This window comes from Nannobrachium achirus (genome assembly GCF_963921795.1).
Source record: "Nannobrachium achirus genome assembly, chromosome: 17".
Classification (NCBI taxonomy): Eukaryota; Metazoa; Chordata; class Actinopteri; order Myctophiformes; family Myctophidae; genus Nannobrachium; species Nannobrachium achirus.
In genome coordinates, this window is record NC_137824.1 from 51,411,114 (window position 1) to 51,483,202 (window position 72,089).

The 72,089-nt window shown below is 41.0% G+C and overlaps 5 protein-coding genes across 5 annotated transcripts in view; 3 read left to right on the forward strand and 2 right to left on the reverse strand.

Annotated features, from left to right (window-relative positions):
- Positions 1–29,259: 29,259 nt before the first annotated feature.
- cetn4 (centrin 4) lies at positions 29,260–34,507 on the reverse strand. The gene is made up of 5 exons (XM_080745929.1): positions 34,411–34,507; positions 33,473–33,631; positions 32,506–32,634; positions 31,762–31,899; positions 29,260–29,545 (listed from the first exon to the last, which is right to left on the reverse strand). The coding sequence occupies exons 1-5, from the start codon at positions 34,411–34,413 to the stop codon at positions 29,456–29,458; spliced, it is 519 nt and encodes a 172-aa protein (XP_080602055.1). The 5' UTR covers positions 34,414–34,507; the 3' UTR covers positions 29,260–29,455.
- A 124-nt stretch (positions 34,508–34,631) lies between these two features.
- Positions 34,632–42,529, forward strand: bbs12 (Bardet-Biedl syndrome 12; the record flags this gene model as incomplete). Its single annotated transcript, XM_080746798.1, has 4 exons — positions 34,632–34,755; positions 39,961–40,251; positions 40,887–41,063; positions 41,406–42,529. 4 exons carry the CDS (start codon positions 34,632–34,634, stop codon positions 42,527–42,529), a joined length of 1,716 nt encoding a protein of 571 aa, XP_080602924.1.
- A 4,425-nt stretch (positions 42,530–46,954) lies between these two features.
- Positions 46,955–53,633, forward strand: fgf2 (fibroblast growth factor 2; the record flags this gene model as incomplete). Its single annotated transcript, XM_080746454.1, has 3 exons — positions 46,955–47,141; positions 50,096–50,199; positions 53,448–53,633. The coding sequence occupies exons 1-3, from the start codon at positions 46,964–46,966 to the stop codon at positions 53,631–53,633; spliced, it is 468 nt and encodes a 155-aa protein (XP_080602580.1). The 5' UTR covers positions 46,955–46,963.
- Positions 53,634–54,744: 1,111 nt separating this feature from the next.
- nudt6 (nudix (nucleoside diphosphate linked moiety X)-type motif 6) lies at positions 54,745–70,976 on the reverse strand (the record flags this gene model as incomplete). The annotated part of the gene is made up of 6 exons (XM_080746799.1): positions 54,745–55,127; positions 55,924–55,978; positions 63,293–63,348; positions 67,694–67,897; positions 70,160–70,329; positions 70,969–70,976. The coding sequence occupies 6 exons, from the start codon at positions 70,974–70,976 to the stop codon at positions 54,745–54,747; spliced, it is 876 nt and encodes a 291-aa protein (XP_080602925.1).
- Positions 70,977–71,049: 73 nt separating this feature from the next.
- Positions 71,050–72,089, forward strand: part of afg2a (AFG2 AAA ATPase homolog A) — a 231,974-nt gene continuing 230,934 nt past the window's right edge. The window contains exon 1 of the mRNA XM_080745782.1: positions 71,050–71,235. Within this exon, the coding sequence (XP_080601908.1) occupies positions 71,067–71,235 (169 nt within the window). The 5' untranslated portion in view covers positions 71,050–71,066. The remainder of the gene's footprint in view (positions 71,236–72,089) is intronic.

The window sequence follows — 72,089 nt, forward strand, 5'->3', positions numbered from 1 at the left end:
AACCCATGCATCACGAGATATTGTGCATCACAAACACATTCTGTGTACACCAGTGGTGTCTTCACCACACCTTGGTTTCGAGGGCAATTACTCGCAATTTTGTACACTCAGATTCATAACCTTTGAGGTTTCATGAAGAGGGTGCCGTTCTCTTATACCATGTCTAAAATAATAAAGGAAAAAAATCTAAAAAAAGAGGGTGGGGGAATGTGGGTCTATCTTGGGGGTGTCCCTTCTGTTTCCATGTCTAAATGAAGACATACCTTACCCATTCTTTAACCTGCAACTGCTTTTTAAAAGCACTATTTGACCAGGCAGGGCACACGTTGTCATGTGGCCTGGGTCAGGGACGTGCTGGCCATTGGGAAAAGCGGGACAACTCCCGAACGGCCGGTTCATTCCCGGGCCAGTCCAGGCCGGCCATTAGGAAAAAAATAAACTGTTTGCACAAAAGTAAAAATTTAACTGTTTGCACAAAAGTAGTGAAAACAGCAGATCTACAAGCACACAACGCCTCGCACTGCGAGGCGTTGTGTGCTTGTAGATCGTCTGTTTTCACTAGTTTAAATCATTTTAAAAATGATAAATACAAAACAAATGGTTTTGGACATACAAGATTTCCACCCGACAACGATGAAATATAACTCATGTAATTGGCCCACTGGCTTGTCACTTGTCATGATCTGAAATGGCAAATCTTTGAGTAGCAGCAGCGCTATAGAGAGATCTCTCTATAGCGCGCAATGAGGGCCTCTCCAACTCTTTTACCCGGGCTGAATCAGGGGCCCAGCACGTCCCTGGCCTGGGTGTTGCATTTGCATGCGTACAATTATTCCCACATAACACTAAATAATCAGAGCGAGCGGAACTAGAAAGATGCAATTGGACATTGCAAGTGCAGTTGCCGTGACTATATTCTGTAGCAAGTTAAAGGACAACTTTAGTTTTTTACAACAAGGGTTCATATTTTAGATTGTAATTAAAGAATATAAAAGATGAGTGTTAAAGTTATTTCATTTACCTCTTTCTATTGTTTTAGAGATTCTAATTTCAGTGTTTGGGGGCATGCGTACAAGTGGCTAAATATGTAATTTTACACAGAATAAGCCCATTCCCAAGATACAATGCAACCTTTCATGGTTGGATGTGACTTATGGGGGCTAGAAGTGTTACTGTAAATAGCAATGAAGAAACTGCTGGCTTATTGTGTCTAAAAAGACATATTTAGCCACTTGTACGCATGCCCCCATGCGTACGCATGCCCCACATTTTAGCACGGTAAACGTGATAAAACAATAGAACGAAGCAAATGAAAACATTTTAACACTCACTTTTTCTTTTCTCTAATTACAATCTAAAATATGAACCCTTGTTGTAAAAAACCAAAGTTGTCCTTTAACTGTCTGTGAAGCTCAACCAATACTCGAGCTAGCACCACTCAAACCTTTTTTCCTTCAATTTCCAATTGCATCTGATTCACAAAAAAAGTTTATTTAGTGGTGAAAATAAAGTTTCCCCAGGACATCTGATTCACAAAAAAGTTTATCTAGTGGTGAAAATAATTCCCCAGGACTACAGTGTGTTGCCCTGTCAGGCAACCACACCAATAATGTGATTATTGTGTGCATATATACTGCATGTATGCATAACCAATTGTACATTCAGCTCACTTGGAAGGTCTCCCAGGTGAAAATGACATCTTTCTCACCAGCCCAAACTTGATTGATTGATTGAAGACTTTTTGCATAGGAAAAGGTACAGTTCCATGATGACAGTACAGTTCACTGGTACACGGTCAACTAAAAGTATGCACCCAAAAAAGCCTATTGCTTGTTTCAATTGAGGTCCTTTTTTAAACTCATATAACATTGAATGACAGACAGAACACAGTACTATGAAATAGAAAGGTCAGGGGGAGGTAATGATAGGCCTTGTTTTCTTTTACCAGTTTCGTGGCTTTCCAGTGCCGTTTTAAAGGAAGGTAGGGATTTACACTCCTTACAGCCCTACATTAATTGAAACAATCATATTGTCAGCTGCCATCACCTTTAAGAAAGAGCTGCACCAGGTGTGTGGAGCAATCCTATTTACTGTAAGTAGCGTAGATCAGAAGATACACATAACGTCTTTCTAGCGCCAAGTGTCCTTATGCATGAAGTGAAAGCACGCAAGCTTAATCAATAATATTATATCATGATGACAGGAGACGCAGTGGAAACAAAAGCTCTGACATTAAAACAAGAGGTTCCAAATGCAGTGCATGGCCGTTACTGCGGTCCGAATCACTGCAGCCTAATGTCTCGCATCCAACAGAGATCTGTGATATCTTGACCTACTGTATCAACATAATATTCACAGGCTTTCTCAATTAGGTTATATAAGGCCATACCAATGCCAGTCACTGTCTAAGGATATCAATGTGGAGACAGATAAAGAATGGCACAATAATGCTATGGATTAACAACATTTTTTTTTATCAGCTGCCGAAGATGTTTCTCCCTCTCTCTTTCTTCACAGAGCTCTCCAAAATCTAAAATATCTGATCAACAAGCTCACAACGCATTTCACTGAGACACCTTGTGAGCTTGTAGATCAGAACTGAGATCGCGCCAGACCACACCTCATTTTAAGACTAGCACACCCCCACATGCAAGAGCAATTGATATTTTGGACAACGATGGTGCAAGGACTATGCATCGGTGGGACGATTGGAATTCACCTTGTGTTTGGTGCGATATGGTTTTGCTCTGCATTGCGACAGAGGGAAGAAAGGGCACTTATGAAAAAATAAATACTATTGTTAAATGAGAAAATTATGAATTGTGACTAATTATGAAGTCATTGAGGGAAAGTTTGTATCAATTTCCAAGTAGTTTTGTAGAATATGGTCATGTAGGATAAGGAAGTAATAGTGTAAGAGTATTTATAATGACTCATAAAGCTCCAGTATGCTACTAATAGGCATGTTAATAAGCAACTAATTAATCACTTTCAACCTAGCATACTCATTTTGGGTATGTTATTAAAAAAATACAATAAAAACTGCAGATCTACAAGCTCAACACTGTGACGCACGCATTGTGGGATTGTAGATCTGCCGAGACCGTACCTATGTTCCCCATTTACCCCCCCAAAAAGGTTCTATGTTCCCCGCATACCCAAAAAAGGTCCTATGTTCCCCAGGTTCTATGTTCCCCACTTAAGGTTCTATGTTCCCCACTTACCACTACAAAAAGGTCCTATGTTCCACAGGTTCTATGTTCCCCACTTACCCCTACAAAAAAGGTTCTATGTTCCCGCTCAACTTAACAGAATGGGTTTGCTGCTCTGACATCACGCTCTGGCTTCATGTCCCTTTTATGCCCATATATTTTATGTCCATATATAGTCGACAATGTGATGTCAGAACATGCCCATCTATGGGCATTCCCAGATCACACTTGCAAATTAATTACATCCTTGTCCGTTTTATGGACATATATGGAGATCCCTGTCCCAGTGTCATCAATATTAAGGGCATATCTGGGAATGCCCATATATGGGCATGTTCTGACATGCCCATATATGGTCATTCCCAGATCACACTTGCAAATTAATTACGCCCTTGTCCGTTCTATGCCCATATATGGAGATCCCTGTCCCGATGTCAACAATATTAAGGGCATATCTGGGAATTTAGGGCGAGGTAGCGTCGCCTGTCGCCCTGAGGCGTCTTACTCTTATAAACTGTTACCATAAATATTTCTGAAATGCTGTGACTATGTTGCCAATAAAGACTGAGTACAGTGAGCGCTGGTTTTCCTCTCTTCATGAGGCTGGAGCTGTTAGAGAATGAATCAGTGCAGAAGTTGGTGTCAGTGAAAGTGGTGAGCCTAAATGTGATTCACTCAAGTCTGACATAAATAGCTTCAGAATTCCACAAATAACTACCTGGTGTCTTTGCTTCCTCTGCCCTCGTAGGTCCTCTCATTTTGACTGAGGGAAATTCTAAGTGGGACATCCACTTTGGCAAAAGACTCCCACACAATAATTAATGCATTCATGTGAGCTTGATAAGAGTGGTAACGGAGATAGGTAGTGAAATGAATACAAGAAAGTTGAACTCACAGGAAGTGAGCAGAAATGGGGTGGTGGGTCACTGTGGTAACTTGTCCTGACTTGTCTACAGGCCCATTTAACCCATCTCGAAAATTTACAGCACGCGTGTTGCTAGCAGGTATAGTACATATTGTATATCTGGGTATGGAAAACACATTAATGCAAAGCGTCCCTGGATGCGCCACAATTATGGCTATGATTTTGTGATACTGGGCTATAATGAATTTGACTTGACATGTTCGGATTGTAATCGTGCAAACATTTATGAAAATCTGGCATAAATGCACCCGAGATGCATTGCAGAAAGAGACAGAGAGGGTAATACAAGCAAATACAAGTAGTAGCAATAATAATTTAACAAATATACAGTAATAAATAAGATGGCTTATCCCCCATTCCTCTTCCCTCTGCCAGCAAAACATTTTAAAATACTTCAAATAGTCGGAGGGTTTAGGATGGACGAAACTAGGGCCCTAGGTTAGGGTGACATGATATTTTCAGCCGCTCAAACCGGGACGTGAACCACTGTTTCCTAAAACCGGGACCCTCAAAGCAACCGCGCATGTGTGTGCCCATTCTCTAACGTTTGTGCACGCGCACATATGCACCGCAGGGTTGCATACAGGCAGTGAGTGATTGACAAACAGCCTCAGCGTTGAATTCAGACACGCAATGTATTTGTTCATGTTTTCTGATTGGTTAGGTGAGCATGTAACATGATAAATGTCTATGCAACCACTGAAAACATAATGTTTTTATCTACTTAATGATGTTTACTTTCTGATGTAATTCATACTTTCAAATCTGAAAGGAAAAAGCATTAGAGCAGTAACGGTGCACAAGATCCTTTTTGTGGAAAATGTTCTGATGGAAAGGACATGTTCAGACACAGCTCTCTGGTGAAAGAGGGGGTGTGAGAGTTTGAACGTTAATATGTAGGCCGGGTTTCTGCCCAGAGCTCTTCATTGACGTGCAGACGTTATCGCTGGGCTATTCCCATCTTCTTGACACTTAGATTAACCCCTGAGTGAATGAAGTTGAATTCAAGGTTGACTCTATTTTTAACCAGAGTGAATAAGTTGACTTTTGCTAAGATGTTTCTTGCAAACATGGCTTCAAGTTTGTGAACCATCCCAAGATTTGCACCAGCCAACTACTAGTAAATCTTGGCTGCGGGTTATAGTTTTTCCATTCTTACCTTCACTTTGTCAGGTTTTGACATGCGTTGTGATTTAAGATGTATTTACAGTAGAGTTAGGAGACTGTGATATTCATGACAAATATGACACACTTGTTCTAAAAAGTAGATTTTCTTGTATGATCTGCAACTGGGGCGAATGACCACAATAGTTGACATTGTTCTGATTTGACTTAAAGGAGAAGTTCACCCCCCAAAAAACTATCAATTTCACACCCCATGAAGCCGTGAATTCAGACCTTTTTCTTCTTGCATTCCTGTATAATAATTTATACAATAATTTGATGACCGAGTCATCGGTCAGTAGGAGACTCAGTAGGACTACTCCTTTAACTGTGCTTAGAGGCAGATCTACAGATCTGCAAAGAACCAAAAGTTTACCATCTCATACTTCATATTCATAAAAACTGTATAGAAAAAAACAATTAGTATATTATATTATTTCTTTATTTGTATGTATTTCTGCAGCAATGAACCAGAAGAATGTACAATTAAAAAGATTCTATTACAGCAATGTGACAGTGAAGCACTTTGCGCGCGTTGGTCTAACATAGAGTGGAGCAGCATGCGAGAGAAAGCCCTTGTTCTGTCCACATTTGACTTCCCATGACGCTACGTGTGTGGTGGTGTTGGTGGAGGGGGGGGGGGGGGGGGGGGGGGGTGTCCCCGTGTAACACGTCAAACGTCATTGTGACCACAAACGACCACGTGTGAAATTATTGTAAAAAAAAATTGACATTCGGAAAAGCAACTTTGGTTTCCTGGTCAGTAAATGGGTCGTTGGTAAAGTTTCTGTGCCACAATGACACAATGTCTCGTAATTGTAGTGGGTTTATTGTTGTGGGTTTTTGCCGTTGGCCTTTAGTTGCATGCGTGCAGGGTCTGAGTTCTTGCATCCATGCATTGCATGAATGTTAATGCATGTAGTACAGTAATGCAGTTTTCCATCTATCCACAATGGAAATACAGTAAGCTTCGAAGCTTTTTCTTTTTTGTATTTTATACTTTTTGATGTATAGTATGAAACATGTTCATGTTCAGATATATGCATTTTTGTCAATTAACATGTCAGTCAGTCTGACAATGACGAGCACAAAAGGTTGAAGAAGACGAAGATTTTGATTAATTGAATACACAGGACCACAATGGAAGCAAGCCGTAGTGTGTTCTTGGGTGTAATCCTTTTAGCATACTTTTGTATAGAACTGTGCTTTATGTGCAATCTGTTAAAGTAATCAATCAATCAATCAATCAATCAATCAATCAATCAATCAATCAATCAGATCTTATCCTCCAGAGGAGAACTTGTACTTAGCATGGCTCTTAGTCTTAACACATGAAATGTAGTCTAAGAATTTAGTAATCTTATATTTTAAAAGCAATATTTAAAAAGATAATTCAATAATAATTATCCATGAAGTACAAGTAACAAGGATAAAAGAAAGCAAATGAGTTGAAAAAAGAAAAATAATGAAATTGTCAAAGTTTAATCCTCTACTATACTGAGGCCTTTCTGACTTACAGTAACAATCTCATAACACAATTTGTGAGCCTGTAGATCTGACATGTTTGCTATTTTTGAAATGGGGCTTAAGTGGTTAATTGGGATTGTAGTGGGACAGAATCACTATTATCTACCGATCTATTCATTTAAATAAATTGAAACCTGTCTGTCTGGCTGTCCGTCCCTAACCTTAACCCTAACCTCAGTAAAACTATGCCAAAACCTAACCTTAACCACCGTCTGAGTAATGAGATGTCTGGCTTATGTGCATTCCCCGTCAAACTTGCCGTGTGGCATTTTTTCAATTTCCATTGAATTTAGATTTCCCCAGGTGTATTGGTAGGCAGACGCAAGACTGAATTGGCTCAAATAAAAAAAGAGGCATCCCCCGCACAGGGATGCTACTGCAGGCTTCATGTGGTTAGATTGAGAGTGACATAATATTTCCACAGATCTTGGAACCGCTCAGGGAGGGGAGCCCTGTATGTCCATGTGCAGTTTAACAATGAAGCTGCTTCTAACTAGAGCCCAACCAATATATTGTCTTCCTGTGTCCCTTTTATGCCCATATATGGAGATCCCTGATCTTATTAGTATATATATGCCCATTCCCTGTATATTGGCATGCCCAGGGACGTGCAGAGAACATTTGAGGGACAGGGGCTGAAATGTCCAAAGGGCACATCAGTCTGGTGTCCACAGGTCACTGGCAATTTCTTGGGGGACATTTCTAGACAGATTTAATATCTTGTTTTAAATAAACACTTGGTGTAAGTCCACAAAATTAGCAGTTGCAGTTATTAAGTCAGTTTTCTCAGTAATGCAGTAAGCATTTGCGATGCATTGTGAGCTTGTAGATCAGCTACTTTTGGTGCGCAACACCACGAGCAAGTATAATAATATATGCATATGGGAATATGGGGTTAGTTTATGGTTATGTCTGAGTCATAGTGACGTGGCCGCGATCCGCCGGCCGGTCCTCCCTCCGTCAATTTATAAGATACAGTACTTATCAAAACGTTTTGTTTTTTTTTTGTTTTTTTTTCTCTTTTTTTTCTAATGTTAAATGTTCTCAAAAACATATTTTTACATTTATTAGAGAACCTTTGACAAAAGATCTGTCAAAACCTCTGTAATTGGTGGGCTAGGAGCCTAGGACTCTTCAAAATAGGGCTCGGGATGGGACCCAAAAACCTTCTATTGGTCGGGTTCTACTTTCTGCTATATCCAACCAGGGTAAATCTACTGCACCACCTCAGAGCATCAGATGCATTCCTACTGGGAGCACCACAATGGTTTACCAAAACCACCACACACCTAACAGTGCAGCTGACTTTACACCTTCCAGCTGTGCAACAGCTGTGCAGTGGCAGCTGGTTATGAGCTGAGCATTAAGAGCTGCAGTGTATGATATGTTTTGATCACACAAGGCCTGAAAATAATATGCACTGTGTGGCAGTTTGATTGGCACAGTAGTTCTCAAACCTTTTCGTGTCAAGGACCCCCAAATTAATATATTGATATTGGACCCCCATCTGAAAATGTTTTATGCCAGGGACCTCTAGAAGAGAAGATTTATAACAATGCAAGATTATTTAAAAGTTTCCAAACATTTTAATATGTTTAAAAAAATCTTCAAAAGTAGATGCAAAGCTTGCAGCATGGCACAAAGTGATGCCTCCCTGAGCTGTTCCAAGATCTGTGGAAATATGATGTCACTTCTCTCAGTCTAACCACGTGAAGCCTGCGGTAGCATCCCTGTTCTGGGGGCAAACATTCAGCAAGATAGCAGATCTGCAAGCTTTTAGAGCGGTCTTTCAGTTTTCAATTCATCTATGGAGTCCACATGTGCGGGGATGCCTCTTTTTATGAGATGCAAGTTTCACTTGTGCGGGGATGCCTCTTTTTATGAGATGCAAGCTTCTCTGGCAAATGGGTAAAGAGAGTGAAAGAAGTACAAATGGGAGCAAAAAAAGATACATTTTTATTTGAAGTTAATGGAGGTATTGGACTTAATTAAAATGTTATTTTAACTTTACTGGATTATTTCCAATTTTTGATACTTTTACTTTTACTCCTACATCCTCCTACAGAGGCAAATATTGTACTTTTACGCCACAGTCGCCACTACAATTATTTGAAAACTTACTAGTTAGTTACTTTGTAGATTTTGATTATTATTACAAAACATGCATTAACCACTTAAGCCTTATATACTGTATATACTTCGGCTATTTGATCTACAAATCCGCGGCCAAATACATGTTAATTTGGGGGTCTTAAATATGCACGGAAAAGTTTGAGGTAGAACCAGTGGTTTAATGCATCAGGTTCATATGTAATTTGAGCATGCATTTTAGCAGTGTGGTCAGTGAGCTGCTGAAATCCCCACCACCACCTCTGGGAACTCCAGGGTGACACCTGCTGAAGTGAAAACATCCAGACACCTGTCATACAGAGACTGTCACTTTCCTGTTGGTGTGTGGCTTATACCCAGATGACTTGTGAGGAAGGAAGAACAACATTGTTTTGCTTGGGGAAGAAGTACTGCTGTCTTCACGCCATCTGTTTAATCACAGGTAATCACATAAAGTCTCAAAGGGCTTTTTCAAGGCCCACATCTGACAAAGAGAACAAAGAACAACATCTCAAAGATGATGTTCTCCTGGTAGTGCAGGTGAAACAGGTGTAGGCTCTGCTCGCTACTGCCACCTTCTGGTTTGACGGGATGTTGTCCCAAGTGCAAGTGGGCACCCCAAATAATTGGCCAAAACTTGAAGGATAATAATGTACAATATTGATATAAATGACATGGTAATTATTTTCTTTAAAACCTTGACTAATGTGTTTTCATTGTGATACAACAATAAATAAGAGCTTAATATATGTTGGTGGAAACCTTGAACATATTATGTCCAAAGCCTTTTCAGGGCTTCAAATAAAAAAAGAAAAAATGGCAGATCTACAAGCTCAAACCGCAGATCTGCTACTTTTGATGCTTTTGTGTGACGACCTAGTATGAGCAAGTATAGGGTGTTAATTTATGAAAAAGGTTAGAATATGGAGAGGTTTCTGCCAGACAGCAGCGGAAACACGATTGATCATTCAAATAAACATGCTCTGAACATGCTTGAGGTATCGGAGGGCCATGTTAAGTGGTCAGATGGGTGGCCAGGGACGTGCTGGCCATTGGGAAAAGCGGGACAACTCCCAAACGGCCGGTCCAGGCAGGCCATTAGGAAAGAAATTAAAATAAAATGTCGGCCTTCGTTCCATTTTGGGGGCTGGGCGGCCAACAAAGTAAATCGTCACTGTCGGGCAGAAACCTTGCATCTCCAAGTTTCAAATTTGTAATTATTTTCGCAAAGCAAAGCCCTGCTTCATCATACAAGGCCGTCGCACAAAGTAGTGAAAACAGCAGATCTACAAGCACAGGACGCCTCGCGGTGCGAGGCGTTGTGTGCTTGTAGATCGTATTTATCATTTTTAAAATGATAAATAAAAAACAAACGGTTTTGGACATTCAAGGTTTCCACCCGACAACAACGAAATATAACTCATGTAATTGGCCCACTGGCTGAAATGGCAAATCTTTGAGTAGCAGCAGCGTTATGCGCGCAATGAGGGCCTCTCCAACTCTTTTTCCCAGGGTCCCAGCATGTCCCTGTGGGTGGGCCCTGGGCTGTGAACACTTTCAAGTGGGCCCTGATCCAGAAAAGGTTGGGAACTAAAAGCCTGGTGTATACTGGTGTCACACGCCATTCCATTGTAAATTGGCTATCTAAGGCGATCGAGCATAAAGTGATCATACTACAGCCTCACACAGAGCTTGTAGATCTGCTAATTGTGCTATTTTATACAAAAAAAAGTTACTGTTTTGGAAATATTAGGTTTCCACCCGACAGAGTCGATAAACACTTATACCACATCAAACAACACGGCTAGTGATGATAAGAGGACAGTGAAAGATAATGAGTCCCACAGTCAACTCATTCAGTATTGTTCATTTGTTATCTCCCTTCCTTACTAAAATAACTTTGTTTGTGCGGATAGTGACTCATCAACCACCACTGATATGAACGAATAGACAGTATGGAATGAATTTACAACAGATAAAATTATAATTTCCCCCCTAAATCTATGGTTAGTATAGGGCAGTGGTTCTCAAACTTTTTGGGCTTCAGTACCCCCTTTTCCTGATTACTGAATCCAAGTACCCCCTTTAATCCAGTGACCCATACAAGTCTGTAACTCTGACAGTGTATGAACCCTAACGGGTTCATTTGGTTCCATTTGTACACTGTCAGAGTTAAGGAGATACCTTGAAATTTGGTAGTTTGAGAAACACTGCTCAAATCGACAACATTTTGACTAGAAAATACAAAAGTCTAGTTTTTATGTCAATATGTTGAAAATAAAAGTAAGTAGCCTGTTTCCTATTCAGTAACAGTAAAATTTGTACTTAATTTGGTTTAAAGCTACGTATATATTAGCACGTTCACATACATTTGTCAATGTTTTATCATTAAACATAACAGTAACATAAATGTTTCCATTTTCCATGTTCTCTCAAGTACCCCCTGTAGTACCTCCGCGTACCCCTTGGGGTACACGTACCCCCATTTGAGAAACACTGGTATAGGGTATAGGCAAATGAAATCAAATACATTTTACACACAAAGCCAAGAGTCAAGTATCCATGCCTTTCTTTGTTATTTAATATATTTTCCACAAATAACAATTATATTCCACTATATAGTATTCAATGTGAACAGAATTATAGACTACCATCAGTATGCATTGCATGTACTTAAGATGTCTTGAGAACTAGAAACGCACAGCGTATATTTGAATGAATGAACTTGCATTCAAAAATATTTTGCAATAAAAGTAAAATAACACTGCCTGGTTTATAGCGTCCACTAGGTAGAGCCAAAGCAGCATTTTTAAATACATTGTTATAGCTTGAGGGCCTAAAATGCCTCTCTATATAAATAAATAATTAAATATTAAATAAATTAAATATAAATAAATAAATTAAATGGTCAAAATGGCTTCAGCCACGCCTAGCGTGCCTTTCACAGTAGTGTCTTGTCCACATTCAATCCTTAGTCAGTCACTGGATGTCCACCTTCCTTTCCTCAAGAGCTCATTCTGCTGTAGGCCTGCGAGGGGAAATGGACATTGTTTAGTACAGAACAGTAAATATTTTTCACAACAACAACTTATGTTTAATTTTCTATAAGCAACACATAATATTTTGTGTTCTATATAAATAAGTGAAATTATGCATGTACGGTATAGTCTATAGGTTAGATATAGGTTTGCCCTTAGGCGTCTTACTAGTCATATCAACAATAACTAATGTGGTTTAATGGTTTCATAACACCTTTGTGAACTTCCTTTAAACTGTCCTGGGATGCAACAAACTAGCAAAGAAATATCTATTAGTTAAACTAGTTAGCCTCCAAAATATCCACAAGAATTTGTTCTTCTCGATACTATGAACAGGTAGTACTAGTAGCAGTATGTTTAAATGTGTGAGTTGTGTAAACAGCTTACAGTTCCACTTCTGCTGATGTCATAATCAAAACCTGACAATTATCTTTTGTTTTATATTGATGACAACAATCCCAGTACCTTTTGAATGAGAGACTTCAGCTCATCAATGAATTCGGTGGCATTCTTCTTTGGATAGGAGTCACAGGTTTCACATTCTCTCTGAAGGACAGAGGTCAGAAAAACACGTTGAGAAATCAATCATTTACAATCCACAATACTAATATAACTTACAACATTGGCCAGCCAGATTTGATATATTTTGAATTATATGGTGAGACATTCAATTACAAACACAGTTTCTAATAATAACTTACCGGGGTGCATTCTGCATCCAATGACTTCATGGCGGCCTTCTACAATAGGAGATGAGAGCATAGTAGGTGTTAGTAGACTACAATGTAAAGTGTTAGTGTAATAATGTAATAGGGGTGGGCGATATGAAAAAATACAATATCACAATATTTTCCCAAGCTGTATCACGATACACTATTTTATCACGATTCTTTATGTTGGTTTTTATGGTTATTTTTCAATTTTGACAATTTTTTTTTACAAAGACTAGACTCTCTGGGTTCCTTTTGGGAGGTCTAAATTGAACTTTACAAGTATGTAACTCTGACAGTATACAACGGGTCCATTTGGTTTCATTTGTATACTGTCAGAGTTAAGTGGAGACCTTGACATTATAAAGTTTGAGAACTGATGATTTTGACCAAAATGCACGTTTAATTGAATTCTGCAATGAATCTCTGTATTAACAATTAAACAGGATTTTTTACAAGGCTCCCTCAATTGTATCACGATATATACGATACCTCTGAAAAGGCATATCGTGGAGACATTGTATCGTCTCAACGATAATTATCACCATATCGCCCACCACCCCTATGATGTAAACATCATCACCTTAAAGATTGATTTTTGTTTTTCAAACCTATAGCCTTACAAAGGTCTGATTTCTTTGTCACTTACCATCAGTGCACCTCGAAGACCTTTGGAGAGTTTTGTCTGGATGCTTTTCTTTGTAACACTGAGCCTCATCAGGTTGGACTGGAAACATTCCAAGGCTTTTACACTGCAGCATTCCTGTTCAAAGATAAAAGCAGGAGCATGATTAGAATAGGAATATAGTCTGTGTGCCTAGAATGTCAGAAATCACACCAGGAAGTTAAATCACTGTGCTGAAACTGGTTAAGTGAATTGAAAGTAAGAAAAGTTCCTGAAAGTAACCATACATTATGACTGTAGCTTGGAACAGCTTAGTGTAACACACTCTCTCTCAACCATCAAGCTACACAAGACCATTGTTTTAACTTCTTCAACTCTGTTGTCTGTTGTTTCTCAGTGATACACAGCAGCTATTTAAGCCTAATTTATATTTACAATCAATACTTATAATCAACAACATATGTTCCCACAAGAGGGCACCATTTCTCTTCTGGTAAATAGTTATCTTTCATTTTGCTGGATTTAGATGGACTGTTATTGATCCTGCTGGGGAAATTCAGTTGTCATGATCTCAAGACAAAGGCCCTTCTGTTTCTCTGTTTCTCAGACAGAATTCGAGTAGTTGGGATTACTATGGTTAATATAGCAAGGTATAATTTTATGCATAATTATGAATTGAATTCTCAGGACCCCAATGGAAACAACAAGCCATAGTGCTTTCTTGGGTTGAATCGTTTTAGCAGACCGTGTATCCACAACTTTCTAACATCCCATCGTGCATTGCGCAGAATGTGCAGGCAGCCTCCGGCGCCGCAGCCGAGTGTGATCTACAAACTCACAACGGTTGCAACTGCGACGCGACGTGAGCTTGTATGTCTGCTGTTAACCGGAAGTGTCCCGCAGAAAATGCTACAGTAAATTCTCACTGAAACAGGTGGATAGAACTCCTTCCTGTGCTTTCTTTTGCAAACTGTTAATAAAGTATTTAATCAATCAATGCTGTTTGCCAAAATTGTTCAGACACTTAATGTAGCCTACTTTTTTGTAGCAAGGACACTTTTAAGACGTCATTATTTAAAATCTCTGTTTGTTTAGCGTTAAGATTGGTATCATCTTTTCAGTTATGGACTTACTGTGTTACTGGATATGTTTTTAAAATAACCCTTTTATGGCTTAAAAAATATATATATCCCAATGCTGAGCATCTCATTTGGGAACTCAAACTAAAATGTTTTCCTCACATTTCTTGTCATCAAAGATATTTTCAAGAAAGTCTTTGTTCTCTGAGTGTCAGTGTCACAGTTAAAACTTTCCTTTCAGCTGAACCAAAACTGATGATCAACCAAAAGAGACGCGAGATAAAGAAAGTTTCCATTCTTTTTATAGATTTTTCTAGCGTTGAGATGATCATCACTGCTCTATTGTCCCCATCGGCCAATCATTGGATTGCTGATGTTTTGGTGAGGCTGCGTTATGCCTGTTATTTAGGTTTTCGATTTATTTTGTTATTAAAAAAAACCCTCTATATATACTCTATAATATCATTTATTTTATTTCACTTAGTTTCCTTGCACTTTGCTCATTTAGTTTTGTCCTTTTGTCCTGAATGATGAATCTAGTTGTGTAGCACTTTATAATCTTTTTGGAAAAGTCATACATGTCTTTACAGCCAAGACAAATTCCTGTGCATTTATGGCAAATGGAGTCATTTTGTTTCTGATGATCAAGCTCTTGTTGCTAGTGTCATAGTGAGATAAGTGTTTAACACCCACATAGACACTTTCATTCAGTTCTTTTTCAGCATAACTTAAACCACAGTGAGCCGTAACCATTTACTTTTAAGTGGAGATGAAGTGTAAACATGTTTTTCCAAAACACTAACAGAGGAAGGAGGACCCTTCTGATTTTCTAAAGTGATGTGAGGAAGCCTCACAGTTTCGTCGCGCACGCGTGCCTGCATTCGTACTGTAGTGATTACTCATCACTTTTCAGTTGAGCGTGCACAGTAGCGCCTCTGAGAAACAACAAAAATGATCTCGGTCTCGGGTTGACTCACTCAGAACAAAAGTGTGCTGGGAACCGTTGGCAAAATAATTATTACTAATAATTACTGCAACGGTGCCATCTATTAGCCTGTCGTATCAATCGTGATATTACAGTTAAGACCGTTTGGTCTTGGTGTAGAATACAAATGTAGGTTCTTCTCTCGTGTTCTTAACTATTTACAATTTGTGAAGATTTTAGACTGCTTCACAAGATATTATTCCTCACTGATTAACTTCACAATGATGGAGCGTTGGTAAACAAATGGACACGTATAGATCTTTGACTCTTGAGGGCGTAAAATGAAACCATTTGGTTTCATTTTGTGCTTTCAATTGATAAAGATCTGCATTACCGGTACTTCATTTACAAGAAATCTATTTTAATTAAAGAACGTCGAAGAGTTGTTATTTTGATCAACATTTGCCTGTCATCTCTTCTATGGTACCAGTCTCAGGTCTGAGAGGCTAAATCTCATCAAAAGGTGGTCCGTGGCTCAAATGTCGAATAAATAATGGACCTTGATATGAAAAGGTTTGAAAACCAATGAATTAGAAACTATGTTTAGAACATACTATATTTGGATATAGATTATCACCCCTGCCTGGTACCCAGACTACCCACATTTCCTGAGTACACATCAAATCTACTCCTACAGTTGTCTACTATTAGCACATGACTATTAATGACTGCTGTAGGAAGGAGAGTCACCAACACATTGAGTCAAGCAACCGCACATATGTGTCAGACAGTACAAACATACTGTACATGGTGGTACTTACAGTATTCTGTGGTGTGTTTAGCCTCACGTCAGTATGCTGCAAATAAACCAGTAAAAAAAGTATATTCAGTCATGGCAAGTGCATTCATAAACAAGCAATCTTATGTAAAAACTACACGACGGACTGACTTACCTGCAAATGATTCTTCAGACGTGTTAATTCCAAAAGAGTTTCTTGCAGTTTCCGATTCACATTCTCATTTGAATCATTGGCAAAGGCACAGCAGGTGACTGCAAGAAGGCATAACACAAGTAGCTTCATATTGTCAGTATGGATGTAGGGACTAGCTAGTCAAAGGATGCTTTTTCTAAAGATATTTTCTGGATATGCAGTCAGGTGCCTCGCTTACCTGTTTTATACCTATCCCAGGACAACAGAAAAACCACTCAAAAGAGAGTTGGAAAACGGCAGAAACTATTGAGTGAGTAATGACTTTTCCACCGGCAGTAGCCACTACGTGAGCCGAGAGTCACGTCAGGCACCACATTGCGTGGGGGGGCCCTATAGATGCGAAGTCAATGCACACCGCTGTAAGCACAGGAAGACGGCACTTCCCATTTTCATTCTGAATCAGCACCTTAGACGTGCCGTGTCATAGGTAAGCGTCGTAGGTGTGTTAGCTGATAACCTTGAGCACATTCACTCCATCATGGGTCTCCTACACAGATGCAAAACAACAGGAAACCACTAGAAGTATTGCTGATAAACCACAGGAAAACTGAGGGAACCCCACTGTATTTCTATAGCCCAATTAGGAAGTTTTCATGATTTATTTTGCTCTTCTTTTGCACTCTCATCATTATTTTGTTATCGTCTATGCTGTTGCATTGTCTGAAGGAAGCCAAACAGAAATATGTTTTATACTTACGTACCTCACCTGTACACAAGATGGGAAAAAAAAAAAAAAAACAATAAAGTAAACGTCCAAATTTGTTGAATCAGTGAATGATTGAATGACTGTTTACCCCACAGTTTTTATATATATTCTTTTTGTTACTTCGAGCTCATGTTTTAGTTTTTAAATGTGGATACGGGCTGGAATAAAGTGGCTGGCAGCCTAGGGCTACTACCCACTAGGGGGGATGCTGAGGTCAGCACATCATGCACCGTACTCGAGCATTATGTAATTGAAACACATTTTAATTATTTTGCTGGGTAAACTCATCTAAACCTAAAAGTTTGCATAGATTTTTATTTAGCACTTCACCAATGAAAAAGGCTGAAAGGCTTTGAATCTTCAAAAAATCTTGATTGTGGAAACTGACACACTTAAAGCTTGTTGAAATGATCACTGTGCAGTTTCACTATGGAGCACATACTGTAGGGAACCTTTGCAGGAAAACTCCAATGAAAAATGTATCAGTCTTATTCACAAAAAAATAACAAATCTCTGCAATACTAATACAAATGAAAAGAAAAGTGTAGAAATCACTACCACTGTGCTGGGTGAGCTACATTGACTGGGTCAAGCTTATTATTGACACATTGCACATACAGTACATGTACTGCAAATCACACAATACACAAGTATTGACATGACATTGGCATTGATGTATATGTTTTAGTTTAGAAAGGTGTATTTTATTGATTGATTGATTGATTGATTGATTGATTGAAGACTTTATTAGAAGTTTGCATAGGAAATGGTACAGTTTCATGACAGTACAGTTCACTGGTACAATGTCAACTAAAAGGATCAACACCTAAAAAAAAGCTTTTGGGCTTGTTTCAATTGGGGTCCTTTTTAACTCATATAACATTGAATGACAAATAAAGTACAGGAAGTTAGGGATTTACACTCCTTTAAGGCCTTCGGTAGGACGTTCCACATTTAAGCGGCATAGCAGAAGAACAAATTTAACCCTTTGTTTTATTTTGTACATGATCACAGTTGGCAGTAATGTTAAATGAACTAAATATATTTTTTTATTAATATTCATATTAACAATTATCAATATTTTAAAAGCATAGTTTGTCTAGTGAAACCTGCATCATATGTGGAAATAGCAGGTATAGGACAGTGATTCACACAGTGTTCAGGTCAGGATTAGTATAGGTATCGGTGACTGTCTATGCTGCTGCAAGCGGATTGTAGGAAGTGTGATTTGTGGCGACTGTGAGAGAAAACCCCTTTGTCGTTTTCATCTCTGTTTCAGCTTAAGGGAAACGGTGGGTGGGGACAGGGTGCTAGAGACAATGCTTATCTGCTGCCAGGGTTCCTCCCTAACAGAGGTTACTCCATGGAGTCATGTTATAGCGCTGTCGCAACTTGTCGGGTGGAAACCTTGTATGCCTTTAGGACTTTAATTTAGGAAAAAAAACATACATATTTGAAACTTGGAGATACAAGGTTTCTGCCCGACAGTGACGATATGGGGAAAGGCCCTCACTGGCCCCCCTTGCTCAGTCAGTGCGTGCACGTGGTGAGATGTGCATCATCCTTGGAATGGGCAATCCCTTCATGTCAGCTAGGAGTCCCTGGGCTGGGTGCACAGGGACTCCCTTTAGTTGTCCACTCCCAGAGGGGAACATGTGAGCTCAAGTAGATTTCAAATTCACAAGATTTTCCTTTGCCCACTACTTTCAGGAGTCTTGTCACTGAAGTGTAAAGATGTAGATCTTGCCTAAAGCCAGAATGTCTCTTTGTTCAAACTGAAAAAATGCATGAATTTGATTCTGATTAGTTTATATAATTAGATTAAATTGTCAAACTCTTCCAAAGTTTTCCATACTTATAGACAGTTATACTCAAAATGATTGGCAATGGAAACAAGCTCCTGGGGCTTTTTGTGTTATCCTTTTAACAATCATTGTAAATCTTACCTCTGTACTAATTGCAAACTGTTCCATCACCATTGAGAGCTGCAAATAAACTAAAGCCCTTAAAGCTTGTCAAAGATCAAAGGAACATATTGGTACAGTAGGATCAGCTGATCCTCACAATTTAAACATCACAAACTGATCAGTTCCACAACATAACAAAATGGACCCATCTTCGCATACCATGTTAAATGTGCCCCTACATAGGCAAGATGGTCATCCACTCAGGTTTGGCACCCAGAAAACCTTGTACTTTCTTACTGTAAATACTCACAAGGTCATCGTTTTAGATGGAAGTTGTGTATTCTGTGTAAGTTACCCACTTTAACCCTGGTGCCCCTAAAATAAATCTACATTTACAAAAACAGTATAGGGCTCATGTGGTTTGCAAACATAAGTACCTGTCTTATTCATCCTCTTACCAAGAGGACCGCCAAGATAAGAAGCACGTGCTCCACCAACAATGTGGTCTGCATGATGAAGTGAGACATTCGAAAGGTTTTATACCGCACATGCTCATATGCACGTGCTGAACGCCATTTGGAAATGTATTACTTAAAGACCATATGTCATGCCCCGAAAATTTACATTACGATACAATAGGTCATGTGGTCTCTCTGTAAACGGCCTGAAAACAGGCAAGAGCAGTGCCTCTCACAAACTGACTCGTACTGACCAGGAAATTGAGGAAGTGGCCTCAACATAAAACGTATTTTAATTAAAATTCTGCACATATGAAATATATGTACCCAATCGAATATCTTAGTTACATTGATTGAGTTTGTTTATGCTTATTCAATATAATGATCAAAATCGTTATGATGATTTATCGCTCTGCTTGACCATCCGCCACTGCACCGCGGGAGACGTTCCGGCCGACAGACAGTACAGTAGCCTACAGTAAAGTGCAGTATAGGCACAGTTTGACGTCATCAATAATATTAGCTAATCAAATCTGATTTACCTTTTTTTTTTTTGCGTGTCATCACCACTTGAATAAGAAATTCTTTGATTACCCATGTTTTATTTTATTATTAGTAATAATAATCTGCAATAATTTATTACAGATTAGTGAGCAAACATTTTGTCTGTTTGAGGATTGCTTTGCATTAACTGAACATTAATTGGCCATTTATGAATGTTTAGTGGAAAAGGTTGATTGGGGATAAGGATCCCTTAAAAGTGGGATAAGGATCCCTTAAAAGTGTTTTGATGGAACGATCGCAAACAGCATTACACTGGCTAAACTACTTCTTAAAGGTCAAGGATGTTCACGATCACAACACCAGAGGCAGCTCCACTAATCATCATCAACGTAGATTTAACACTAAACAAGGCTCTAACTCGTTCTCCTGCTATACCATCAACATGTGGAATGCCCTTCCACAAGCCTTAAAGGAGAGCAAATCTCTAGCCTCCTTCAAAATTGGTATGAAAAGTCACCTTCAGACAGCTGCTACCCGTGACTTGTAAATAGACTAAGCCCCCATGTCCCCCCCCCCCCCTTTTCTTTTTTCTGCCTTTGTATTTGATGTTATGCTTTTGAAATTGATATTATCCTAGATAAAGTACTATGTTCTATCCGTCTGTCTTTCAATGTTATATGAGATACTTAAAGTGTGGTTCCTGTGGAAATAAGCCTCGGCTTTATATGATCTCCTTTTAGTTGACCTTGTACCAGTGATTTGTACTGTCATGAAACTGTACTTTTTTCTATTGCAAACTTCTAATAAATTCTTCAATCAATCAAACAGGCGATATTCAGGTTGACACCGCAACAGTGTATACAGTAAATTACACTTTACGCTGGCAGGCAGACATAATTGCGTAATCTAAACATGGCAGAATATCCTACTCTCACTTGCAGTAGTGCCATTTCCTATGTTGCGGTCTCCCCTTAGTGAAGGTGTTTGCATTTCCGGCGGAGCAGCAACGTTGAAACATTCTCGCATCCTACGGTACATCTCTTGGCAGTGGGCAGGCTAAACCATAAAAACCCTGGCCTTATTTTCTGTTTATTCCTCTCATTATGATTTCTTTATTGACAATATGTACAGAACAATAATGTGCACAGGAAAAGCCTATAGGATAACAAACAAAAAAAAAATCCATTGTGATCCCATTGATCTAGGTGTGTAAACAAATGGATTAAAAAGTGAAAGAAGGGGGCGGTTGGGGGGGAATTTAAAGAGACTTTGATATATTGGTAGCTTTTTAAACGCCTATCCAAGGCCAAAAAAGGTGAAAGGAAGGTGATGTGTTTTGTTTTTCACTAATGATTCAAAGAGAGAGAGAGAGAGTGGAGCAGAATGCCTGATATTACCGTAAGAGTACAGGAAGAGTGAGCAGATTGCGCAGGCGGGGGATTACCTCTTGTCGGCGGCCTTTTCATTGGGCACTTAAGAAGAAATACGTTGTTTATAGCAGCTATTTATTTCTGCATTGGGATTATTATTGGGTCCAGAAAATTTGAAACATTCATCATTATATTTAACATATCTATTTCAACAGAATACCTTAGCCAGCTTGCAGTTTGCATTGAAAGGTTTTTTAGCAATTCATAAAATGTGCACACAATCTGGCAAATATAGTAACATTTCCTTGTGTTTAGAAATACACCAAATTAACTTTCCTGTCTTGTGTGTATAATAGGATACAGTGCTGAGCTCATGCTTCCTTCAGTACATGAGGAGTGAGCAAGTCGCTTCTTATCACCTGACAGGGGGTAAGTTTCCCCGGTAGGACTTCCTTTCCCCTCCATCAGGTGCCCCGGCTGGCCAGGGGGAGGTATATAGAGACCAGGATTACTGTATTTTTTTTTTAGGGCATCTACCCTAGGGCAGGGGTTCCCAAACTTTTTTGTCTCAGGGCACCCCATGAATATTCTTTTAATCCGAGGCACCCCTACGTTATAATTTTCACTCCCAGCACCTTATATTAATAGCATATCGTCGTTGTCGGGTGGAAACCTTGCATGTCCAAAACCGTTCGTTTTGTATTCATCATCTATAAAATGTACTAAACTAGTGAAAACAGCAGATCTACAAGCACTGTATGCTTGTAGATCGGCTGTTTTCACTAGTTTTGTGCGACAGTCTTGTATGATGAAGCAGGGCTTTGCTTTACCAAAAGACGTACACATTTGAAACTTGGAGATACAAGGTTTCTGCCCGACAGTGACGATATTTTAGTGATTATGTTGCGAGGAAAATGTTGCGATAATAGCCATTTTGGTTAGAACAAACTGAAAATAACGTTGTACTTCAAGTTTAAAATGATACTAAATTTTTTTTCAAGTGTCCAAATAAATTCCAAATATTATCAAATGATCTCGCGGCACCCCTGGACTGCCGTCACGGCACCCCAGGGTGCCCCGTCACCCACTTTGAAAACCCCTGCCCTAGGGAACACGAGGACAACATGCAAACTCCACACAGAAAGGCCCTTTCACCAACCCCACCTAAGGTGTGGGCACTGATGACGCGGAGGAGAGAACATGCCCCCAGCGCCCACAGCAGGAATCTTTCTAGCTGTGAGGCGACAGTGCTACCGACTGCGCCACCGTGCCCCCAAACCAGGGGCATAGTTCTGCCGATTTAAAATGACTCCAATACGGAACTAAAACGTCCTATGTTTGGCCGCTAGTTGCGCTGTTTTCCCCCCCGGCCGATCGCAAAAAGAATTGCCCTCCATTGGATCCCATTCATTTTCCCCTTTCGTTTTCTAACCTTAATTAACATTTTCATGAATACTGTATGGTTCCTATCGCTAGTTAAAAATTGCCTTTCAATCACCATCATATTCGTTTTGTCGAAATGTGGTCCAATGTATTTTAAAATAAATGAAAAAGTTGGGGGGGGGGGGGGGGGGCGTGGCCAACTAAACTAATAGCAGCCGGCTGTGTTCTTCTTCGTGTGCTGTATTTCGGGAGGCTCCGACCACATTCTCCCATGTATCCCTGCGTTGCACGTGACCGTTGGCAGCCAATAGCATCTCTGATGCCTTTACGGCGACACCCATTCCAAGGGGTAGAAAGGGCCATTTGCGCTGCATAGAAACCAATGGCTTCGCTTCGTCCATATTTTTCTACAGTCTATGCCCCAAACCGGCAATATTTAACAGCTGCATTATAAATTTAGTTGTTGAAGCTATAGGCTTACAACAATTGTGTTAATCTCAACTCAGGCTGTCCGGTTAACATTAATGATGTTGACCAAAAAAAAAAAAAAAACTTTTACTGTATCTGTGATGTCACCAAGAGAAAACAAAATGTGGTGATGCCCTATTGACAGCTGATTGAGAGGCTATTATTTGTGGGCTGGAGATTCGCACAGTATATGTCATGAGTATGTGTCCAAACTAATTGTAGAGCTAACCATGATGTCATGCATAAACATAACCACATCCCTGTAAAATGATTCTGTCCCCAAAGTTGGTCTTCTAAACACCGGCAGCAATATCAGCTTTTGTCTAAAGCGTTTTGGCTGACTTCTTCCTCGTTTTAGTGGAGGCTTGTTCACATGCTTAGACCCTATCTGAGATCACCAAGATCTTAAGAATACGGTATACAGTATTAATGCCTTTTTGGTGGTTTAGCTTATTATTACATTATTAGCTTTACGGCCACGGCAGTGGCTCAGGGGTAGAGTGGCCGCTTGGCAACTGGAAGGTTCCCAGTTCGATCCCGAGCTCCCCCAGAGTTACTGTCGAAGTGTCCTTGAGCAAGATGCTGAACCCCTAATTGCTCCCGATGAGCAGGTATTAAATTGTCTAATCAATATCTGATTACCATATAATACAAATAATAAAATCTGCAGTCATTTACACAAGAATAATGGAAAAGAGCATCATTTTCAAAGAGTCAAACGTACCGCTCATGAAGTCACCCTTTGTCTTGTGTAAGTGCAATGACAGTTATTACTTTGTTTGACTTCTTTCTTAAAGTCTCCTACAGGAAATGGGGCTCGTACATATAATAATATAGGTTGCCTGCGTAGCGGTGACACATAAAGTACAGTATTCAACCTTTTCGGAGTGCATACCATCTTTTTACAAGCAAAGATCAAAGGGATGAACCAGCGAGTTGTTTTGGAAACTGATCAATTTATGGGAAAGGACAAATACAGGCTGCTGTGTTGTGTGAACGATGTCTTAACCACAAGGACAGGGGAATAACGTTCCAAGAAGGCGCTCTGATGATGGCGTCGCCTGTGTGAAAGATGGAAACTATATATATATATATATATATATATCGTCGTTGTCGGGTGAAAACCTTATATGTCCAAAACCGTTAGTTTTGCATTCATCATTTCGAAAAATGAACTAAACTAGTGAAAACAGTTGATCTACAAGCACACAACGCCTCGCGCCGCGAGGCGTTGTGTGCTTGTAGATCTGCTGTTTTCACTACTTTTGTGCGACGGCCTTGTACGATATAGCAGGGCTTTGCTTCGCGAAAGAATTTACAAATTTGAAACTTGGAGATACGAGGTTTCCACCCGACAACGATGATATACATATATATATATTACAGGGGTTAACACTAAGGTCTCAGAGGTACTTGCCCGTCGGGCAAGTACAGATCATGTTCTACTTGCCCAAAGGTCATGCCCATTTGCCCAAAAAGTAAATCAAATCGTCCATTCAAATGTAATTACCGTTCAATTTAACATTTATTTAGTTTTACTTTCTTGGGCTGTGCGATAAACAATGTCAGACCTACATTTTGTATCCAAATACCTACATAGCTATGATTGAATATGACTATGGGTTTACACTTATTTTATATTTTTAAGTATAGCAACAGTGAAAACAGCACCTTATACAGTAGGTAAACAGTGCTCTTATTTGACATTCCACAGACCAGAAGACAGAGCGCTCTGGCCACGTTCAGGTGTTTTGACAGATATCTGGTGTTGTGTTTACAGATGGTTCCATCCCCGCTCAAACAAGCACTTCGTCGAAAGTGGGCAACCTGAAAGTAAACTCCACCTGCCCGAAAGATTTATTTACCTGCCGTGGGCACGGGCAGGTGGGCATCGGGGCAGGTGGGCAAGCCTTAGTGTCAATGCGTGTGTGTGTGTGTGTGTGTGTGTGTGTGTGTGTGTGTGTGTGTGTGAGAAGGTGACTGCAGTGATGGAAGAAGCAAGCACTCACATGTTTACTTAAAGGGGTTATGACACCTTAAGGGTTACTGTCACCTTAAGAAATTATATTAAAACAAGTTAATATTTTTATGATGTCATTGTGACCACGTGACCCACAGTCACCCACTGTTTACTACTATGACAACTTGGGGGCGTGGCAGGACCCCTTTAAGTAAAAGTGTAATGTAGAAATACTCAAGTAGAAATCCGGGTCCCTGTATTCAAAATGTACTTGGGCAAAAGTGCAAAAGTGTTGGCATCACAATGGACTTAAAGTACCAAAAGTAACAGTACTCATTGTGCTGAATGCCCCCAATATCACAAGTTAAAACGTAAAATGTATAAAATAATCTTTTGAAAAAAGCCGATCTACAAGCTCATGATGCGATGCATTGTGAGCATGTAGATCTGCTATTTTCAAATGCAGAAATATATACAGGGCTGAAGTGGTTAGTGTGTTTTGTAACAATAAAAATCTGCAAAGCAACTAGTAACTCAAGTTTTCATATAGGCCTAATTGTAGTGGAGTAAAAGTACAAAACCCTAACCCTAACCCTACAATATTTACCATTTAGTATTTAATATCAAGTATTGAAAATTATAAATAAAAAATAAAAAAGATCTTCAAAATTGTACTTAAGTACAGTACTTGAGTACATGTACGTAGTTACTTTACACCACTGTGTTACTGTAGCAGTGGTTAAACATTTACTGATATACTGATTGGGTTGACATTATACTGTATCTGTGCTGGTCATCAGGGGACATTTTGTGATGTATTATTTAATAATTTAACATTTTCTTTGATCGCTATGTTTGATGATCAGAATCAGGTTTCTGTGCTTTTCCCCTGCAAATGTCTGAGCCCTGAACCAAGTAGCAGACAGATTTCTTTTTTTTTTAATAATCATGCTTGTTTGCTCTATGCTATTTGAAAGAATGTACAGACTACAGAGATAAGTGTCCTTGATGTAATAACATCTATTGCTAAATTATCCCCTCACCCTTTTTTGTGCAGTTTAGAATGTGTGTCCTGCCTGTACTTTTTTTAAAACCTTTTTTATCTTTTTATTACAATCCAGAATTAACTTGTGGGTAAAATGCCACACTAACATTTTACTGCCTGTTCCTGCATAAGTGACAAATAATCACCTCTTGATGCTTGATCATATATCTCATACTCTTGCAGGTACAGTGCCAAGAACTTGACTTGGCATTTATCAATTATTTAGCCACAATAGAAAAACACAGACTTGAAGAAAGGGGGAAAGCCTGACTATTTATAGCTACTGTATGCCCTACATAATATAATTAAATCGGTGTGCAGAAATACTTTTATACAAGTGTGAGAAGCAGTTTGGGAGTTACTCAGTATTAACCTGAGACAAATACATACGGTACATTTAAAAACAATACTCACAGCACAGCACAATTTAAACAATCACAACATTTCCCAAAGATGCCAAATTGGAGCATACCAATTTTACTTTGATGCACAACACTTCAACAGGTTTCACAAATCACACATTCCGTCTCCCGAGATTTTTGGCGAGTGAAGTCTCGATAGACAGCATGTGACAACCTAATTAAGTAAGGTTGGAATGTTAGTGCTGGTTTACTTAAATGGGGAGCTTAAATCATGGTTCACTGACCATATGATTCTCAGTTCTCACCTATTGTGGTGTAATGCTTTGATGTTTAACCAAGTAGATTGCGTTGAGTCATATGGAATGAGATATTGTCTAGCACCTTTCTCTCTATTTATTTTGGCTCACCAGTTGCATACTAGAGATAATAAGAGGTCATCAGTTCCATACTGGTTTAAGGGGATTTTGAAAAAAAATATTATGGGGATTTTTAATGCGTATTATGCATATGCGTTTGTTCCTGTGAACTTTTGTTTTGGGAAATTGTTGGGAAACTTTTGAGAAGGAAATAATGCGTGTTTAATTTGGGTTTTATTACAAAAATATCTCTTATCCATTTGGGATTAAAAAATGTACCTGATCATCGGCATTGATATAATACATCAAAAGTAGAGAGTCTATCAAAATGTTATCATTGACAACCAGGCTTTAGGGTTTACGAATAGCCTTCAAAGAGTGCCATTCCCCTTGGTATTATCAGTTATTTTCTAAGTGTCACTTTCTCTTTGTGAAATGGTGAACCGGCTATCTCATCCTGGAACAAAACTCATATTTTCCATTAGAAGTATGTTGCCTGTCTGAGCTTTCACAATAAACAACGCGCATCCTCAAAATAATAGTCAGCTTATGGTTCGGAAATCTACGTCAATATAATACGTCAGTACAGTATCCTGTTTATTTTCACTGCTTACGATAACTTCGGCCGGAACCAAACTTTCTGTCTTGAAAGAAAGTCTATTAACCTTAAGCTACGTGTTTTCTGTTTCACAGTAGTCGCCTTAGAAGTCCCTTTTATTGCATTCATCCCGAATGCAACTACTGTATCTTACATTAGTAAGCAGGCCAAACGCATGAATGTGACACATTCTAATCATGCATCTGTATCATTTATGATGTTTCTGACCTGGTGGGTCAGGATCAGAAGTTGGGTCACTGGCAACACGTTACACTAGGAGGAAAGGAATATTGCTACTTAACCATTTAAACCCTATATACTTTGTTGACAGGGGTCCCCTAGGGGTCTATACACGGCCCCCTCCTTTTTTCCCCTCTACACCAAATCTCTGACAAAAATAGCCAATGAACAAGCTCACACATGGTGCATTTGTGAGCTTGTAGATCTGCTATTTTTGCCAAATAGTTGCCCCGCAATAGGGACGCATGTGGGTGCTTTAGGGACAATGGAACATTTCAGTCCCAGTGTGAAACCGTTTAGCACTACTGCTGCAAACATTTCCAAAACAAAAGTGACGCTTAATTAGTTAGCAGGCCACCTCCTTTTACCAACTCAAAAAGAGAGCAAAAGCATAATTTTCCAATCACTTATTTGGTAGGAGACCAGAATGCAACAGAAGCTCTGCAAACATGCAGCAAAATATGGGACTCAAAGGGGTATCTCACTTTAAAACAGTGGTTCTCAAAGACTCTGTGGGTTCCTTTAGGGGGGTCTAAATTGAACCGTACAAGTCTGTAACTCTGACAGTGTACAAATGGAACCAAATGAACCCTAACGGCTTCATTTGGTTCCATTTTGTACACTGTCAGGGGAGACCTTGAAATGTTATAGTTTGAAAAACACTGCTTTAAAACACTTGTGGGTTCATTTTCACATCTACTCTGGCTTTTTTATGCAAACTTGATTCAATAATTATTTGATCAGACATGCCTCCATACTACAGTAGGGCCATTCAATTTCAAACTCCACATTAACCACACTAGGTTAGCGACTCACCCCACGGAGGTTAGGGTTAGGGTGTCGAAAAGATGACACATAGAAACAGCGAAATGCTCCCGCATCATCTTACTATTACTTTTACCATTATATGAATTCTTTCAGTTTCTTGTTAGACATTTAAATGACGGCCCCTCATGCCATGAGTCACCAGAACCAGGGATGTGTGTTTTCAATGGAGTTTGAAGTTGAATGGGCTTGTACTGTATAGGAGGGGCTTGTGATAAAGACATGAAGTGTTTTAGTTCAAACTAAACAGATGACCATGATGCCATGCCACATTCACAGCTCTGAACCTAACCTTATATTCCCATTTTTTACCTTTATACCATACTCTCATCCTTTTGATATAATTTATTTCAGAGCAATTCAAGCTAAATTGCTTGCATGTGGCAGATACATGTTCAAATTATGATAGCTAATGTACAGTACTGTCTATCTGGAAGACATTAAGTGTTTTATCATAAGTTCACGTAAACAGCGTACAACACAAAGTGAGAGTCACTTTTACTACGTTACTCATCTGAATTAGTGCATTGAATTAGTGCATAGTCATTTCTTCAGCAGCACATTCTGTTTGGTTGACTCAGTCATATGACTTTCACTGTTTTCAATTGTTAAGTCATAAGCCACACATCACCACATCTGCTGCACTCACCCGGTAGAGTCATAGTTACTGTATATACCTTTTCTAATTAGACAACATAGGTGCCTGGGGAAGAAGGTAACATACTAAATATACTAAATACACTTCGATGTATACCACTGACAAATTAAAAATGAAAGTGAAATATATTTATTTGCATTGTACAAAAAGAGTTGAGGAAACAAGGGTTTTAATTTATTTACAAACAAGATAAAATCTCATAAAAAGTTAATGTTCCTGTATAAACTGTCCTTGAAAGAACCAAAGGTGGATTTTTCCCCCAGAAAGATCAGTATAGCATTACACATTGCAACAAAGGAAATAAAAACATTAGTACAAATTGGTTTTCTTCATTATCCTCAGAAACTCCTCTTCGTTGACCTCTCCGTCTCCGTCGCGATCTGCCTCGTCAATCATTTCCTAACAAATCGCGGAGGAAAATTATTTAAGTTATATACTGTATATACAGTGGTTAAATGCATGGAATAAAGCTAAATCAAATGGCATGACAGAACCACTTTGTCCTAATCTGTGATTTGTGACTAGTGCTCTGTTTACTGAAAAATCGAACCTCTGTTCGAAGTGGAGCTGTGTGTGTGTGTGTGTGTGTGTGTGTGTGTGTGTGTGTGTGTGTGTGTGTGTGTGTGTGCGCGTGTGTGTGTGCGCAACAGCACCCCTCCCTTAACATGTGTGGTCAAAAAAGGTTACTGCAGGCTACAGACAGACAGACACGGAGACAGACAGACAGACAGACAGACAGACAGACCCACACACACGGCCACGTATAGGGAGCTTGTGTTCCACACAGCTCCAAAAAGTAATTAACGCGGTAGGCATTCTAAAACCTACGTATGTTGCTGCTGTTCTACATTCAGATTGAGGCTTTGACCTTTGCTTTTATGAAATATTCGAGACCGTTCACGTTTCATGGAAGATGCTTCTGAACTAGCCCCTTTCGGGGCCCCTGTTTTAAAAATATATATATGTATTTAGGGAAGGCGGTAACCAAGGTCCCTTGAAGGTCCGTCCACTCTCCTTGGTACGCACGGGTACCACTGTCTGGTCACGGACAAATATAATGTCCCTCAAGTGTTGCTGAGATTCTTCAAAGATACAAAAAGATGCAGTAAGCTACCACGGAAACATTGGCGCTGCCGTTAAGTATTTTTATTCTATTTGTGAAATTTAGCTTTTCTTCCTCACTTCCCATGTCCTACGTTAGGGTGTGTTCTGATATGTACACTGGGAGTGCACTGGTACTATACCCAATACATGAGTGCCGTTAAATATTTGTAATCTTTTTTTATTTTAAATGTAACTGTTACATTTATAATAAAATAAAAAGATTACAAATATTTAACGGCAGAGCCGATTAGCGCCGATTCATACAAGTTACCGCAGCAGCCTACTGCATCTTTTTGTATCTTTGAAGAATCTCAGCAGCGACGTTATATTTGTCTGTGACCAGACAGTGGTACCCGTGCGCACCAGGGAGTGGACAGACCTTCAAGTCCAAAAAAGGTAATCAGAAAGGGGCTACTTCTGAATGTATTCTATAGCTAGTTGGAACACTTGAAATACTCCATCTTAAAACAACTAATAACTGAAAATAGCCGCGAATTGCAACTCTAGATTATTTTTTAATATGTTGAATCTCGAGTTGCAAACCATTGGCAGCCCATGCATCTAAACAGAAAAGTGCCATCTCTATCTGATTGTATTAAACGATGTTAAACTCACCAACATTGCAGCTGAACTGAAAGCTTGAATTATTCTCTCTATCTTCAAAGTGTTTGTTTCAGAAAGATCCACGTGTTAAACTTTGGAAATGCTTGTTTTCAATATCGCAACATCCCACTGCCTCCTGCATTATGTGCAATAAGAAGAGGTGGTACGCAGGACCGTTGAGTGATTTCCCACGAGCGCTTCCAAAGTTCAACACTTAAATAATCACCTGCACGGAACATGTCCACGGTGGATTTTGATGAAACAAACACTTTGAAGATAGAAAGGATAATTCAAGCTTTCAGTACAGCTGCAAAGTTGGTGAGTTTAACGTTGTTTAATACAATGAGATAGGACTTTTCTGTTTGGATGCATGGGCTGCCAAAGGTTGATATTGCAACTCTAAAAAAAAAAATCAAACCTCGGTTCGAAGTGGAGCGGTGAATCTGAGCAGCTATACGTGTGTGTGTGTGTGTGTGTGTGTGTGTGTGTGTGTGTGTTGCGTGTGCGTGTGAGTGAGTGGTGAGTGTGCCTGGCCTGCACAAAACAGCGCCCCTCCTTTAACTAGTGTGTTGTGTGTGGCCACTCAAGGTATTGCCAGGCTACGGACACGGCCACCCAGCCAGCCACCCACCCACATACCCACGGACATACCTGTCTATTGGGAGCGCTTTCACCGCTCCAAAAAAGCTAGAGTTGCAATTTGCGGCTAGTGAGCTTGTAGATCTGCTATTTTCAGTGCATGACGTGCTTCCATAGTAGACATGCTGACTTCTAGTATATTGACGACTGATAATTTTAATCCATGTTAACGAGGCAAGTTAAGTTCACAGTTGAAGATTTCAAAAGCTTCCACTCATCTGAGCCCAGGCTGAGAACCAGTGAAATACTTGAAGAGAGAAAGGTCTCACCTGTAACTCTTCATCGGTCAGGTTTTCACCCAGCTCCTTAGCAACTCTCTTCAGGTTTCTGAAGGAGATTTTCCCCGTTCCATCGTCATCGAACAACCGGAAAGCCTTCAGTATTTCCTCCTTCGAGTCCTTTTCGCTCTGATAAAACAATGAATGTGTGATCATATACAGTGAAATCCTTAGTCTCAATCTAAAGGTACACTGTGCTCTATTATACTAGAACTACAGTACTAGAGTGTTTGTTTAGTGGTCTTACTTTCTCTAATAAACCTGAAATGTTCTTTTTCTTTAGGTCGGGATACCAATTTTATCCAATCAGGAGGGAGAACCCATACAGGATACATGAAGAAATGAACAGACAAAATGGGAACTGGAACACTATTAAATTGAAGCTGATAAAAATGGGTACTCCTTCCTGATTGGCTGAAATTGGCAATCCACCTTAAAATGTTTATTTTATTAAAGAGCTGGGAAGACCCCTGTTAAGGAACGCACACTATAGCAATGATTACCAGAATATAGAGCTTTTTTGGTTAAAACAAGAACATTTGCTTTAATCAATAAATATCACTTTGTACACTACCTTTTAACTGGAGAGTGTACAAATGGACTTAATTTCTGTACACTCCTTGTGTTTAAGAATTATTTCCATGAATGATGGCAGGTAAATAGGCTATATTTCTCTCAAGGTTTTCCTTATTTTCCTGGACAAAAGTGTTATATACAGTATACTATTACACTCACCATTTTCTGCGTCATCATACCAAGAAAGTCGCTGAAGTCTATTGTTCCGGAGCCCTCCTTATCTATGTCTGAAATCATCTTTTTGATTTCTTCTTTCTTTGGTTCAAAGCCGAGTGCTCGCATGGCGACCTGAATAAAGTAAATGCATGAGACACTTTAAGCACACTATTTGACCCTGGAAGGATTCCATTTTCAGTTCAGTGTAGAATTACACAAGATTAACCTGTGACGATGTACACATGCAAATATGTACTGTAGTATACTGTACATACTGTATACATAGTATGCATACTCCATACACTTTCTTATTGCATGACAAAACAGGTCAAATCACAGTTTTAACACATAATCAAATGCAAACAAAGCATATTATACCAATATTATTTGTACATTTATGGTTTGTAGTGGTGCTCTTTCAAATTCAAGAGGTAATCTAACATGAATCAAGCCATTTCGCATTTCCAAAACTAGGTAATAGGACTCATTTACTATTGGCAGTATTTGCTCCATTTGTGTCTTGCTAAAAGGAATTCTCCATACAATGCTTTGTATTATATAGGCATAACTTTGCCATGCAACATTAATGTCCCAATACATATATAGTATTATTATGGTTATATTCACAGTTCACAGACATTTTGATTTTCAGAACTTTCTTACCAAATATGAATAATAAACCTCCCGATCAGAGCGGGCTCAACATTTAGTTCCTTAATTAATATGAGAACCAGTCTACCAGAACCTTATGTTCAGTTCCTTCTATCTATCAGAACCACAACCATCAGTCCAGTTCCTTCACATCTATCAGAACCATAACCATCAGTCCAGTTCCTTCACATCTATCAGAACCATAACCATCAGTCCAGTTCCTTCACATCTATCAGAACCATAACCATCAGTCCAGTTCCTTCACATCTATCAGAACCATAACCATCAGTCCAGTTCCTTCACATCTATCAGAACCAACCTTGAGTTCCTTCACGTCTATGGTTCCTGTTCCCTCGGCATCAAACAGATCGAAGGCTTCTCGGATCTCCTGCTTCTGTTCCTCAGTCAGCTCTGCTTTGGGACCAGCAGGCTTCTTCCTTTGGCTAGCAGTGGGAGTGGGTTTTCGATAGCCGGTAGCCTGAGACATTAAAACAATACCAGGTCAGTAGAGCATTGGTTCTCAAAGTGGGGTCCGGGGACCCCCAGGGGTCCTTGAGGGAGTTCCAGCGGGTCGCAAACAATATAGTTAGAAACCAAATGGACCCATATTCATTTGTACACTCTCAGACTTAAATGATCATTGATTTTACAATATAAATTGGGGTCTCAGAGATAGAATACAATGTAGAAATACCATTAAATAGGGGTTCGTAGCCTTGGGTCCACCCTATGTTCCCCAGGTTCTATGTTCTATGTTCCCCACAGGTTAACCTGCATTAGTTTTACTGAGGTTAGGGTTAAGGTTAGGTTTATGTGGTAAGAAAGTGGGGAACATAGAACCTGGGGAACATAGGTACGGTACCCGAAGCCTAATGCATGTCAAACTGGGGGTCCTAGGTTGAGAATCACTGCTATAGGGTAAAGATCTTCTCTTATGGCAATATGGGGGTCCCTGGCATATCTTTTCAATGGGGGTCCGTGGGCTAATACGTGTCAAATGTGGGGGTCCTTGACTTGAATTAGTTTCGGAACCACTGCCATAATTAATTATAGGTCTATCAACACAAGTATGCATCACAAAAACAGGTTTACTCTGTATTGAGGTGAGGAAACTAGCTTCCAAACAGAGACGCATGTTAGCTTCCACCATGTAGTTAGCAGGCTGAGGCGACGTTTTTCTTTCAAACTTCTATCCGAAACTCACTGCAACAGACGTAAAGTTGTGTACACACACATTCATTATAGAGAAAAGCATACCATTTCGAGCGATTCCCTGATCAGGACGGAGTGATCACAGAACAGATGATGACAACAAAGTAAGCCGAGCAGCAGCAACAACAACAACCAGCCAACAACAAACGAACGACGGGTAAAGTTTTGCTCCGCTTGGAGTGACAAGAATCTTATCCAATCCACACACAGAGTTCACCAGGCTTTGCGTGTCTTGGCCAATCACAAAGCTGAGTGGGCGGGACAGCATGACGTCTGCCAATCGTTTAGTTCGTTTCGGCTGGTCTCCTAGCAACCAGAGTGAAGCCCTGCGTGGCCTGCCCATGCGCAGTGTCACCCCGACACACACAGGACCAACTGGAGCTGCTGGACGTTAGAGACGCTATCATCACATCTCAGATCAGGTATGTATGTTTGTTCTTTGTGGTCTACATAGTTTGTAAGACATGTAGCCCATTATAAACCATGCTATTTCCGTTGTTATCGCCAGGACACAGCAGCTACAATTCAAAACAACAAGGAAGCAGCAGTAGACAATAGGTAGCTCGCAAGCTTGAAGCTATAGTAATGTCATCGTATCCTCACTTGGTGGCAGACTGGCAGTTTATAGCATCACTGTGTTGATGGCATATGGATTTAGCATTAGCCGCAAATTGCAACACTAGATTTTTTGTATACTCGGATGAATCTAGGGTTGCAATACCTCCCATAGGGATCCAATGCATGAAAACAGTTTTTTGCTATCTGATTGTATTAAACGACTTCAAACTCACCAATATTGTGGCTCTATGGAAAGCTTGGAATTTACTCTTGCTATCTGCAAAGTGTTTGTTTCTGAAAAATCCACCGTAGAATTGTTATCATTTTATTTTCTGTCAAGAAATTCAGTTCGGGTGATTATTTTTTCTAAGTGCTGGAGTTTGGAAGCGCTTGTGGGAAGTCACTCAGCAGTCCTGTGTACCAGCTGGTTCTAAATGCCACATAGCCTAATGCAGGAGGCAGCGGGACATGGCGTTATAGACGAGCGCTTCCGAAGTTCAAGACTTAGAAAAAAAACATGTCTTCTCGGATTTCTTGACAGAAAATAAAATGATAACAATTCTACGGTGGATTTTTCAGAAACAAACACTTTGCAGATAGCAAGAGTAAATTCCAAGCTTTCCATAGAGCCACAATATTGGTGAGTTTGAAGTCGTTTAATACAATCAGATAGCAAAAAACTGTTTTCATGCATTGGATCCCTATGGGAGGTATTGCAACCCTAGATTCATCCGAGTATAAAAAAAATCTAGTGTTGCAATTTGCGGCTAATTTAGCATGTGGAAGTGCAGTGCAGTTGCAGTCTTTATTTACAGCAATGTGTTTCCCAGCTTTTTATCCTGTGATACTTCTCTCTCTCTCTCTCTCTCTCTCTCTCTCTCTCTAAAAGAGGAAACATTTGAATAGAATAGAATAGAATAGTTCATTGTCATTATATTGTGTGATCCCGATTGATGCTTTCAACAACTAAAAAAATAAAGAAACAAACATATACTTATACTGTTATTAGTTACAAACCCAGTAAAAACGACACTGTTTAAAAGTATACATGAAAAAAGACTAATGATATGATATTACAGAGCCATTAGCCGCAAATTGCAACACTAGATTTTTGGAGCTGTGTGCAGCTCCCTATACGTGGCTGTGTGGGTCTGTGTGTGTGTCTGTCTGTGTGTCTGTCTGTGTGTGTGTATGTAGCCTGACTTCGGCGCGTAACTAGTGCCGCACCATTTACGCCACTCGCGCAATATATACATCAAAATGTGCGGCTCGGCCGGGAATGGTGTTCTATTACCTTTCGTTCCGATCCGCCTTACCATGCCGACGTAATCGGCAAAAAACGACGCTTAATTGTCCCCATTGACTTATAATGGGACAATGCAAGAAATCACTTTCAAGTATTTTTCTCTCGTAAACCATAGGAGCTACAGTTTCAAACCTCGGAGAGGAGATTCATAATGATTTTAAGAATGAATCGAAAAATAATTACATCACTCGGCCTCATGGTGGCGCTATAACGGCCCACTTTACGTTTTGCCCCGTAACTCTTGAACCGTAGATCGGAAAATTAAACTTATTTTTTCCCTGGATTCCTTGGGTCAAGACGCATCTCCCCATATAGGCCACGCCCATTTGCGCCAGGATAGATTTTCCGCCATCTTGAATTTTCTCCAAAACACACTTTTTGCTCCTTTTCCTACATATTTTCTTCAAATGTCACAAAAATCGGTACACATGATCTACACACACACACACACACACACACACACACACACACACACACACACACACACACATACACACACACACACACACACACACACACACACACACACACACACACACACACAGCTCCACTTCACACGGGTGTGATTTTTTTATAATCGGATGAATCTAGGGTTGCAATACCTCCCATAGGCAGCCAATGCATCAAAGCAGTTTTTTGCTATCTGATTGTATTAAACGACTTCAAACTCACCAATATTGTGGCTCTATGGAAAGCTTGGAATTTTTGAGTTACTTTCTATCCAAGAAATTTGGTTCAGGTGATTCTTTTTTCTAAGTCCTGGAGTTTGGAAGCGCTCGTGGAAAATCCCTCAACGGTCCTGTGACCACCTGGTTCTAAATGTCACATTATGCAGGAGGCAGCGGGACATGGCGTTATAGAAGACAAGCGCTTCCGAAGTTCAACACTTAGAAAATAAACCATGTCTGCTCAGATTTCTTGACAGAAAATAAATCATAACAATTATACGGTGGATTTTTCAGAAACAAACACTTTGCAGATATCAAGAGTAAATTCCAAGCTTTCCATAGAGCCGCAATATTGGTGAGTTTGACGTCGTTTAATACAATCAGATAGCAAAAAACTGTTTTGATGCATTGGCTGCCTATGGGAGGTATTGCAACCCTAGATTCATCCGATTATAAAAAAATCTAGTGTTGCAATTTGCGGCTACAGAGCCATCTAAACAATAAATATATTGTGTAAAAGTTAATTTTGATCTGTAATTTAAGTTGAAACTTTCAGATATCCTAGATACATTTTGAATACAGTGAAACATTCAAAATCCATATCTCAAAATATTACACGTGACCACTCAAAACAAGGATATATAATACAAAAATGTCAACCTTCTGAAGTCAGAGTTGCTTGTAGTCCAGTGTGAAGTTTCCGCAGTCAATGATAATTTGGGTTGCTAAAACTTGCTATGGAATGTGCATGCTTTTTTACACAATTTTATTATTTTATTAGATAGATAGATACCTTCATTATCCCAAGGGGGAAAATCAGTCGCCCGGAGGCAGCACAGCAGTTTAAGGATATTTACAAAGTTACAGAGAAGTATGAAAAGAAAAAAATTGGAACAGCGTACAGTAAAGAGCAAGGTACATCAAAGAAAGGGAACGAAGAATATATATGTCACATGTCACAGTGTTTTTGAGAATCAGTAAGATTGAGAACAGGAGCGCTCGTTTTTGGGCACAAGGTGGAGCAGGCGGTGCCTCCTTTCGGGAACTAGGAATAATTTGACTGAGGTTAGGGTTAGGATTAGGGTTAGGTTTAAGCATAGTTTTACTGAGGTTAGGATTAGTCCATCTTGAGATCTTCAGTTACTGGAGTAAGAGAGGAAATGACCGTTTTGTCTACCCAGGGCGGAGATGCGAGAGACTAGGAAAGTCTTTTGTACCGCTTTCTCTCAAGCTGTACAACGAGACACACAACGGTCGATTGACAAGGACTACCTTCCTAACGTAGGACGACGGTAGCCTTTTTTTTCCTTACTGGAACTATATCTGCACTGACTTTGACCTCTAAGGACCTTCCAGGGAGGGTGTGTTTTTGTGCGTCTTGCCGCATCACCCTTTCTTGTTTATTTTTATTCTTTTTTGCTAGTTGTTTTTATCGCTCTGACCTTTGGACACTGCACTATTAGGTTGTGTTAGTAATTTTCTTTTAGTATTTCTGCTTGTGTTTGACTTGATGTAGAGTAGAGGTCTTCGGACCTGCCCGAGATCCGAAATTACCCGCGATCCGAACCGCCCCGAGCCGGGTAACGGGGCCGTTTTCGAGCTTTTACCGCGGGGCGGGCCGGGGCCGGGGCCGTCTGCCCCGGTTCCCCGGGTATCTCCTGTTACCCGAGTGGAGCCGAGACAGGCCGAGATTGAAGTGAAAGCGAACGCAACAACTGCACCAAATAGATAACGCCACACGATGGCACTAAAGATGCAGCATGTAATCTGTTGCATTGGTTGTGAGAACTGACTCACTCAGTCACAACAACACTGACTGTATCAGTTGGATTGTTATTATTATCAAAGATATTAACGTAACGTTTTGGTTAACGGTTTACAATGGAGTTGTCATTGCGTGTTGTCATGCTCTGCAGAGCAAAATGGACACTCAAAGCAGAAAGATATAATGAACAACACATGCGACAGAAAACGATAGCATTAGCATTTGATAGCCAAAGAAGAAGGAATAAAAACATGGATTTATTTGTATTTACAAACTGTCCGCATTGACTTACTGGTCTGGGAAAAGATCATCTTTTGGCGAGAGGCACAGCGCCGCTGACAGCAACAGCAGCACCGTGGCGACGTTAGGTAAGAAATATGTCTGATACAACTCTTAATATAATAACGTTGGCATTCTTTCATTTCGGGGCGACAGGTTCGGGTCTCGGATCTCCCGTTCTGCTCGGGTTTCGGATCCAATTTTTCTAATAACAGGCGGGGCCGTTCGGATCGGATCCATCACGTCTCGGGGCTGATCGGGTAACGGTTCTCAAATTCCAAATGATAGACGGGGCCATATGGGTCCGGGTCCATTTCCCCCGGGTCCTTTTGGGTTCGGGTAGTTCAAATTGGACCCGTGAAGACCTCTAATGTAGAGATACTTGTTGCACTAACTAGCATTGACTGTATGGTCACTTTGATTTGGGCACTGTATTATTTTTTGATAGTCGTGCTTTAAGACACTTTATGTATATATATTATTCGTTCCCTTTCCTGTTGTACCTTGCTCTTACTGTACTTACTGTACTCTGTACTCTGTTCTTGTTTTTTCTTTTTATCTTTTTCATACTTCTCTGTAACTTTGTAAATAACCTTATACTGCTGTGCTGCCTCTGGGCAACAAATTTTCCCCCTTGGGATAATAAAGGTATCTATCTATCTATCTATCTATCTATCTATCTATCTATCTATCTATCTATCTATTAGTATTAGGGTTAGGTTTAGGCATAGTTTTACTGAGGTTAGGATTAGGGTTAGGTTTAGGCATAGTTTTACTGAGGTCAGGGTTAGGGTTAGGTTTAGGCATAGTAGCATTCACCAGCGTGGGACTAATGCAGTCAAATGCTCTACCAATGAGACATGAGCTTCTTCCAGGGACTGCCCATAAGGTGAACTAAAACAAGCACTCCTTTCTCAATCTTACTGATTTTTCAAATAAACTGTAACATATACATAAAGTGTCAAAAACAGTCAACAAATATTAGCAAATAACTTGAACAAATGTGTCCTTTTTCACAGTTCAGACCCCTCAAGTCATGGCTGGAAGTTCACTTGTAAACCAGAGACGACATGTTGGACTGCAGCAGCTCTCGGCGCTGGCAGGAATAACACATTCCTCCTTGGGACCCGCGACAACGTACAAGTTCATCCAGGACGAGGACAGTGGAGAGTCCTCTGTGGTCTGCTCGTGTTTCCGCCTCCTGGAGAACCTGGAGGTGACGTGTGCAGTGGGTCAGCTGACCTGGGAGACCATACAGGCTCACCAGAAGACCTGGCACTCTGGCTCACAGTGTCTGCTTTTCCTTGCAGGTAGGGCCACCCCAGTCTGGCTAACCATCGTCAAAGAAAAGGGAACGCCCTCTCTGTTTGTTCCTCTACCTTTGCTTAGCTATCAGAGTCTGTCTTGAGAGATTAGGGCTGCCCTGACACAAAGTTAGTCCTGTCAATCTCAATTAGTTTGCATAGTTGTAATAATAGACACATGTTAATACTTTTTCAAAACATTCTAAGTTGAAATGGCAGATCAGCAAGCTCTTGACACGTAAATTGTGTTTTTTAAGTTTAAAATGAATATTTGTATATTTCAGTTATTTGTCATAATCTGCCCTGTGAAATGTTTTATTTAAAAGGGCAAACATGTAATTTTTTAATATTATGTTCCAATGTCAGACTGTGTCAAAAACACAATTTATCCCATTAAGCCCATTAAAAGTCTCAGTTTAGATTTTTGCGTTGGCTATTCATAATAGCTCACTTCATGCCACGCTGCGAGCTTGTACTGTACATCTGCTATTATAATTTATTTCTTACATTTTGAACAATCTTGAAAGAACTACTGTACCAGTTTAGAAGACATTATGTAGAATCGGCCTCAGTTCGATTATTTGCCTGACAATGAATCGCCAAATAAAACGTCATGATGGTGACAACGATCCTATCTGCAGGAGCATGGAGTCGGGCTGCTCTGGAGTGTCTCCACAGAGGGGTTTCAATACCACACATCATCTCAACCATGTCTGAAGGGCTGGAGATATGTCTGGACGTGTGCAGGAAGAACAGCGTCTCCATCGAGGACCTCGGCTCAGCGGGGTCTGGGAGGATTCGCGCCGCCACACCTCAAGGTTTGCAACTTGAACAAAGGAAACCTAGTGCGGTGGAACCGTTGCAGGCGTCGTCCCTTCTCCAAAGAAGGGCAACTCCCAAGACTCAGAAATTCCCCTCCGGACAGCATAAAATAAAACTCAGCCACAGTAGACATTTTTGTGAAGCCAAGGCTGACAATGTCGTATCTAAACGAGTTGACGTTGTCCATGTTGCGAGGGCAGTGAGCCACGGTCATGTCGATACAATGGATTTAGTGGTGGAAGCCGGCCTGATGCAGTCAAAAAACAATACATTTAGTGCAAGTCATTCAACGTTTGACATCAATAAGCTGGTAACTTGCGTTCTGCCGAATTTATCAGAGGAACATGCTTGCGTTTTACCCGGTTGTGTGGCTCTGTTATCTGCCGAACAGGCTTATGTCATACGGTGCTTGAAGGACAAGCACTTGAACGTTGCCCTCATTGACGGAGATCTGTGTGACGGGTATCGCCATGTTGGCTTCAATAAGCCAACGGGTGTAGCGATCGTGTCTGAAACGCTGGCCACAGGGAGTTTAAGCAAAGAGGAAGACTGGATAGAGAAAGTATTGGCAACTCTGTTGAAACTGAAAGTGAATCTGATTCTACTCACTGGTGCTGTGAATGAAAAACTGCTGCAGTGCTGCATCAGGCACACTGTCCTCGTGGTGGAGAAAATGAGACCCTCCATTTTGAGGGCCTTTGCGGACGCAACTGGGGCCATCCCTGTAGCCTATGCTACCCAGCTGACGAGGCATTGTGTCGGCGCTGGGTTACAGGTCACCGTATGGAGAGACCTCAGCGGTGGCGACGAGAGGAGATCATCACTAGCAGTAAACATCTCTAGTAATAACAACGGCACCGGACTGGTCACAGCGATCCTCACAAGCTGCGTACGAGCTAAACTGCAGGCCCTGGAGGACCGGTTTTGGAGCTGCGCTTATCGCTTACACTGGGCGCTGAGAGACGGTGCAGTACTGCCCGGGGCTGGAGCCATAGAGATGCTTTGCGTTCACGGCCTTCAAACGCACGTTTGTTCGACTCATCGAACCACAGCGCAAATGGGAAGCAACCCCTACAGAGATGTAGTGCTGCCGCTCATGGCGGACGGTTTGATGGACTATGTCTCCACCATTATGGTGAACAGCGGCGGGTGCTCCAAAGTGGAGGCTTGGACTTCACTCAGCGAACAGCTGAAAGACTTTTCCGGAGTGTCTTGCATCAATGCCAAGTTCTCAAAACTCCTCCTTTCGGAAGGTGAGATGGAAGACGGGCCGAGTCCCTCTGACGTGAAATCCGGCGACGATACGTCAGCTGCGAGGGTTTTTGACAATGTGAGTGTGAAGATGGAAGCGTGGAGGAAGGCTCTAGATCTGGTGTTCATTGTGTTGCAGACTGATGCTGAGGTCATCACTGGCATTGATGACAAGACTGTCGATGCACAGGCCAACGTATCGCTGCTATGATTGTTTGTTATCTGTTGGGGTTCTGTTGGCTCAATCAGAATGAGTGAGAGAGAATGACAGGGTCTGATTTAAATGGTAAAAGAATGTCACAGCAAAATCATTTTACTTGTTTTCATCAGCCTGTTATTTCTTTACATTGGCTTATATCTGTTTTTATTCTGTCATAGGCTGTGTCACAAGCAGTGGTTCTCAACCTTTTCAGGCTGTGACCCCCAAAATACCTAATCATTTAACTGGAGACCCCGCCACCCTACGAGCACTAAGAGTTGAGGCATAACATTTTGTATAACACAGTTCTATTGTGAAAATAGCCGATCTACAGATCGGCTATTTTCAAAATTTCCGCCTCTAATATTTGACAATTTGGCCAATGTTTAATTTCTCATTGTTGAGGTATTAAAATGTCCTTAAATTGTCACTTTAGAAATGTGCATAACTCTATACACTTGAACTTTATGTTGGTTTGTTTACTTTTGAGTGAGAAAACAATGTTCCACATTAAGTTAATCATCTGGGGACCACCCATAATAATTTGGGGACCCCCCTGGGGGGTCCCGAGACTCCCGACCCACAGGTTAAGAACCACTGACATAAAGGAACACAAGAGCTACCATGCGATTGGTGTCCTATCTCTGACCACATGGGGGAGACAAACTATCTATTTAGTTTCTCTTTCCAATGTGTATCACATCCAAAAATCCAAATGGCATTTTCTTAGTATAGTATGTTTTTTTTTATATTTTATTCTGTGTGTCTTTGTGATTTTGACACACTGTACACGGTACCTATGTCTGTTACTGTGACATAGAACTCTCGCTGCTAGGCGGCTTTCGGTCTAGGGCTGTCACGATATGACATTTTACATGACGATTAATTGTCACTCAAATAATTGGCGATTAACGATTTAATTGTGTTTTTGACGTTGATAATTACATTTCTGTTTGGCTTTTAGGCTTTGAAGTTGCATATGGTAGATATGATACATAACCTAAATGCACATACTGACATATTTGACGACTTACTACTTAAAAAATAACATTGATAGTGGAAATAGCCGATCTACAAGCTCACAACGCGTCGCTATGCGACGCGTTGTGAGCTTGTAGGTCTGCTATTTCCACTACTTTTTGAAAGTGTTGAAAGTGACAGCCCTATTTTGGTCCTCTGTCATCAGTGGTGTTTTATGGGCTGCTGTCATAAAGGAAATGTTTGACAGAGCAGCGGTGCCTCCAGACAGAGCCAATGTTTTTGGTGAAGTCTGACTAAGTACTGTAATCACCGGGCTGTCGAATGAGAGCGGCAGAAGGAAATTAACCAGATGAGTCGAACAAGTTGGCATTGTTTTTAGGCTACATCCTGTTTTATGATCCAATAAAAATGCTTTCGCCAGGGTCACCAGTAGTCGTCGTAATTTAGACGGAGCATCAGGTTGTTCAGCCCTATTTGGGTGGGGGTATGACCAATTCAAACAAAACACTGAGAAGGAAACTGGCATGACAAAACTGGTGACACACGTAATTGTAAGAGTTCAGACTAAGTGTACACATTCTTTTCCTCTCTGTCAGCTCTTGTGTTTTATATACACAGACAATAATTTGGATTGCAGCTTATACTGTATGTACATGACAGAAACAATGGATGAGGCCACTTCAGGTGTGATTTGTATCGATAGAAATACGCATACAAAGACCTCAATCATTAGGATTAGGAACAGTTTGGGTGCTTCTAGCATGGTTTTGGTCATGTTTCACAGGAGAACTTAAAGGTCAGGTCAGTCACTAGTACGGTTTTTAGTCATCTGCACTCTCCATCCTCTTATCTTCAGAAAAGCAAAAACAGACTTTTTACAAAGCCTTGGGTCTTTATAACTACTGTTGTTGTATACCATTTGTACCATTATGATTCCGGAAGCAGGTTGGGTTAGCGCCCCAGCCTGTGTCTTCCGCGAGGAAGAAGCCCAGCAAACCCACGGTTAGGCCTTTAGGAGGGCCATTCAAGCCGCAAGCGGAGCCTGCAGCACCACCGTTGCCTAGGTGGAGCCTGCAGTACCATTGCGGCTCAAGAATCCACAACTCCTGAGTGAAATGTCTGGCGCTGGAGTCTGGTGCAACGCACAGGTCCTGGACCTGGTGAGAGCAGGAGTGGACCTGGTGAGACGTAGGAGGGGCCCGGACAGGAGTCAATTCACAGAGCCTAGTCCTTCCATGCGCCAGATTTCCTCTCCCAGTCTCGGCAGAGTAGTTTCAGAGCGGTGGAGTGAATAGTCCTGTCTTTCCCTAATAGGACTGATCGTGGGTAACTACTGGGACGTACTGTAAGTCGGGACTTGATCAACCCCGGCTGGGTCACCCAAGTGAGGGGTATGATGTTGCGAGACCCGAAACCCCGATGAACTTGGGCTACATCAGTGAGGAAGGATACGTCTCAGGTGCATCCATGCAATGTTTTTTCGTTATATTACAGTATGTGGGGTAGTAAGACATCAAAACAGAATTTTCTCTAAAGTCGCTTGCCTCTGAAGAGAGAAAGTACACTTTTGTGCCCAGTGCTGCTGACACTGAATCATATAAACTGGTCCTGTTTCTCTAGGTAGAGATTGAGCTGTAAATGGTCTCAAAGCATGCATATATGCTGTGTGTACTGCGTGCGTGTATAGTTCTCCCTCCCTTCATCATCTCACATGCTGCCATTCACCAGAGTGGGTTCAACCAAGAGTACAGCAGAATCAACACTAAACCAACATGGCTTTCAGATGTGGTTGCCTGCAGCCATACACATCCAGGCCATGAGGCCATCAGATGTATCATGTAGTAGAGTGCAGCTACATCCAGACCAGAGCCTCTTATGACAAATGGATGGTCAGGTTGATGGTCTCTTAAGAAACATATACTGCACGGAGAGATTCCTCTTCTGAGCCTTAACTCAAACGTCAAACCCACATACTGTAGGGAAATAGAGGAGGACAGCCAAAGTAATTCTTTAATTTTTCTTCTCCGGCTTTTGACCCTAATACTGCACATAGTTTTTTTTTACTGCTGGAATGGCAATGAGTCAGTCAACGACAACAGTCTTGCTCTGGTTTTATTCATGTAATGTTTTCTTGCTATTGAACAACAGTGTCTGAGTCAGTGCTGTTGGTACATTTTGCTGTGCTGGACGTCACTGCTGTCGGCCTTCTTGAGACTCTGGTGACGCAGATCCATTTGCACGCCCCCCCTCCTTACCTTCCTCTCATTTCTGCTCTTATGTACAGTTGGTTGGTTAAAGCAGAGCTAGAGTCAGTGGGCGTATGCAAGAGAGAGAGTGAGTTTGTGTGTGTGTGCCTGCCTCAGGGGTGTCGCACCGAATTCTGGGCCCTGGGTACAAGGATCCACTGCGTTATTTTGTGCTTTAACTACTGGAAAATAGCAGATATACAAGCTCACAGCGCGGCACTGACTGAGTGCCATGCTGCGAGCTTGTAGATCTGCTATTTTGAAAAATCGTGAAAGAAGTCATTGAATGTTTTTTGAAAAACTTGTGTCTATGTCAGTGGTGCTCAAACTTTTTCATGTGAAGGCCCCCCAAAATGATATGTATTTGGCCACGGAGCCCCATCTCAAAACATTTAGTTCCAGGGACCCCCCAGAAGCAAAGTTTGAGTTACAAATGTTCGCTTAAAAAGAACATATATTAAAAGATTTGCACACATTTTCATGACTTTTCAAAAATAGCAGATCTACAAGCTCGCAGCGCGGCACTCGGAGCTTGTAGATCTGCTATTTTTCAATAGCTAAAGACAGGCCCCTCCACCTTGGGCCCTAGTAACTGAGTCCCACTTTCCCCTGCCTCGTGACGCCCCTGTGTGTGTGAGAGAGAGAGAGAGTGTGTGTGTGCCTGCCTTCATTGGGCGCATGCGAACTGAGGCCCACAGGGGAGAGCCCTCCTCAGATCCAAGCCAGCTGCCCTTCTCTAAATATTTCGGTCCAAGAAAGAGTAGAAGAAAAGGGGGAACCCACATGTGTCCCGTCTTCCAGCGAAACCGCAGCTCTCTGGGCCCAGTTTTACTACTGGAGCATACAGTACGAACAGGGACAAGTTACTAAAGATGGCAGACTTCAACCCCTCCGGCGTCTAGGGGTGAACACCTTGACAAAGTCCTTTTGGGGGTCCACATTGTCGTTGCTCAGTGCTCTTCGAGCTGGCATGTTGACCAGGAGGAGGAATTTCAAGCACACTATTTGACCCCCGGGGTTAAACTTAATCAGGCTGTGTGGGGGCTTTCTGAGGAGGAAGAGGAGGGGGCAGGAGAAGGAGGAGGAGGAGGAGGGGGGAGGGAACCAGACAAGACGGTGGGAGGTGGGAGGCCACTGTGGGGCTGCTCCTGCAACGATAGAGGAAAGGGGAAAGTAGCAGCAGTAGTGGGGACTGCAGGGAAAAAGAGGAGGAGAGGAGATGGCTACGGGAGAAATCACCACACTTCCCACCGCACCTGAAGGCAGCGGCGGCGGATGTTTTCCGCCGGGGAACTTCAAGGATCCCAAGCGGCTGTACTGCAAGAACGGAGGCTTCTTCCTGAGGATCAACTCGGACGGCAGGGTGGACGGAATCCGGGAGAAAACCGACCCCCACAGTAAGTGCTTCTAGTCCCATTTTTCCCCATTCTGTTCCACACTATAGTGACTATACTATGAGGCACACAAGGCATTGGTTGTTTCTGTTTCTTTCTTGTTTTATGCAACAGGGAAGTACAAATCACTGAATTTGAATCTTCTGACTCTGAGGTTCTATACTCCTTTGGCAAACACTGCTGATAAAAGTGTATATTTACTCTCATAGCAAGAATGTTAACAGTGTGTATGATGTTTATTTAATGTAGATTAGATAGCTAAACTACTATTGAAGTTAAGTTATTAATTGTATTTAACCAAAAGGTAGCCCTTTAATATCGTCACATTTAAGTAGATTGATTTTGACATCTGAGATGCCTCTTGGTGCCTCTGCATAATTTTCATTATATTAGGTTATGTCCCCTAAATTTCATCACCATAACTGAGAAGGAGGGATTGGGAGATGCAAATATGATTTTTCTTTGGAAAGCAAGCCTTCAAACATATTGCATCATAATACGATTTCAAGCAGGTGCTCTCAAACAGCTGTCCAAAATATAATCTGTTCACGGAGAGAGGACACAACAACTAGGCCGACTTAGGCCTATTTTTAGAATGATTTAATGATCATTCAATGACAGCAGGTCCAACCTCATAAAAGTGTTAACATGACAAGGAAACCTACTTGAAGATAATTCATAATCAATAACGTATCTGGCTAATAAGAATTTGCTAACTGTAGACTGTATGTGATATGACACACATCTTAAGGCAACATCACACAGTCACAAAGTTGCCTGTAGTAGTGTTACCACAGTTGTATTACAATAGCCTATTGTACTGTACTTGGAAAACTATTTGAGCCAACTTTGGCAGATGGGAAATGTTGATTCATAACAGGAACATATTCAGTGTCTTGCAACACCGTAATCAACCCCTGATATTTCTTTCGCCAGTCCCTTTTCCGAGGATGATACTAGGCTACTCGCCATCAACACTGCGATACAGCTTTGTGTATCATCACTTAGAAGCTCTGTGGATGTGGGTTGAGCTGCGACATAAAACAATCTGAGGGAAAGTTATCCTTCCATCACAACAATAGCCGTGGGCCATCCTATATGCCCAGCAAACAATCTGGTCCACTACTGCAACAAAGAAGAATTATGGTGCATCCTCTCAAGGAAGAATGTCTCTTGATGAATGGCTTTAGTCATCAAGGCACCACCCGTTAACTACAGACAGATGCCCTAATGCTGTGAACTGTTATTGGAATCATCCTGATTGTGTCCTATAACTTACCTTATAAGGCCCCAGTTTCCTGGGAACATTATTGTTTTGGTCTGGCTTCATGTGGTCAGCTGACAGCTGGCATGCACTGTTTTCTGTCTCAAATACTGTATGTGGAAAAGGACCATGTCTTCCTCGCAGCAGGCACTGTCTCAGTCAGACCTCAAACATGTGTGCTACTGTGCACTTAAAGGATCAGTTGACCCCCAAAAATGTTTTTCTTTTTTGTTTGTTTTTTGTTGCATTCCTAAGCCAATAATTTGATGACGGGTGGACACAAACAAATCTCAGTCTCCTGATGACCTGGTCATAACGATAACATCTTAAAGGGATATTCCACTTTCAACAGGGAGCAGTGGTAGGGCCTCTCTCCACATACAAACCCATTGTAACTTCAAACTCCATTTTAACCATGATAGATTCATTAAAAACACTCATAATTTTTTCTGGTGACTCATTTTACCTTCCTAATACGTGAGCAGGCTTTTTTCGATAACGTTTTTCATTTATTTTTAATAATTATTTGGGAAAATGGAAAAAATAAAATACAAAAAAATAATTATTAAAAATAAATGAAAAAAGTTATCGAAAAAAAAAATGGGTGATTTTAATGAATCTATCATGGTTAAAGTTGTACCATGTAACTTTTTTTATAAAACAAATCTTAAAATTGTACTAACTCTTAAATCGCTAAAGTTTTAGAACACCCACTCCGTTATTTTCAGCTTCTGAAGCCTTCTCTTTATATGTTTTCTATGATCCTGACCGGGGTCCGGTTTTCGCGCAAAAATTACGTCATCATACACTACCGGCCAATCACAGCGAGGGTTATACACTGCCGGCCAATCACAGCACATCTTGAAGTGGGGTCGCTAGCTATCACAATAGGGCGGCCATATTTGTAGGCGCCCGTGTGTATCTATCTATACTCGGGTGAAACACTCCGTTTCTCCGGAATGCCTGAACGCACAGGAACCAGGGACCCCTCTAAAGATAGATCTCGGCGAGGTGGAGGCAGACGCGGGAGTGACGCGGGGGTGTGAGGCCCGGTCCGCGGCGAAAAACGGCCGAAAGACGCGGACGCTACTGACCACTAGTTGAGCAACTTACACAGTATAGCTTTAAACTGGAGTTTGAAGTTACAATGGGTGTGTGTGGGGAGAGGCCCTGGGCCTGGAGACCCTGGTAACATTTATATCAAATATCTAAATATTCAATCAAGCTAATTAAAAACTGTTCAGGGTGTTCATAAAAGCCTGATTAGATGATAAAATTACCAAAAGTTTTTTTGAAAGTGAAATATCCCTTTAAGGCTTCATTGGGTGTGTAATTGATAGCAAATAAGTATTTTTGGGGGGTGAACTACTCCTTTAAGCAACCTTATTGCTACTGTAGTTTTATCTTTGGTAAAATATTAACGTTTGACTGAGGGGGTCCCTGGTTGAGGGTGTTAGGTCGGGGACGGGGGGACGGGGGGGGGGGGTATTGTTTGTTTTCCTTTGTTGATGTCATCTTAGTATTTGTCTGATTCTCTTAATATTTTCGTTACCTCTCCAGCATGATGATTTAGTATGGGATCATACTGTATATCTCCTTTGCATCAAGTCTTGAAAAGACCAAGTCTGTTTATATTCAAAGGCCATTACACGTGCACATAAATGAAGAAATACATATTTACTTGTTTCCTCAGTAAAGCTACAACTCCAGGCAACTTCGGTGGGGGAGTTGGTGATCAAAGGAGTGTCTGCTAACCGCTATCTAGCCATGAAGGGAGATGGAAGACTGTTTGGAACGGTGAGTAGCCTGGGCTGTCCTCCCACAGTAAAAAAATGTCACTATATTTGGAATGGAATTATACCATTCTATGCTTTATTTTTGCTACACTGCCTGTCTTTGGGCATTGCACATAGGAGTAAGAGACTTGTTATTGCGCTGAATGATTGTTATAAAGTCCTGTAAATTGGTTTAAATATTCTGGAAAAGTTTTGGAAATTCATTGGTAAAAATGTGTAGGAACCCTGAAAACTGGACCTGGGCAGGTTATTATTGGACACAAGTAGACATTGTCTTGAGATTAGAGCAGTGGTTCTCAAACTTGTTTATGTCAAGGAACCCAGTTTAAAAAAGTATACATATAGGGGAAAAAAAGGGCACTTGCGCGTACATGCGCGCGCGGACACACACACACACACACACACACACACACACACACACACACACACACACACACACACACACACAGGAACATGCCATGCCAAGCCAGTTAACAATTCATAATAGTGCATAATGCTACACACTACACAGCCCAGATGCTATTGCTGTACATCAATAATAATTATAACTGAGGATTTAGGAAATATAGTAATTAGCATACATTTGTTTGAAAGTAATGTTTTTACAGTACTAATTTCTTAAGTAGGCCGTCAAATCAAATTCAACCATCATTATTGAGTATGTGTACTGCGTAAGACAGAATTCACACACATCATAATGTTAAACATTACAGAGAGTTGTATTTAATTATTAAGACAGTTCACCAGCATGTGAACTGGTTCAATTGAAAGCGTATTTGGCCGTGTTGTTTTGGAAACCAAACATTTAGCAGGTTTGCCAAAGAGGAATCCACCCTCTGTTCTGGCTAGAGCGGAAATGATTAATTCTACAAGGCCGCTCTGGCAAAGCTACTTAACTACTGTCATCATTAATAGAACCTAGAAGAAAGACTACTTATGCCTAAGTGAAAATTAACCAGTAAAGGGCTGGAGTCCAGCAACAGATGGCCTGGTGGTTAAAGAGGCAGCCCTTGGTCGGAGGTTTCCACCAGCCAATGTTGCGGTCCCTGTTGAACTATATCCTTGAGCGATGGATGAAGTACAGTTAGGGCTGTCACGATTAGGACATTTTACGTGACGATTAATGAAAAATGCAAAATAATTGCGATTAACGATTTACTGTAATTGTGATTTTTGTCGCTGAACACCAGAGCATATGAATCAAATTTTAATTTCTGTTTGGCTTTGAAGTTGCACAGGATAGATATGTAGGAGCTCCTACATAATCACGCAAAGCGGTTCACAGTATCTTTAGTCATGTCATCAACATGGATCTCTCCCATTTCCCATATTCCCTCCTGATTGGCTACCATTGCCTTCCAAAGTTTGTGTATGCGACCTGACTGTCGCTTATCTCCCGATTTAGGGACTCTTACTGGTATTAATTTGTATGACAAATACATTACATTTACAGCAATACAGCGTAGCCCTGATTGCTGATGTAATGATCATTAGATAAGAGAGGATGTGTGCACATTGACAGAAGTGGTTTGCTGGTTGTAAAGAATGCTCCACGATCCTATAATCACCGGGGAGTGTTTCCTGCTGCTTTCTAATTACTACAGTAACAAACACCAAGGGAGCAAACTCATCACATACCATACCATGTCGCCGCTGTCGGCTGGAAACCATGTATGTCTGAAGCGGTTACCTTTTGGGAGACCCTGTGTTTCAACATAGTTATTATTTAGTCACAAACTCTTGTTAATACTTTTCATTGGGTCAATATTGATGAAACCCGTGACAGACAGACTTAACCACCGTCACTTTCAAAATGTTTAAAAATTTGGGAAAATAGCAGATCTACAAGTTCACATGTAGAACCATAGAACCTGAGACAAAAACAAGGCCCTCTTTGTTGGGTTGGGTGTGGGGCTGTTAACACCCTGAAAACAGAGAGATCATTTGACCCAAATGTGATTGATGTCATTTTCATGGCTTTTGACTTTGAGAATCCAGCCAGCAAACTACTTTGTTTTGGACTACTGCAGGTCATAGAATACCCACACAAATAGATGGTGTCTGAATATTCAAAAAAGGAAAAGGAGAAAAAAAGAACAAAATCTCTCGACCTCCATTTTCAGTTGTAATAATATCCCTGGGCAAACATGGTTTCCTTTAAAGAAACACAGAAATGTCTTTATTAATGAGGAAAGTTGAACAGAAATCCTGTCTACCCAAAAGTACCCATTGAAACAATGGTGGCATTGAGGTCTGAGGTGTTTTATGAGCTAAATGAATGTCAGTGAAAGTGTCAGCATGACCAACTTTCTCCTCTATTTCAACAACATATACTGTATGTATAACAACACACATTCTGCGTAATGTCATCCACATTCAATAGCTTATTTTGATTACATGTCAGTATGGAGATGGCCTTAAGGTTGGATTTATGTAGACGTTCCATAGCTGGAGCAGACTTCATTTGAAGGGGATTACAGAATATTATGTGGCGAAGAAGAGAAGTCATATAGTCGGACTAGAATTATATCCATATGTGAAATGTACAGCAACTCTGACCAACCAGAAGTTCCCACAGTACAAGCGTTTATGAATTCAGGAGCACAGCCACACTTACTGCAGCCCATGTCAATTCCATGGATTGAGTACAAAGGACCCCAATGGAAACAAGCCATGGGCTTTCTTGGGTTTAAAATCGTATTAGCAGACCTTGTATTGTACTGTACTTTCCTGTGCTTGTATTTGCAAACTGTTCATAAGTATTCAATCAATCAATCAGTCAATTAAACCATCTGACAGTTTTGTATGATACATAATGTCACATGTGGCAAGTTTACATTTCTAGTATATGTATTGTATATCCTGTATATCACAGCACTGTAATTGTTTTCAAATAGCTGCTCAATCTGAAAAAAGCATAGGTTAATATTATCTTACACCGTAGCCCAGGCAGCGCAGCCTTTCGTCTGTAGTCAAAATATTCTTTTTAGATGTGACGTGGTGTGCTCAGAGTATTCCCACTAGAGAAAGTAGGCTTTCAACTCCCTAAAACAGTCTTTTTTCTGGTGAGTAGCGAAAGTGTATTTCTTTTATTTTTGCTACAGATGATAGGCTGTGCAGCCTGGGGTGTGAGCGCAAGGGCTCATCAGTCCCATAGCGTTAAGGAGAACTCCTTTTAACACTATGGACCAGACCTAGGTTAATATGCTACATTAAGCTTTGATCAATGTGTTTCTCTCTCTTCCTCAGAGACGTGTGACAGATGATTGCTACTTCCTGGAGCGACTGGAGAGCAACAACTACAACACCTACCGCTCCAGGAAGTATCCAGACATGTACGTGGCACTGAAACGGACTGGACAGTACAAACTGGGAAATAAAACCGGACCGGGTCAGAAGGCCATTCTTTTTCTTCCCATGTCTGCCAGGTGCTGATCCAGCATCTGTCCGATAACTACTTAATGTTCTGGAACCAGTGATGAAGAAAACAAACGTGGACCAGAGTTGACAACGAAGATGCAAAGTGTTCCCTCGGCATCGACCAAAGTGGCTTTAACCCCTTTAACTATGTTTATGTTCCTGCGAAGGATTGCTGTCCGTTTAACTTTGTTTTAGATTGTCTGTCATTGGTATAGTTCCAAACATTCACATTTTGAACAGGTCAGTACAACATATTTTAGTGGTTCCTTGCTCAAGTGCATTTAAAAAAATCGCAATTGTCCCTCATGGCTATGGGATAAACATCCCACCAGGCAATGTCCTGTCCTTTTGGCTTATGGGATGTATTGGAACTAGCCAATTGCAGACATACAAGTTGGCTGGTACAAGCCGATGCTAAATGAACACCTGCCTTTAGTCAGTCTTCAGCCTCTTTTACAGAGTTTAGGATACCGAAGCTGCAAAGCCTACACCAAAAATAGCCTTATACAGTCTTGAATCACACATGAACTGTCGAGTTTCTAATGCTGGTTTCTAAAATAACATGTTTTGGGTGATTTGATTGGGACACCCTGAGAGGAGGAGAGATGTCATATACAGTATTGGTAATGACATCCGTGCTACTCTTTAATAGCTGTAGGCAGGAATTTACATTTCACTTTGATTATTATTAAGGCATAGATCCTGATTGAGATTTGCCCTATACAGAGCATGCCTTTTATACTTGCTATCAATCTTCATCAAACTGTTCTGGTTGAAACCAGTCTATTTCCAGACATTCCAACCCATTCTGGCATTAGGTTTTGAAACCACAATGTGAAAATGCTTATATTTTACATAATGGTGATAATCATAATTCTTATTGCACCTTATTCCTTTTACAGTAACCGTTCTTTTAAAAACACATGTGCGACTCACATGTGGAAAACATCATTTGTCATAAATACACTTCAGATAGAAATGCTAGCTATAGATACACTATGCTGCATCATTAGTCTTACGAGGCAGATTAGATTGCTTGTTTAAAAACAGTGTCCAGTTAAATCAAGTAAATGTTGGAACTATGTGAAACAAATTACGCTTTGTCCAGCAGCTATTCGAGGTCTCGTCAGGGTTTCAGTGCCGGGGGCAGCTCCCGGTGGTACAACTGGTAAAACATCCCAGAGTAGACCGCCGGAAGCTCCTCCATGCGGAGGTCGATTGCGTCAAAGCCGCTGTTCAGACCGTGAAGCAGTAGCCTGGCTATACGGGTGGTAATGGGCGTCGTTTCGTTGGTCTTGGCGAGCTCGGCGAGGTCCAGCCACTCGCAGCGCAAGCACTCCTGGGTGCAGAAGTTGATGTCATAGGTGAGCGGGCTGAGGCGACAGATGATGTACATGTCTGACATGCCGAAGGCTCCCGGGAGGTTGTGCTGCTGGCGGATGCTGAGGAGGGACCTGAACTGGGAACGGATGCCGGTTTCCTCATAGACCTCACGCATTGCGGTGGCACCTGGGAAGGAAGGAAGAAAAGTCTTTATGAAGGTTTACTTTTTGAGTTTCTTTTGTTTCTTTTCATTCAAAGTTCCCAAGAAAATGGCCATCCCTTGCCAAAATCGGATGCTTTTTAAAGGACAACTTTGTTCTTTTTTTACAACAAGGGTTCATATTTTAGATAGTCATTAGAGAAAAGAAAATATGAGTGTTAAAAGGTTTTCATTTACTTCTTTCTACTGTTCTAGTGATTTTAACAATTTTGATTTGCATGCATGCCCCTAGGTTGGGGACATGCATGCAAGTGGCTAAATATGTATTTTTAGACACAATAAGCCCATTCCCAAGAAGCACCGCAATCTTTCATGGGCAGATGTGACTTATGGGGGCTGGTGTAAATAGTAACAAAGAAATTGTCAGCTTATTGTGTCTAAAAAGACATATTTTAGCCAAATACTAAAATCGCTAAAACAATAGAAAGCAGTAAATGAAAACATAACACTCATCTTTTCTTTTCTCTAATTACAATCTAAAATATGAACCCTTGTTGTCCTTTAAGTCACGTGGCTACAGTATATACTGTAAATAACAAAACATTTGATGCTGCTTTGTTGGGTTGGGTTCTTTGTTATATAAAAAGCTGCTTCGAAAATGTTTAAAAGGTGAACTTAGATTTATTTTTAGATCTGTTTCTTTGCTTATGTCATGTAATTGTTCTATGTGCGGAGGTACCCATGAATGTAGTTAAAATATAGTAAATCAAATAAGTTAGACAGAAGTACTGTATCTGTTGCTGTGCAGAGTGTGGTACTCACCAATATTTTCTCCAGGATCAGACAGACCACCAGGGAACTTCCATGCATTCTTTGTCTGAAATTGAATGGGAAGAAAATCATGTTTAGTGTAATAGAGCTGCTGTACATATTTCATTGCTGTTTCATTTTTGTGTGACAATATCCAATATATATAAAAAAAAGTTATCCCTGCATTAATTTCAAGATGGCCCCCCTTAAATCAATAACATTGTGAAGCTTGCATCAACAAGTGACATCTTGCACTACATTGTTTTCCTATTGTTTCAAGTACAGTAAGTAGTTCAGGTAGGTAAGTTTAAGAAAACATTTTAACAGTCACAGTGTTTGATTAAAACTAATGTCTTGATAACCACTTGAAACTTATCGTCCTCCTTATTTTGGGCATTTCTTAGTAGGCGAACATTATGCAAAAATAGATCTACAAGCACACAATGCATCGCAAAGAGATTTGGTGGATGGAGAAAATGAGGGGGGGCAAGGATAGATCCCTGGGTGACCCTGCCACCGAAATATATAGGGATTTAAGTAGTTAAAGTAGACTTATTGTATAATATCTGGAATTATAACAAAGGCAGCACTGTGTGCATCTGGCTTTCATTATAGCCGTTGTCCAATCAATTCTGACCCAAGTGAATGAACTACCTGACCGGCTAGAAAACTAGAACAGTAATCTAGGACCAATGCTCTATCGTTCTAGAATGTCTTACAGTGAGATGTTTGTGGTGTGCTGAAATCTAAAGGCTGTTACAGATTGGGGACTATTGACGCAGGCGTTCTCGCTTGGATCAGCGGGGATCACGCCGCAATCAGTGTTGTTTTGATGTCCTATGCGTAGCTGACCACAATCCAGCTTGCCTCTCTGCACTTGAACTTCTCCACACGTTTCAAATAATAAATGACTAAGGTGCGTCACTTGCTCCCAGTCTTAAACAGCCTTTAGTCCTAGAAAGTATTTGTTGATATTTAATGACAGTTTGCTGCTGGTTAAGTTTAGCCTGGGTGCCAGCTACGCTACGTTCCGTGGATCTGTTTTGTCACTTCGCTTCTCAGTCTGGACATGATTCAGTTGACTCCTATTTCCGAACGTCAGCTCTGACACAGGCGACGCTGTTGCTGATTGGACGTTGTTCCAACGAATCAGAGCAGGGTTAGGGTAGCTACGTCATCAGGCAGCCAATACACACTGGTATATTTGTCCCGCCCCGCACCACAGATCAATAAGAAGCCACGGATGGTTTCCAGCCGTGTTCTTTGTCCCACCTCCCCTTGGAGATAGGATGCTGTCCAGACTGAGAAGCGAAGTCACAAAACAGATCCACGGAACGTAGCGTAGCAGGCTGGTACCCAGGCTAGGTTAAGTTATGATTTAGTGTTGTATATCTTTTCTTAAGAAAAAAAGAAAAATCTTCCTGTTGCGTATAAATTGCGTATAGCCTACAGCTTTTTTCCAGTGCAAGGGCTCTTTCATCTTAATTTACATTTTCTTCCTTGAACAGCCTGTCTGTAAGATAAGAATTCACATGGGCCTATATTTTCGTAATATTGTATTGAAAATGCTATGTTTTATGCCATTTATAAATGCAGAGGTTGGAAGGAATAAAGAATGGTGTACCAGTAAAAGTATGACTAATTGTGTAACTGATGTCTCAAACTAAAACATCTCAATCCCACTATTAGTATGGTAATGTACTGTAATAATCATTACATTACACTTTAATATCACTGCACTGGGTAAGTCATTGCTCACAAAGAAACGTTAGTGGTAAATTATGAGAACCTTTCAGCGGGGCGATTATTCAATTAGACACTGTAACCCATTACCTCACTTAGCACTCAATCTAGAACTACTGTGCCAACTGCTCGTAGATCATTATGGGATGTTGGGTATTAAAGAAGGCTGCCTTGTCAAGAGTAGCTGAAGCTGCAGTCCAGAACTTAACCTTAATGAAGGAAAAGTTATTTTAACCAATCTGCATGGTAGAGCGAGTTAATACAATATAACTAGTACATCTGCAATGGTTGGAGGTGGTCTCCTAATTATTCCACTGTCAAATGTAGACCCTGGTCGTGTTTGGGTAGGACATTGATTTCCTTCCAAGCTGGGGGTCGGGGTCCCCAAATTATATTGGGGTGCCCAGATGATTAGCAACGTTTGTTTTGTTTTGACTAGTGTATACAGGCCAGGGTAATGACTTTTTTAATACAAAGTTGGCCAAATTGTAAAATATTGCGTAAGATGGAGGCAAACATGAAAATAGGCGATCTACAAGCTCACAACGCCTTTCAGTAAGATTGTCTATTTTCACTATGTATCTGTGGAACCGAGTCAAACTCAATGTAATGCCTACAATTCCAAGTGCTTGTCAGGGTGGGGGTTAAAATATTATTTTGGGGGTCCCCAGTTAAAATATGATTAATTTGGGGGGTCGTGGCCTGAAAGGTTTCCCTTGGGATAGGACCAGGCCTGGAATTTCATCATTTTAGGGGCAAGGCCACTTGGCCTTTGGGGATGTCCATGACAGGGCAGAAAGGCCATCAAATAAAACAAGATTTTAGTCCATTTAAATAAGTAATCGTTAAATTCAATTACTTAAATGTAATATATAGAATATCTGCTGTGAAATAAATAAATGGGTATTTATACAGTCTGATGCTCAGCCATGCAAAATTCAAATATACTGGATTGGTTTAAAAATGGGACTGAACACGACACTGGTGTCTACATGACAAGAAAGACACTGGTGTCTACATGTTGGCAAGACAGAGACAGAGGAGAAAGTGGTACAATCAGCTGGGGCATTAAGGCCACTGTGGCCTCAGGTCATGCCATTGGTTTGAGGGCCACAAGGCCAAACTGAGGGGCAACGGCGGCCATGGCCTTCATGGCCTCCATGAAATTCCTGCCCTGGATAGGACACCTACTGGTTGACGAGTAGTACTGCCTGGAGCTCATAGATGCAACATATTCCCCTGGCTAAGCAGGAAGTGCAGTACAAACATGTTTGGTTTCCTATGTGGGAGGCAGAGGGTGCGAATCCCGCGTAGGACATGGAACTATAACGCATTGTTTCTCAACCACTGTGCCTGGGGACCTTTGGTGTGCCCCTGACAAGGGTCAAGTGTGCCCCTTGAAAATGCTTGAAAGCCAGTATTGTATTTATCATTTTAAAAATGAAAAAGTAAACTAGTGAAAACAGCCGATCTACAAGCACACAACGCCTCGCGGTGCGAGGCGTTGTGTGCATGTAGATCTGCTGTTTTCACTACTGTTGTGCGACAGCCTCGTACGATGAAGCAGGGCTTTACTTTGCGAAGAAACGTACACATTTGAAACTTGGAGATACAAGGTTTCTTCCCGACAGTGACAATATTTACACCCCCGTATTATGTTGGTGTGCCCATGGATTCTTGGGAAGTGTGCCCATGCAGAAAGATTGTTGAGAAACACTGCTATAACGGACTGCAGCGTTTAATCGGGAGGGGGTCTGTTTCAGTTACCCTTCATGAGCCTTGCTTAGCCTGCCAGACTCCATGTGGCCGAGGGCCATGCCTGTCATGGAGCTCATTTCCAGGAAACGATTAGAGGGGGTGGAGGAGTAGAGAGCAGAGATAAAACACTCCCCAGCACCAGCGGTGGAAGAAGTTAAAAAAATAAAATAAGTACAAGTACTGTAGCAAACTCTAATGATATTTTTGGGGGCTTTCAATGCCTTTATTGAAAGTGTAACAGTGGAGATGGACAGGAAACAGTGAATGAGAGATGGGGAGAGATGTAATGCAATGATTGTGGGGAACACGGCTCGAACCTGCGATGCGCTGTCAGGCTACATTAGAGACTAAGGCCATGTTCAGACGATCTGACGGTCTGTAGAGAAAACTGCGAGGTCCCGGGACATCGCCGTTGCGTTGTCATTTTTCATCCAGCCTTCATATGAAGCTGCATCAGCGCATGAAACGATGTCCGGCATGTCATTTCGCTAGGTGGCGGTGACGCACGGATAGACGATTCCACTTCCTTTTTTACAATTCACCATCACATATATAAAAAGCTAGATGCCTCGTCCGCCACTGCAGTTCATTGGCGCGACTGGTAAAACAGGACTGGCGGAACTGTGGAAGGCACTCTGCCCCCTGCAGTGGGAAAGAGGGAGCATGTGATTGGCCTACCGAGCATCCCATTCTGTGATGCACAAGGAAGCATCTACCTTTTTATGTCTATGTTCACCAAGGTAACGTGGCTGCAGTAGGCTGTATGCGTGAGCAGCGTGACATGACATCACGTGTTGTCGTTTCTTGCGTTTCCCACTGTTCACACGGTGACGCGAGGGGAGACAGTTGTCAGCTTTTCCACCCAAAAATCTGGTTTTACTTTGTTCCGTTTTCAACCCCCGAAAATGCTGTTGTCGTCTGAACAGAAGCCATATCTTACATTTCATTTTGTGGAATTCTCATGGGAGTGGCGTTATGTGAACGGGGCCTAAGTGCTCGGATCGCTATAACAACTTTGTTTTTGTTTTTTTAATTACAGTGTAGGGGAGTAAAATAAATATTTGCCTCTGGGATGTAGTGGAGTAGAAGTATAAAGTATGGGAAAATGAAAATACTCAAATAAAAGTAAAAGAAAAAAGAAAAACTTCAAGGGATATTTCACTTTCAAAAAAACGTTTGGTCATTTTATCGTCTAATCAGGCTTTTGGGAACACCCAGGACAGTTTTTGAATTTCTTCATTCAGTATTTAGATATTTGACAATCATTTCTCCCCTTCCAGGACCTTCTTATACAAACCCATTATAACTTCAAACTCCATTTTAACCATGATAGTTTCAATTAAAACACCTGCCCTTTTTTCTGGTGACTCCTGACATCCTACAACATTTTTCATTGATTTCTATACATTTTGGGGGGAAATGAAAATTATTAAATGCAATAAGATTATACAAAATAAATGAAAAAGGTTATCGAAAAAACACGGCCTGCTCACGTATTTGGAGGGTGTCAGGAGTCACCAGAAAAAAAAAGACAGTTCTTTTCATTGAATCTATCATGGTTAATATGGAGTTTGAAATTATAATGGGTTAGTATAGGAAGGTCTTGGAAGGGGGAAAATGGGGGGAAATTAATATCAAATATCTAAATACTGAATGAAGAAATTCAAAAAATGTCCTAGGTGTTCCCAAAAGCCTGATTAGACGATAAAATGACAAAAAGCTTTTTTGAAAGTTAAACATCCCTTTAACCCATTTTTTATTTTAGCGTTTCTAGGGATCTATCCACGAGTTTCCAACGCCCCATAGTGCATTGCGCAGACGTCTGTACCGAGCTTCCGGCGCCGATTTACAAGCTCACAACGGGTTGCATCTGCGACGCGACGTGAGCTTGTATGTCTGCTGTTAAACCCGGAAGTTTGGTCCCGATAGTCTCCAGTAAACTCCCGCGGAAACTTGTGGATAGGATCAGTCTCAGGTCTTACAGTACTTGAGTACATACTTAGTTACTTTCCACCATTGAAAACACTCCCCACACTTTACTAGTTACTGCCTGTCTGTGGATCTGGGGAGAACCACAGTCCTGATACATTATATGCCCACAAAACTCTTGGCCTTCCCAGGATGGATAATATGCTGTGGGTATTCACGTGCCAAGCCAGCACACATCAGCTGATCCCTCACATTTTTTCATATTTTACAGTACAAGGCAGAAAATACCATCCTCAATTGCCGTGATATTCTGCAGGTCTAAAAAAGGACTTAAATTGATTAAAAAAAAAAAAACTTTTATTGAGGTTAATTTAATGAAGTATAATCTTACCAATTAAAGAGGTGTTACTTCTTCACCGAGAAAGAAATTACTAAAATACTGTGTTTTTGCTTTTATGCAATCAAACATCTGCAGGAGTGTTTTTTTTTTATTATCTAATTTTAGTACAAATCTCTCGAGTTGTGGAGCTTGCATAGTGAAGCAACAAGGAGCCTGTTATATAAGTCTGCTTCAATAACAAGCTCAGTATTACAGGAGAGGTCTGTGAGGGCAAACAGAGACACTCTCAAATTCTAAGTTGTTTAGCTGTATTGGGCCCGTGTAAACACCTAGTCTAGTGTGTGTGCCAAGCAATGTTTGGTGGACTTTAAGGGTACAGTGAATGTCTGAGAGGAGGACTTGACCCCCATTTAGACATAAGGTGGACAGAGTCGTAGGCTAAAGGGAAGGAAACAAATCTAACGACAGCCATTTTTAGCAACAGGCACAATATAACTGGAGCTATCCATTCATAATCATTGAATGCAGGGCCAGAGATTATGTTTTCTGCTCTGGGTGTGTGTTTATGTTTGTGCATGTGTGTCCATGTGAGCGTGAGCATGTACTGTGTGTTTAGTCGTGTGTCCACGGCTAATCTGGAAAACTAGTACACTGGTAAGCTTGAAGTTTCTTTGCACACTAACAGTTAGGCGAACCAATGAATATTTTCCCAATCCGTCAATGACTGGATGCACATCCGGTGTATGGAATCCATAGCTAAAACGGTGGCCTCAGCTGAATGGGGGCTGGAAGAAGAATGTCCCAATGTTCGATTCCCGGCCCCGGCAATGTGACAGCGTGGCATGTATGTTGCTGGGATAGACACAATTTTCAGTAAATCACGTAAAAAGCTAAATTAGCTGATCGACAAGCTTGTAGATGGGCTATTTTCATTGTCATGTTTTTAACATATCGTCTTTGTCGGGTGGAAACCACATACGTATGACCCAAAAATAGCATATCTGCAAGCTCGTTGCGTCGCTTTGCACCGTGTTTGGAGCTTGTAGATCTGCTACCTCTTGTTTTTGTGTGACGCTGTAGTATGATCATGCAGGGCAGGGCCGACTGGGAGAAATGCGTGGCCCTGAGCGAAGTCCATTCGTCCGCAAAATAGAAATAGAATTGCCCTTGGCGGATTTGGGTCTGGCCCAGGTCCCATTTCCTCACCCTGAAGAGTTGGGTGACCAATCAGGGCCCAGTATTGGTCTGGTCTAACCAATTGTGTCCAGAGGCATTTTTTTTTACCTGCCCCTTGTATATGCAAGTACCAGACTCTTATAGATAGATAGGTACCTTTATTATCCCAAGGGGGAAAATCAGTCGCCCAGAGGCAGCACAGCAATATAATATAATATAATATAATATAATGTAATGTAATGTAATGTAATGTAATGTAATGTAATGTAATGTAATAATAATGTAATAGTATAATATATTATGCACGCAGCGTTATAGTCTGGCTACGCAAGGCTAGCATTGCAGACAGAATACATACTGTACATAGTCCAACTGTATGTATGTACCCAGGCAAAGAAATAAGACAAAAAGGAGATTTAATTGACATAAAAGTACCTTATTTTTGTCTTGAACGACGAGAACCTTTCCATTGGACTCATCAACAACTGCACCTAGATGAAACAAAGGACTGTCAATGTGATGGCAATAAAAGTATAAACCAGCAAGAGCATACATACTATTAGTCCACAATCTGCAGGGATTCCACAATCTGCAGGGATTTATAAAAAAAAAAAAAAAAAAAACATAATAGGATGCAGAGATCCTATAATTCTATAAAGGTAAAAGTTGAGAACAGGAAGTTTCGAAGGGTATTTGACCAATCGCAACGCAAAATAATACATTTTTAATATATCTTTCAAACCCTTGTTTTTAATACTTTCATACAATTTACAATTTTGACATTTAACAGATGCACTTAATCCAGAGGACAGCATAAAGTAATACATCAAATGCATAGAAGTAGTAAAATAAAAATGTAGGTAAACAAGAACCTATTCAATCAAAACAAAACATTGATAATCTGTACATGATTGAAGCTATACAAACAATACTGTAGCTTCGATGTACGATGGGATGCAGAGTCGAAAATGGCCTGGCATCGGTCTATATGAAAATGCTATCTAAATTACATTTTTTCCTTTGCATAAGCCTGTATGGTCATCAAGGGTAGTCAACTGTTACGGTAAGTGCTATGGGCTAAGGTGGAGTCCGAAGAAGTGAGTATTCAGACTACGTTGGAACCTGGGGAGTGAGTCTGCAGTTCAAATTGCAATGGGGAGTTCATGTCACAGTTTGAGGGCCTTAAGCTGGTTGCACACTGCTGCGTTTTTCGGGCCGAATATCGGAGTGAATTTCGGAGCGCGCAAATAAAAAATCAACCTCACGTTATGTCAGTCACGTTTGCACACTACCGCCCGTTTCGCGCACCACTCGGTCCCTTGCTCTCTCTATCTCTCTCTCTCTCTCTGTAACTTTGTAAATACTGTATACTGCTATGCTACAACTGGACAACTGAATTTCCCCCTTGGGATAATAAAGGTATCTATCTATCTATCTATCTCTCCTTGCCCTGAAAAACGCATTTCGCAATGAAAAACGCAGCAGTGTGCAAAGACCTTTACTTCTCAGGGACGTAAACAAGGTAGCAGTAAATTAAATAGGCTATGGGTAAAACAAAACACAGAATGAGAGCGCGACTCTGTTTAAGAAAAAGGTTTTGAACAACATCCCACTTTGCCTACCCACAATTTATTTTATTTCATTTGAATTATTTGACTGTTCTTCTCAACAGGTTGTGACTAAGAGGGCCGGCTATGTGCTTCTGTTGACAACCTCGGGAGGAGGTGGTGAGAGGAAGGAAACTGTGGCACTGTCTTTGTCAGCGCTACGGTACGTCTGACCAGGCCAGGTCTGTATTAAAACCCATTCAGAACGGGGTACACATTATTGTGTATCATTATTTTATGCTTTAACTATTGAAAAATAGGAGATATACAAGCTCACAGCGTGGCACCGAGTGCCGCGCTGCGAGCTTGTAGATCTGCTATTTTTGAAAAATCTTGAAAATTATAATTTTGACCCGATTTTTGAGTGTCTTTTGAATCCTTCTAAGATTGTTTGAAAAAAACCTATGTTTCTATGTCAGCAATCTGGCCAGCCATCGTCAAAGAAAAGGTCCTTTTCACTTAACTGGAGCTCAGTTAGTCTGTTCTTGAGAGACTACTATGTCAGTGGTTCTCAAACCTTTTCATGTGAAGGACCCCCAAAATGATATGTATTTGGCCACGGACCCGCATCTCAAAATATTTAGTTCCAGCCAGGGACCCCCCAGAAAGCAAAATTTTAGTTACACAAACGTTCGCTTTGAAAATACATATATTCAAAGATTTGCACACATTTTTTACGACTTTTTCAAAAATAGCAGATCTACAAGCTCGTAGCGCGGCATTCGGTGCCGTGCTGTGAGCTTGTATATCTGCTATTTTTCACTGGTTAAATCATTCAATAATTCTAGGCCTAAATGGGTTAAAAAAATGAATCTCCCAGCTGTGTTGAGGATGGGATGGGTCATTCTCTCAAGTCCGACTTGGCCTTGTAAATGGAAATTGATGTCATTCCCAATCTTTACGCCATATGGCCACTTCAGAGAGGAAAAGGCCCCGGGTAGCGGCGGGTACGGCACAGAGAGAGCCTATCATTATGTAGCCTGCTGTCCAGGAAAATACATGCTCAAAGGCAGTCTGGGATACGGATCAGAAGAGGAGAACTACACTAAGTAACTTACAGCAAATAGAGAGGAATTATGGGTAATGTAGTGAGGAATTCTTTACTGTTGCTGTGGTTGATAGTAGCTTCCTGAGGTATTTCTTCATTTATGAGCACTAATGCAGGGTGAAGGGTGATATGGGCAAAATATCATATTGTTGAGGCCTCTGTATAGATATTGTGATGATATTGTGGGAATTACGGTAATTAATCTTTTGCCAAATATTCACTATTTATTTATTTACTAGATGTTTGATAAAGTAGTAATACCTAGTCAATCAGGAGAGAGTACCCATTTATCAGCTTACATTTTTACAGTGTACCAGTTCCAATTTTGTCTCCTTACTTTATTATGTCATTGCTTCCAATTCGCTTGTAGATGGCTATTTTTATAATTATAACTTTAGAAATGTGCAGATATCCTGTATACCCTTTGTTTACTGTTAGGTGAGGAACTGATGAGGTGAAATGATATTATTATGTTATATTGCTATGAACTGAAGTGTAATCCTTACTTAATGTATGCACTCCAGTCTAAGAGTCTATAGCGGAATTGAAACTCTCAAAGAACTTGAGACACTTTTCTACTAAGCTGTGTAAATCGTAAAATCAAGGGCCATTCTTCTGATGGCAGCTGTGTGACCTTCAACCTGTAGCTACTCCCTGGATTCTGCTGGCCTTATCTACAACTGGTGTTAGATCCATGTTCTCAGGGCTCACACTCAAACTACCGGTACGTCACCTGGTTCGAATGATATCAACGCACTTAATGCGAAATATTCACGTGCTTTCAGACTCTTCAATGCAGAAAGTATCCAGGATAATTGGATATCCAGTATGCCAATGCAGAGATATTAGTAGTAAAATGTCGACATCTAGTGGTCAACCTCAGAGGAGCGCAAAAATAAAACCTGAGGTGAATACCAGCCTCGAACCAGATGACCAGATGCCAAGTATGCTCTGTTCCCCGGTGTAACGCTCCACGCCACAGACCCCGACGGAGCGGCGCGGTATTGGGCGCCGATGACCCCCGTGAGTCGCCACCGAGGCGAGCGCTAGCGAGCCGAGTTGCCGCGACGAGCGGTGGGAACGGCGCCCAATCCCACTCAGCCGCGTTACCGAGTTATGTGCCGTTATGGACAGAATAGTAAATATTCAGTCCCTCACTATCCACGCCTACCCCACTATCCACGTCATAGATAAATGCACAAAAAAGGAGTCACTTCATCCGTTCATTAGCTCAGTCAGTAGAGCACGGATGCAACAAACCCACGGTTTGGGTTCGATTCCCCTGAGGGGAATAATATTCAAGGCGAGAGATATCGGCGCATGCGTACTTCAAAGTGCACGGAGAACAGGATACCGTGGATACTCCTCCGTGGATACCCAGTGCATACTCTCTGCATTCAAACGTCTGAGAAATGGTGAAAAAGTCGGATTGAATGCGAAGAGAGCAGTCGAAGCCGGTGGGTACGTAGCAAATGTATTCACTACTGTACTAAGCAATATAAGATAATAATATAATTTCGCCTCATCAGAACACAACTAATCATCTGGAGTCCCCCCAGTTTGGGAACCACTGAACTAGAGTGGAGTGTCAAGATCAGTGGTTCTCAACCTGTGGGTCGGGATCCCCAGGGGGGTCCCCAAATTATTTTGGGTGGTCCCCAGAGGATTAACTTAATGTGCAACATTGTTTTCTCACTCAACAGTAAACAAACCAACATAAAGTTTAAGTGTATAGAGGGTATCTGCACATTTCTAAAGTGACAATTTAAGGACTTTATAATACCACTAAAATGACAAATTAAACATTGGCCAAATTGTCAAATATTAGAGGCGGAAATTTAGAAAATAGCAGATCTACATGCCCACACTGACTGTGAAAATGCTATGGACATGTTCTGACATGATTACAAGTCGTCCACTCTGGTAGAGAGATTACAAGTGGAAGTCTGCCCTCTGGTGGACAATGGTAACATCAACACTTCATTTTTGTCAGAAATGCATTTCCCCTTAGTGCCCTGTCCATTAAGGTTTGGTTTCCGATTTCAATACTATAACAAAAACAATAATAATAACAATAATAATGAATTAAAAGAGTAATATTAGTATTATTAACAAACAGGACAATGTTCATAGCGGTGTCAACAAATGATGTGGGGGAAAAAAATCATTTTTTATGGATACCTGCCACTCCGATTTGGTGTGTTGCAAATCCTGGTAACCTGCTCTCCCCTTCCCCCAGCCAGAGAGCCAGGATGGCTCGGTCCTGTTTGGCGTGGTGGAAGGTGAAACCGTGGCTGGAGGCGGCACCGGCACAGCGACTCAGTGAGATGGGCACATGAAGCCACACTGCAACCTTCCCCTCTGCCTTCCACTGGTCCAAAGAGTCTGTGTGGGATTTATGGAGGATGCATACAGTCGGTCAGCGGAAGTCTCAGTCTTCTTACACCACTTGTTCTCAAACCTTTTCATGTCAAGGACCCCCAAATGTATATGTATTTGGCCACAGACCCCCATGATGGAGTTATAAATATGTATTTATCACTCATAGATATATTTCATTTGTATGTGCTTGTCCATATTAGGTAGCCAGCCAAGCCGCTTCTTTTCAAGACTACCTGGCTGCAGCCACTAAGGTCCTGTTGAGGTCCACGGGAGACAGGAACCTCAACAAGTGGCAGGAAGTGACCTCACACGTCACACCTCTTTCTTGCTCTACCCCATGGAGGTTAAGTTTAGGGTTAGGGGTAGAGTTGGGTTGTCTAAAAGATAACATGTACACATAGCGACAATTTGGCCATGGACCCCATCTGAAAAGATTTTGTTCCAGGGCAGGGGGGCACCCATAGATCTGTGGTAATGTTTTTCAAAATGATACACACAGTTCATAACATTTTTCAAAATGTTTATAAAATAGCCAATCTGCAAGCTCACACACGGGCAATATAAATGAGCTTAAAGTGATATAGATAGATTTTGATGCTAGATTAACTACGGTAATCATCTTTAGTGGTTGGAGCCAGGTAGTCTCCTCTTTCATTCCATTGAGAAATGTAGACCGAGGAATTGATTAAAATGACCCCAATGGAAACAGGCTTTCTAGGAAAAATCCCTTTAGCAGACCTTGTATTGCACTGTACTGTACTTCCCCTGTACCTGTCTCTGCAAACTGTTAATAAAGTATTCAGTCAATCAATCAAAGACCCTGATGTCGGGTTGACAGGTAGTAGCCTACTGTCTGAAGCGAATATAGGTGCAATATCTCCCCTTGCCTTGAGACATGTGGGGATTCTGTCTCCCAGTGTTGGGCAGTAACTTATTACTTAGTAATATATTACTGTAATATAATTACTTTACACAGTAACGAGTAGTGTAAGGGATTACTCTGCCAAAACAGTATATTATACATTATACCATATTATATGTAAAATATTGTAGGCTACATAGGCCTATTGCTGTACTTTGTTGGCTGCCTTTTGAAAACATTTAGTTTAAAAGGTCAAGAGATAGGCCTATTGCTGCTTTATTTTATAGCCTTTTTGGCTAATTGGTGACTCTTATTACTATTATTATTATTTAAATTCAGTGTACATCATACATGTAATATTATTTTACTCTTGATTCCAAGTAATATGTTTTGTATTGTATTAAGTAACACATTACTCTATACTAGAGTAATATTGCCAGCAGGTAGGTTTGAAATAAAATAACGTTTTGACACTTTGTCTTCGCATCAGATCTTGTGCACAAAAAAAAAAATCACACCCGTGTGAACTGAGCGGTGGTCGTGGAGGCTGTGCAACAGCACTACTGGGTGGGTGCAGCGGGGTTAGTGTGCTTTACAATGCTGTAGTTTCTTCACACACTCTAATTTATTTGACCCTAAAACATTCAGTTTGTTAATAACTAGAGGTTCGCGGCCCTTCGGGCCGCTCACATCTAGAGTCCACGCACGCTTCTTTACTAAAAAACGTTTAAAAAAAAAAAAAAAAAAAAAATTTGGGGGGGAACTATTGTGGCGGAACTATTGTGCCGCAGCGCACCTTTCCGGTCGGACATATTTGACCGCCGGACGCACTGGAGAGAAGTGACTGTTATGCCTCTGCTATTTCTCTGCCCTCACTGTGGAGGCAGCAGCAGCAGCACGCACATGCAAACACAGTGGTGTCAAATTTCACTCCACTTACTGCGACGCCCCCCTCTGTTGAAATTGGATCCGCCGGTCCCATAGCTGGGAATGAGCCAATGGAGGGCTGTCACCATGGCGACGGGGGGCGAATGATAGCGTTAGGGGCGGTATTCCTTACGTCCTAGACGACTACCTATGAGTTGAAGTCGATGTAAAGGGGGCGTGAATGGGCTTGGAAGTGGGATGCGGCAATAGGAGGAATGTATATATAAGATAATAATAATACTTGACCACACATGCTGACCCACCCTTCCCCCCTGTGTGTGTGTGTGTGTGTGTGTGTGTGTGTGTGTGTGTGTGTGTGTGAGAGAACAACAGCGCCCCTCCCTTAACATGTGTGGTCAGAAAAGGTACTGCATGCTTGAGGCTACATACACGGACGGCCGGACGGCCGGACGGATACCCACACACACGGCCACGTATAGGAGACGGTGTGACCACCGCTCAAAAATTGAACTGACCTCGCAGTAATTCACTGAACGCCTTTTCACTGATTTCCGACGGGAAGCTGCTGTCGTCCAGCTTGACCGTCACTCCACCGAACCTGTCCACCGTCCCCTGCAGGACACTTGTCCTCCTGTCCACGGTCCCCTGCAGGACACTTGTCCTCCTGTCCACGGTCCCCTGCGCGCTGTGGGAGGCACGGGACAACACGCGTGAAGAAAAACTCCACGTTCTGCTGCACAGCGCGCTTCTCACCAGGGGGAAAAGTGTGCGACGTAAAGCACTCATGGTTATCAGCCCGTAAAACCCGCTACAAAACTACAATAATAAACATTCTTGCTCAATTAATTCATAGTCGACTGAACAACATCTCGTCCACCGGGTCTGTCAAGTCAAATGCCAGTGTTTCCCATGTGCTGTTTGGTGCACAGATCCGGTCTGAAGCCCGCCTACTGTATCCGGTTATTTACACTGAATATATCAACCAATATACACATGCTGTTTCCGTATCCGCTCTGGACCGGATCTGCAAAACTACAACGTGAACCCCAATCCAACGTCTCCATGTGCCGGGTTACGTAAACGTCCGCCCTCTGTTTGCCTCTGTTACACAAATACCGTAATACAGAGATAAAGCGCAATACAAAACAGCAGATAGCAAACATGTATGATGTATATCGTATGATACATTTGAATCTATCCATGGCGTGCAAATGACAATGCATATTTTTCTATGTTCATTTGTTGTGGACTCGGCAAAAAAATAAAAGAAAAAGAAAAACATCACCCGGCTTTGAGGCTAATGCCCTCTTCGAACGTTCTTTACGGTAACATGGGCGGTACTAAACTTTAAACCAGGAAGATTACTACTTCGTCGCATTGTTTACACATGTTTGCTGCACTTTCACGTGTGGAAGAATTACAATGTCTTCAAAGAAAAACAAAAGCAAATCGAAGAGAGCCAACGAAGGAGACCCTTTAGCAGGACTAACAGATGACGAACGGACGAGCCTTCAGGCTTTGGCTCAGGAAGGGCAAAGCTGCGAAAGTCTCAGCAACAATTCATTCATTGTAATAGAGTTCATTGATAAGGGTAAGTATAAGACCAGCCAGATATAATAACAGTAGGCTACTAGTACTAAATAATAACTGTATGTTGAGCTCAATAAAACATTTATAGACTACTGCTGCTCTATGCCTATCTGCTATCTACTACAACTAACTAACTGGTGGACTTCATTATAATGCATAGGCAGTGGTGGAAAAGCACTCAATAAGTAAAAGTTTCAATACTGCAATGCAGAAATACTCTGTTACAAGTAAGTACAAAGTCAGGAATTCTAAATTGGCTTGAGTAAAGGTACAACATCTTTTGAATATAGCAGATCTACAAGCTCACAATGCATCACCTCCATTTAATGTATAGGTTGACGTGGGTAATGTATGTTTTGTAATAATAATGAATCTACAAAGTAACTAGTAACTAAAGTTTTCATATAGGTCTACATGTAGTGGAGTAAACGTACAATATTTGGAAGTGAGGTGTAGTGTAGTAGAAGTAAAAGTATTGTAAATTGTACTCAAGTCAAGTAGAAATACCTCAAAATTGTATTTGTGTACAGTAAATGTACTTAGTTACTTTACACCACTGTGTATGAAAATTACCCACCTATTTGACACTTCACTCAATATAAAAGTGCAAGTTAGTTGAGCCTAACTAATTGCTGCTGCAGATGCTAAACATGAATAGTCCATGGCAGGGGTTGACACTAAGGTCTCAGAGGCACTTGCCCGTCGGGCACGTACAGGTCATTTTCTACTTGCCCAAAGATCTTGCCCACTTGCCCGAAAAGTAAATCGTCCATTACAAAATGTACCTACTATGTATACCTACGTTTTTATCCAAATACCTACATAGATATGATTGAATATGACTATGGGTTTTCA

Coding starts and splice junctions, on each gene's coding strand:
- cetn4 (XM_080745929.1), bottom strand. Junction 32,635..33,472: donor TAGACGTGAAGGAACTCAAG/GTTGGTTCTGAT, acceptor TACTTTATTCAG/GTCGCCATGCGAGCACTCGG. Junction 29,546..31,761: donor TGACCGATGAAGAGTTACAG/GTGAGACCTTTC, acceptor GCGATTTGTTAG/GAAATGATTGACGAGGCAGA.